The sequence below is a fragment of the Vigna angularis genome, chromosome 4 (assembly GCF_016808095.1).
Source record: "Vigna angularis cultivar LongXiaoDou No.4 chromosome 4, ASM1680809v1, whole genome shotgun sequence".
Lineage (NCBI taxonomy): Eukaryota > Viridiplantae > Streptophyta > Magnoliopsida > Fabales > Fabaceae > Vigna > Vigna angularis.
The window spans coordinates 21,382,774-21,454,862 of NC_068973.1; the positions used below are offsets into that span (position 1 = coordinate 21,382,774).

The window sequence follows — 72,089 nt, forward strand, 5'->3', positions numbered from 1 at the left end:
CAATTTTGTTTTCTTAGTGTGAAAGTGTGTCAAGGGGCTCCAAGTGTCACTTGCACTTTCACTTAGGGTCGTCTAGTCTTTTAGTGTTTAATTGTTTGAGTTTTGTACTTTGTTTCTAAAGGTGATTTTAGTTTAAGGGGTAATTAGTTAGTAGCCTAAGACATTTCTGGCAAGGCAAGACTTGGTACTTAAGCAGCTCTTTAGCTCACCTCTCTTACCTAGGACTTGTCTAAGTGAAAGTTTTGAACCCTTTAGATTAAGAAAACTTTTATAAACAAAGATGTCTTCTTATAGTTCATATAGGTCTTCTAGGTTAGATAAAGTTGATGAAATGTTTAAACAAGCTAGGAATCTTCCATCCTTTGGTAAAGACATAGGTGCATTAACATACCTAGCTTGGGAAAAAGAAATTGATAAAATAAATCCTTGGTTTTATGAAGAGAGTGAATATTATGTCCTTAGCATATATCTCTCTAAGTTAGAAGAGCATGCAAGTGAGTGGTGGGATGAAAGACAATATCATGTTAGGAAAGGTAGAAAGTCCTCCATACGTGATTGGCATGATTTAAAAGCTTGCATCTAAGTCATGTTTTGACCAAATGAACAGTACTAGCAACTTTGAACCATCAATTGAAACTTGCTCAAGCTATAAAACAACAAGGAAACAACAGATTTTTGAAATTCCCTACTGCTGTACCACTTATGCAGTAAAATGGCACCAAAATAACCAACCAAATTCAGTTTTATGGAATCAAAGTTTGAATCAGCAAGGAAAAGACTCTAGGAAATGTGAATACACAGATCTAAGCTGGAATTAAAGATGCTTAGCATGACCAAACTCAGATTAAACTATGCAATGAAAATTGGCACGGTGATAAACCAAATTTAAATCTGAAATAGCAAATGACTAGTGTCTATGCACAACCAAGCTATGCAAATTGCATTTCATTGCTTGTTATGGTTGGCTACACTCTTAGCATCATTCAACAACACTAAACAATGTTGTATCAAGCTTTAGAATCAACCAAAACCAGCTGAAAACAGATTTGATGATTTAGAACAGCAAACAAAATTCTGCATCAGATTTAAACAGAATTTTAAAACCAGTTTGGCTTATTGGATGCTTCAGCCTATATTACCAAGGCTAGATCAACTCATCACTGCCTCTAATGGTAACAAACAGCTTGTATAGCACTGGTAAGCACAGAACTCAACAGAAACAATTTCAAAACAGTGACAACGATAAAACAACAACAATAGTTTGCACAAGACTTTAGACAAAACAGAATTTAAAGTTCAAAGCTGGAATTGACTCAAACAAGAAATGATTCACCGTTTAAAATGAAAAATGGACATAAAACACTATAAGAACACAAAATTAAAGGCTGGAACGAAATTACAGAAGCAGAATTAAAAGAACAAAAACTGAAACAGAATTAAAACTGAAACAGAAACAGAAAACAGAAACAGAGATGGAATTCAGCAGAATTAAATTGGAGAATGAGAAGAAATGCTTAGCTCCTTGGTGCATGGAGAACCTAAGCTCTGGATACCACTTGATGGAGCCAAATTCCAGAGGAAACCAGTGGCCTGAAGCTCCCAGATCAGAGGTGTGGTAGATGTGTTGGTGTGCAGCGGAATTGATGGAGTAAATGGTGATGGAGATGTTTGAATGAAGCAAGGTAAAATGAGTGAAGCCTCTCAGCTCAGAAAGTCTTCATATAGTGGAAGGAAGCTTGAGAGAAAATGAAGAATTAGCAAGCAATTTTGACTCAAGAGCAGAATGCAAGACTGGAATATATTTCTCAGCATTTGGGCATAGCTCTAAAGTACCCATACAAGGAAGAAACCCTCCTATTTATAAATGAAGATGGGTCTCTTTTCTGAAATGAAATCCCGCCTAATTTCAAATGGGAAGCCTAACAGCAACGCCAAATCCTTCCAGCAAATCCCATGCCTTGCTCCAGGTCAGCTCCTCACGTGTTTGAAGCATCTTCTCATCCAACGCTGGGCTATTTTGGGGTTTTGGCTGGGCGCATATGACTTTGGCAGCAAGCTTCTCCAACCAGGCCTTCCTTTCACGTGCCAAATGCCATGCTGGCAGCTGCTCCCTCCAATTTATTTAATCCTACAAAACAAAGTAAACATGCTTAATTAAGAGAAGAAGGTTTAAGATAATTCACCTTCCATAGAAGCAAAATATTAAGTGATCCTTCTTCCTCTTGAACTCTCTTAGCCATGGCTCTAGTAAGAGGTCCAATGTATGTCTTAGATGGTCTTCCATCACACCCCATACATAATAGTAACAACAATATGATTCATAATCCTCGAACATAAGTATTCTATCACAACAAATTACTTAATTCTCGATCCTTGATCCTTGATCTCTAATCCCTATTATGACATCACGTGAAGCATCTCAAATATCATGTAGAGCATCTCAAATATCATGATCATCATAATAGATTCACCACCATCATGACTATCCTAGTCATGAAAAACACCATGAACATCATCGTTCCAAAACACCATAGTGGAAAGAATCACTCACACTCATGTACCCTACCTCACCGCCTATAGCCGCTCCTACATCCCCATCTGTAGATTCTCCATACAAATACATTCGAGTAGTCCCGCAATCCAGCTGAGGAACATGTAATCCTACCACATAAGGACAAGGAAGAAACCTTCACCCCAACACAAGGAATGCTCAATACCCGAACAACCCTTCCAATGCACACAAGGCAAAAGGAAACACCTATCCGTAGATAGCATCAGGATTTACGAGGTACAACAAATAGACTTATCCTCCACCCTAATGCTCATCAATCACATACTGAGGTACATCCCACCACTCACTTATGCTCCACTTTCAACCACAAGTCAAACCTGACCCTAAACATAACCACTAACCTCAATCTTTGATTATCATCATGCTCCACAACTCCTCAAACTTGGTCCACGTCCATTCTTGATCAAATTCGCCATTTTTCACAAAATACACTGTGATAATCGATTATCATTTAAGATAATCTATTATCTCAGTAAAATTTACCCAAAAACATCACACGAAAAGAGATAATCGATTATCATCCAAGATAATCGATTATTCCCGACACCATACTCAACATCAACACGTAGATAATTCATTATAACTAATGATAATCAATTATTGCCAAATCAAAATACATCCTGGACATGATTCAAACATTCAAACATACATACATCAATCCTAGATCATGTGGGAACATACTTAACATATCATACATGCATTCAAGCATCACATACCCATGTAAGCATACTCAAACACATATAATACATCACTTGAATCATCCAAATCCAATCATTGACATGTTATACCCTTAATAAACCCTATTATACTGCATATGATTATTACCACACCCTTACAATATATAATTGCATGGAAACTTGATCGAGACCGTACCCGAATCAAATTAATATGCAATTAAAGTGCTGTATAAACTATGAAGTGACTCTTAGGTCGTCTCTCAAGGACCAAACTTTGGTTCAAGTAATAGGTCGAACACGTGGTGGGGATGGTTTATGGATAAATTGTGACTTACAATTAACAACTAAAAACATGAATTCAAACACTAATTGAAAACGATTGGTCATTGTTTCGATTGCAATGTTCCAATCCTAGATTAACAATGATTAAACGCTGCTCTCACCCCTAATCCAACACGGATTAAAAAACTAAGCAAAGGTTAATCCGGTCTTCAAAAACGTGAATTAAGCAAACACATTGCACATGTCCTAATCAATTATGCACTCACAGACCAATTAACTAAGCGAAAATCAAATACCAATTAAACCACTAAGTGTGTTCTAATTGCAAGTGTAAAAACAAATTGAACAAGGTGCAAGACAAGGCAACAATTAACAATTCAAAGTGCATAAATCTCACGGAACATTTCACTCTCAACAGCAACCAACCCAAACAGAATTATACCTCCATTAAAACGAAATTGAAGAACACAATACAGCAAACAAAATTCATCTAAAAAACGCAAACATAAACACAATTGAAAATGCAATTGGTGATGAAATGGGAAACACAAATCTTTGACGAAAATTGAAATGCAAATGGGCAAAACAAAAATGCATGGAAAACGTAAATCCAAATAGCAATGGAAAACGAAAACTAAATTGAAACAAAAGAACAAAACATAATTGTCATTAAACTGAAATATTTAATACACAAGAAGGAAAAAAGAACAAAACCTAAAACCCTTAGGTGGGGGGGGGGGGGGGGGGGGGGCTGGAAACGTGTAAAACGGAGAGAGTAGAAACCTAAAATCTGATTTTGGGCTCTAAAAGTTCCTATGGATGAAAATTCCCTTCAAATGGGCTTCTCCTTCTTTGATAAAAAATAGGCCCAAAAGTCAAATATGGTCCAAAATGAAAATAATTACAGTTACAAACGAAATAAAGTGTTATGGCAACCCTCTTGAAGTCCTAATCATAATTCCAAAATTGTCCTGCAAATAAATGAGAATAATTAGATTCAGATAGTCCAAATTAATTAAAAATATGAATTACTGATCAATTTAAGCTCAATTAGTAAAAATGAGAAAATAATGGACAATTAAGCACAATTGACTAATTAAATTCGGTAGGGAAAGCTAAGTGAATAGTACAAAAAAAATGATTCATCAAAACCCCCAAGCATCATAACTTTGTTTCCCTTAGCATCAAACCTTTGTTGGGATAACCCCACAAAACATACATAATACATTCATAGGGAAAACCCATCACAAATATTACCAAAATATTATTCCCATGCACACACAAACCCTTGCCATACAATAACAACAGATAATCATAATCATAATAATATAAACGTGTATCAAACATGTATTTTCATGCAAGTATATCAAGAATGCATAACATACAACAAATAATGGAAAGCTTCCCCATACCTTGGCCAATACTATGTTTTTCTCTAACTTCAAAAACACCACAAACCCTCTCTTGCACTAAGGTTTTCTATAGTTCTTCCGCTTTTCTCTAAGAAAACGTCTCTTCTCCACTAGTGCAGTAAAGGGAAATGACAATGACTATTTTCGTGCATAGGAAGCGATTCCTGAACCGAGGCATATACAGGCGAGGCAAAAAGTCTATCCCTTTTTGCCTCAGTTGTGAACCGAGGCAAAAAGGTGTAGGATTTTGCTACCGAAGCAGTATGGTTTTTGTTGAGATTGTTGATAGGGATAAAATTGGCTAAATCTTTAGCTAAATGTTACAACGACTATATTTTTAAATATGTTGACCAAGCATTTATTGTGATTCGACTACATTAATTGTCCATTCAATTAACTGCATTGATTGCTGCTAACTATTATAACTGTTTTGTTATATTCGATTGCATTAGTAGCAAAGTCGATTCAAATGCGTCAGAGTTGCGAATTGCTATAAATTAATGCGAATTTGATTTCTACAAGGACTTTTGTGATTCTAACGATTTGATTGATTTCTATCAGATTATTAATCTCTTGCAAAAAGTGTGAAAGCTCCAAGAATTCATCAAGAAGACTGTGGTGTTCATCTTTGGTGATTGCTTGATGAGCAAGAATCTGTGTGCTCTTACTGTTTGATCAACCTGCACTTGAGGTGTCTATTTTGTGATCAGTTTCTATCAATCTTGTGAAGATTAGAGTTGCCCTGTTTTGATTACAGGAAGAGAACGTGCGACGTTCTAGACTCTGAGGATTGTTAAAAGTGTTAAAGACTGTAGGAGAAGGAACAACTTGCTGTTGTTCTTTGTTTGAATATGCCTATATTTTGATTAAAGGGTTAGAGAGGTGTTTTATATTTTTGACGTGGATGTCGCTATAAAAGCCTTGTTGTAAAAACCTTGATCATTATAGTGCATTTTCTTCCTGTGGTGGAAGGACACTAGATGTAGGCTTGGCCGAACCAGTATAAAAACTCAGCGTTTGATCTTTCTATCCCTACTCTGTTACATTCAGTCGACTTTATATTTTACTCATTCAATTATATTTCGCTGCACTACAAAGTCTTTTTCCTTGCGTTTCAAGAAAGCTTTTAAAGGCATCTACTTTGTGAAAAAGATTTAAAGAAAACATTATTTTTGTGTTTCACCAATTCACCTGTCCTCTTGGTATTGATACTAAGCCATTCTATTTTCAATAATTGGCACCAGAGTTGGTTTTCATAAGATATTTGGAAAACTAGTCAATTACGTTTTCTGTTAAATCAACAGATCCTGGAAAATGGCTTTTTGTTCTCAAACCTTTGGTGAAGGTGCATCAACAAATAGACCACCACTATTTGTTGGTGAAAACTATGCTTTTTGGAAAATCCGGATGAAAATCTTTCTTGAATCCATGGATAAAGGTGTTTGGGATGCAACACTAAACGGTCCATTTGAGCCAACTCATGTTATTAATGGAAAAACTGTTTTGAAATTTTTTTTCTGAGTGAACTCAAGATGAAAACTGTAGAGCACAATATGATGTCAAAGAAAGTAATGTAATTGCTTCTGCACTAACTATGGATGAATTTTTCAGGATTTCACAGTGCAAGACAACAAAAGAAATGTGGGACATTTTGGAGGTCACGCACGAAGGCACAAAAGAAGTCAAACGAGCCAGAAAGAATTCACTGATACAAGAGTATGAATTATTCAGAATGAAGGCTGGTGAGACTATCTACGAGGTGCAGAAAAGATTCACGCATATAGTTAACCACCTCATGGCTCTAGGAAAAGTGTTTGACAAGGAAGAGATCAATATCATGATATTGAAAAGTCTGAATAGAAGCTGGCAACCCAAGGTTACTGCAATTTCTGAATCAAGAGACTTGACCAGCATGAACATGGTCACACTGTTTGGAAAACTCAGAGAACATGAATTTGAGCTTGAAAGGCTAAAGGAGGAAGAAGAAATTGAAGAGAAGAAATCGATTGCTCTAAAATCCACAAGCAAGAAAGCTACAAAGATTCATGAACCTGAAACTAAATCAGATGTAGATATACCAGAAAAAGAAATGATGAATATGATGGTAAGAAAGTTTAATCGGTTTATGCAAAATAAAAGTCAACTTAATAACAATGCAGGTTTCTCAAGAGGAGGAAAGAAGAGTTCAAGAAGCAACGATGTTCAATGCTATGAATGTGGAAAGGATGGTCATATCAAGCCTGACTGTCCAGACTTGAAGAACAAGCAGAAAGAATTCTCCGAGTATCCTCAAGACAAGAACAGGAAGCTGATAACAGTTGAATTTACCGTTATTTGATACTTAATTTTGATACTAAAAACACCCTTTTTGACTTAGAAACTACCTTGGAATCATAATTTTGATGAATAAGAGAGTTGAAGGTGAATTTAATGGCTTTGTGCTAGATTTAAGTGTTTTTCAACAGGAATTGAGATGATTTGGAAGAAGAGTGAAGTAGTAAGGAGTTGGAACTCAGGAAGAGATGGAAAAGCAGCAGAAAGGAGGATCACAGTAGCGTTGAGCTCCACTTTAGGCGCCCTCAGTGCCAAAGTACACTGTCTCATGCTTGGCTGTCCTTTTCTAGAGCCCTTAGCGCCAAAGTTCACTGTCGCACACCATTGAGCGCCACTTTAGGGGCGCTGAGCACAACTTCGTTGAGTCGCACCATGCTTGCTTGCCTTTTAAGCTAACCCTGAGCGCAACTTTTGACCCGCACACCGCTGAGCGCCATAAATGGGGCGCTGAGCGCCAGTCTTGTGGGCTTGGACCCGTTTTCTATTATTTTTATGTTCTATTTAAGGACTTGGACGTCGTAGGGTTCACATAATTGGAAGTAATAGGCTCAAAAACACACTTTTTGCTCCCTTGAAGGCTGATTTGGATGCAAAAGCTCCTATCTTCAATTTCTAGGGTTTTATCTTTCATTCTTTTTCCATTGTTGATCTAGTTTCACCATGTCAATGGTGAACTAAACTCTATTTGTTGTTGGGGATTGATAAACAACTTTTTAATCCCCGAAAATAGAGTCAAAAACTTGTTAAGACCTCGACAAGTGTATCAAGTAATAATAAATGGTAAGACCAAGTATCGTTTCCCAAGAGACTCACGACACTAAACATTTATGTGATTACTCAACTAATTAAGACTCTAAAGAACAAATTTTGGGGTTTTTGAATGCAAATGAAATAAAATAAACATGAATGCAATTTGATCAATTGATGCTAAACACAAGAATGAATGGATGAAGTTGATGATATTGTTGTTGGGTTTAGATTTCACCTAATTTACTCTCGTGCATATATGAATTCATCTTCTTCATTAATGTTAATGCCACTTTCTAATTTACCTTAAACCCCATGTCTCGGTGAAGAAAGCCTACTCTTAATTACTAGTTCACAATGTCTTGTCTCCCTAGCAATTAATCATGCATTACATTCGCACAAAAGCTTAAACGCAACCGATCCTCCTATTCCTATGTCTAGGTAATATTGCTTCCGGGAGAATTTCCCTAGTAAGAGATTTCCCCGTATGTGTCCATATCGACAAAATCAAAGATCATGCAACTGAATGAGTTAAACAAAGCATGTAAAGAATAAAGAGAAAAAACCCTAACAATTAATGAAGTAAAGCATATATAATCAAGAATCCATTCAATACATGAGAGTTGAAGAGGTTACATCTTTCCCAACAACAAATAAGGTTTAGTTCTCCATCGTCATGCAAGAACTAGATGAACAATGGAATGCAAGAATGGAAGAGATAGAAAAAACCCTAGAAAGAGAAGAGGAGAGCCATCACCATCTCCAAATCTACTCCCAAGGGTTGAAAAGTGTGTTTCTATGCTCAAGCCATCAAAAGATATAATCCCTAGGACATGCAAGCCCTTAATAGAAGATAAAAATAATAGAAAATAGGTCCAAGCCCACAAAAATAACAGAAAACAAGTCCAACTCCATGTCATCGGCGCTCAGTGCCAAAATGGTGCTCAGCGGTAGCTGCGACACTTTGGTTGACTTTTTCTACACTCTGGTGGACTTTTCTGCACTTTGGTTGACGGGTTGACCTTTCTGCATTTTGGTTGACTTTTCTGCACTCTGGTTGACTTTTCTGCACTCTGGTTGACTTTTCTGCATTCTGGTTGACTTTTCTGCATTCCAACCATTCTTCAACTCTTCTTTCAAATCATTCCAATAGCCTACAAAATTAAGGGAATCTAGCACAAAACCATTAAATTCGCCTTCAACTCTCTTATTCACAAAACTAAAGCAAAAACATGAGTTAAAGCAAGTTTCTAAATAAGAAAGGGTGTTTTTAATATCAAAATTAAGTATAAAAATAACGGTTTTTCAACCGTTATCAGGGATGATGTAACCTTTGTAAACTCTCATGTATTGAATTGATTCTTGATTATATATTCTTCTTTCATTAATTGTTAGGATAATTCTTCTTTACGTAATGCTTGCTTCGTTTAACTCATTCTTTAGCATGATGTTTGATTTGCATGAGTACGAGAAGGTATCATAAAATTTATGATCCGGAGAATTGTTCCCAGAAGCAGTATTGCTCAGGAATGGGGGTATGAGTTCTGGTTGTCTTAACTTCTGTTTTTCAGAATTAACTATTAGGAATACTAGTTAAGGATATGCTTTTCCCCGTATGTGTTCATATCGACAAAATCAAAGATCATGCAATTGAATAAGTTAAACAAAGCATGCAAAGAATAAAGAGGAAAAACCTTAACAATTAATGAAGTAAAAACATATATAATCAAGAATCCATTCAATACATGAGAGTTTAAGATGTTACATCTTTCCCAACAACAAATAAGGTTTAGTTCTCCATCGTCATGCAAGAACTAGATGAACAATGGAATGAAAGAATGGAAGAGATAGAAAACACCCTAGAAAGAGAAAAGGAGAGCCATCACCATCTCCAAATCTACCCCCAAGGGGTGAAAAATGTGTTTCTGTGCTCAAGCCATCAATAGATACAATCTCTAGGACATGCAAGTCCTTAAATAGAACATAAAAATAATAGAAAATAGGTCCAAGCCAATAAAAATAATAGAAATAGGTCCAAGCCCAAGTCGTCGGTGCTCAACGCTCAACGGTAGCTGCGACATTGGCGCTCAGCGCAACTTTTTCTGCACTCTGGTTGACTTTTCTGCAATCTGATTGACTGGTGGACTTTTTTGCATTCTAGTTGACTTTTCTGCATTCTGATTGACTTTTCTACATTCCAACCATTCGGTACTTTAACTCTTCTTTCAAATCATTTCAATAGCCTACAAAATCAAGGGCATCTAGCACAAACCCATGAAATTCACCTTCAACTCTCTTATTCACAAAACTAAAGCAAAAACATGGGTTAAAGCAAGTTTCTAAGTAAGAAATGGTGTTTTTAATATCAAAATTAAGTATTAAAATAACGGTTTTTCAATCGTTATCAGGGATGATGTAACATTTGTAAACTGTCATGTATTGAATTGATTCTTGATTATATATTCTTCTTTCAATAATTGTTAGGATAATTCTTCTTTACGTAATGCTTGCTTCGTTTAACTCATTCTTTAGCATGATGTTTGATTTGCATGAGTACGAGAAGGTATCATAAAATATATGATCCGGAGAATTATTCCCAGAAGCAGTATTGCTCAGGAATGGGGGTATGTGTTCTGGTTGTCTTAAACTTCTGTGATTCAGAATTAACTATTAGGAATACTAGTTAAGGATATGCTTTCTTCGTCGAGGAATCGAGTTTTAAGAATTTTAGAGAGTGACATTGACATTAATGAAGAAGTAGAATTCGTATATACATGAGAGTAAACTAGGTGAAATGTAACCCCAACAACTTAATCATCTCATAATATCAAAACCGTTCATCTTTGCACTTTTGTCCAATTGATCAAATTGCATGCATATTTACTTTTCAGTATTTGCATTCTAAACCCAAAAGAGTTTGTTTTCAAGTCCTAATTAATCAAGAAATTATATAACTTTGGGATACGATACTTGGTCTTACCATTTTATATTACTTGATACGATTCGATACACTTGCCAGAGTCTTAACAAAAGCAGAGGAAAGCTTATATTGCTTGGGAAAACAGTGATGAAGAATCTTCAAGTGATGAAGACTGTGATCGAGAAGAAGAATCAAGTCTATGCTTCATGGCAGGCTCTGCACTATTAGACGATGATAGTGATCATGAATTTGAAAATGTAGAAGTCAAGTACCACATGCTACTAGATGCATTTTAGGAAATTCATGTAGAGGCAATGCGACTTTAGTATAAAGTGAATCGATTATCATCTGAGAGAAGAGATTATGAATACATAATTGATAATCTTGTGCAGGACAATGAAAAGCTTGAAAAAGATCTTGAAGAAGCTCTGAAATCAGCAAAGGCGGTAAAGACCGAAGTACAACTTATTGAGAAAGAGTGTGATAATTGTCCTCTACATGCCGAGAAAATTGAGTACTTAACCAACACATTGGAAAAATTCACTCAAGGTAAAGAAAATCTTGATGCTGTGTTGAGATCATCTGGAAGAGCTATCTAAACACATGGTATTGGTTATAAGGCTAAAAGTAATAGGATAAACTCAAAGAAATTTATTGATCTGAGTAAACCTACTACTAATGCATGCTTTTACTGCAATACTCTTGGTCACATAGTAAGAAACTGCTATTTTAGAAATGTTGGTGTTCCAAAGGGATTATATAGATGGAGTCCCAAGGAACAACTTTCTGCTAACAAATAAGGACCCAAATTCAAATGGGTACCTGCATAAAAAATCTAAGTTGTTTTGCAGGAAAGAAAATGATGTTGTAGCAGTGTAGAACTCATGAATGAACTAACTTGATAATATCAAAGTTCTTGAGTATCTACAAGTGGTAACGATTATTATCTCACTGCATCATGCATGGCATTTGTTTGATGAATGTATGATTGATTGATTGATTGATTGAGATTGTTTTCTGCAGAAGTCAATTACATATTACTGTATGTGTGTTTTTATTTTGTGAAAACCTTTTGTCTTACAGAAGTCAACTTTGAAATTAATGAAATCGATTTGATATCTCTGTTAATGGGCTTTCTGTATTTGAAAATTTAAATGTCTGCTTATATGAGTACATCTCTTTCGCGCTGTTATATTTGTATACCATGACCATAGTTGTAACACACAAAACCCTAGAAGATTATGTGGAAAGGTGCTTCATGAATGATGTGAAAATGGCATCATCTTCCTCGTCTAGGCGTACCAAGAACATTTCTCCATCCGAAAGAAATGCAAGTCCTTCAAGGTGGATTAGTGACAGCGATGCTAGAGAAGGATTTATATGTTGGAAGAATATCAAAGAAGTGGTTCCACACAAATCAATTGAGCTATCTCTTTTCATAACTGAAGGCTTCATATTTCTAGAAAAACTTGATCATCAAGGTTTACGCACCTTTGTTCAAATGAAGGGTGACTGCTACCCGAATCTGGTAAATGTGTTTTATAACAATCTGAAAGTTGTCAATGGGGATACCCATTAAAGAGTAAAAGGTGTAGACATTGTTATCAACAATGATACCTGGTTACAAGTTGCCAATCTCAAAAATGAAGGATGCATGTCACATCTACCTGATTTCTTACAAAACAAATGGACTAGGAAGACACAAATGTTCAAAGACTATATGAGATATCCAGGAAGATACAAGAAGGAAAAATGATTTCTACATAGATGGGTGGACAAAGAAGAGAAAATCATTGCTTTCATCATTGGTTGTGTTTTGTTACTTGGAAGATCTAATTATGAAAAATTAACTTTAGAGGATCTATATCTGCTAAATGCTATAATGTTCATAATACCAACAAATTGGGTAGCTGTTTTCAAGTGGCATATTATTGATGTCGGTATCAATGACTGATGTGATTTACCTTATGGTGTGTTCATAAGCAAAATATTGTCTCTTAGTGACATTAATCTCACTAGTGAAACCAAGGTCACATGCAACAAAGCCAATCAAATTGGAAAGGTGATTCTAACATGTATTGGTTTGAAGAAGACTGGTCTAGGATGGATTTTCAGTCATGAACAGGACTCAACCAAGAATCATGATGAGTTACATGACTCCGACAGTGAACAAATATTACCATCTCCAATGTCTGAATTTGAAAAGTTTGTGGCAAATAGATTTGAGAAGGTCTCCAAAAGACCTAATCTGATGAAGAAATCTCATGAAAATGAAAGAGAAGATGGATGAAATTATAGAGAATTGTGTGGAAAGTTCTACATCAACAGAAGAAATAATAAATAAAGATGATGAGACTAGTGAAGAAAATTCTATGGAGTCATCTGAAACAAAATAGGAGTCTTATGTTTACAGTCTAGTATCATGTGCTTTGCTTGTGTGGATGTTTTGAATGTTTCTTTTGTAGTAGGCTTTATATGGCATATTTCTTTTGGTTTTTCTGATTGCAATAAATTTTTAGAATTAATGAAATCAGATAATTTTGCTTAAATTCAATCTGTATTGATTAAGTCGATTGTGTTATGTATGAAGTTGATTGCTTTACTGTTTATTATTGCATTCATACATTTACACACACAAATTATACCTGTAATAATTCCTGTATTAAAATGATTCTAAAATGCTTGATCTAGAAAGATCTTGAAAGGTTTTGAAGGAACATTGCTTCTGGATGAACTACTAGAGATACAATTCAAATGGAAAGCAATGAAGTCGATTGCAACAGTGGATCAATCGATTATTGTTTAACAGGGGTTATAAATTCCATGATTTGGAATTCGGCTTATTGATCATATTTTATTGATTGTTCTTATTCAATATCTCTCTCTTATTTTAATTGATATAGATTACTTGAGATAGTATTGAGATTGTTGATTGATATAGTATCTATGCTTCATTGATGTGTTTGCACAATTTCTGATATGATACAATACTGTCACATGCTTATACATGCTCTGAAATGTTCTATGAATATTGCATTGTGCATTTGGGTTTTGATTATAAAACATGCATAATGGCAGGGGAGCATTGCATACAATCTTAGCTAATTTCACATGCCTACACTTTAGGGGGAGATTATATCTTTATCATGTGATTATTTGTGATAAGGGGAGAATCATTATTTGATTAATATGATTTACTGATGCATCTCTGAATAACTGTTTGTCAGCATATCATTATCATAAGGCATACCTTTTTTGCTAATGCATAAAGGGGGAGAATGTTGGGAGAATGTTCTGATATTCATTTTGAGCTCTGATATACATTTTGTTTGATCTGATATACTTTGACATGTTCTAATATGAATTGATATGTTTTTGCTCTGAATAAAAAATGAGAATATTTCAACACGTTTCCTTTGATACATTTTTATCATTTGCTCTGATACATTTTTATATGATATGATTTGATTTGTACAACATGGTTGTTTATTAATCATGGTTGTGCATCATCAAAAAATGGGAGATTGTTGAGATTGTTGATAGGGAGAGCACTAGTTCAGCTAAACCATACAATCTCAGAACTTCTGTTTTTTGATGATGACAACACATTATTAATAACACATGTGTTGTTATATGTTACATGTTCATAACTTTCATGTTTATGATTATTCGAGAACATGTTTGTGTTGATTCTGTCATTGCAGCAATTCACTGTCTTTTATATTAGATCTTATCTGTGAATGCATGACATAGATTTGAGAAAAGGAAAACCACATGCACTTTTATTGAACTTATAATATGTGGAAAAACAACAGTTTTAAGTCGACTTCATTATGAAGTAAGTCAATAAAAACTCGTGGCTTTGCACAAACTTTTTCAAAGTGTCCTGTGAGAATTTTTAAAGAGAAAGTTTTTCAAAATTGTGTTTAACTATGTTATATAGTCAATTACATGCAACCTGCATTCGGCTAAGTCTATTACAGTTTTGAAATGTTGTTAATGCTTGAATTAAATGTTACAACGGTTATATTTTTAAATATGTTGACCAAGCATTTATTGTGATTCGATTGCATTAATTGTGCACTCAATTAACTGCATTGATTGCTGCTAACTGTTATAATTGTTTTGTTATGTTCGACTGCATTAGTAGCAAAGTCGATTAAAATGCGTCAAAGTTGCGAATTGCTATAAATTGACTCGAATTTCATTTATGCAAGGACTTTTGTGATTCTAACAATTTGATGGATTTCTTTCAAATTATTGATCTCTTGCAAAAAGTGTGAAAGCTCCAAGAATTCATCAAGAAGACTGTGGTGTTCATCTTTGGTGCTTGCTTGACGGGCAAGAATATGTGCGCTCTTACTATCTGATGAACCTGCACTTGAGGTGTCTATTTCGTGATCAGTTTCTATCAATCTTGTGAAGATTGGAGTTGTCGTGTTGTGATTATAGGAAGAGAACGTGCGGCGTTGTAGACTTTGAGGATTATTCAAAGTGTTAAAGACTGCAGGAGAGGGGACATCATGCTGTTGTTCTTTGTTTGTATATGCCTATATTTTGATTAGAGGGTTAGAGAGGTGTTTTATATTTTTGACGTAGATGTCGCTATAAAAGCCTTGTTTTAAAAACCTATAGTGCATTTTCTTCTTATGGTGGAAGGACACTGGATGTAAGCTTGGCCAAACCAGTATAAAAACTCAACGTTTGATCTTTCTATCCCTACTCTGTTACATTCAGTCGAATTTATATTTTACTCATTCGACTATATTCCGCTGCAATACAAAGTCTTTTTCCTTGCATTTCAAGAAAGCTTTTAAAGGCATCTACTTTGCAAAAAAGATTTAAGGAAAACATTATTTTTGTGTTTCACCAATTCAGCCCCCCTCTTGGTATTGAAACTAAGCCATTCTATTTTCAACAATTTTTTCTTTTTTTAATTTTTTTTTCGACTAATTTTTTGGCTCGGTTCCTTTTGAACCCAGGTAGTATCTCAGGCTCTACTGCCTCGGTCCAGGTCCCAACCGAGGCAGTATAGTGTTTTTTACTTTTATTTTTTTTTCTTTTTCGCTAGTCTCTCTACCTCGGTTGTGACCTTAACCGATGCCGTAGAGGGCTTTCTACCTCGAATATGGTCACAACCGAGGCGTATTCTCCTGTTTTTTTAAGGACATGTCTGTTTCTACAACATTCCCAACTGTAGAAACAAACCTGCATATATACAAACAACTAGAATAGTCCAGAACAATCTAGAAGCATATATTTTCAATAAAAATAATATTAAAACATAAGTCTATTCAATGTAATCATAAATCAACTTCTTAGAAGCACAAATCAATTCAATGTACAAAGTTAAACTAATAATTGTTACACATGAGGAGCATTGATGTTTTGAAAGTTAACAATTTTGATGATGCTAAAAAGTGAAGAATATGAAGACTCTTGTTGCATCAAGTTTAAAAGCATACTGCATAATGATCAGCGAGGAAAAAGAACAAGAGTAAGATTGAGGCCGAACGCAGATGAAGACCGAACGACTACAATCAGATGAAGGCCAAACACAGCTAAAGGTAGAACATTGTTCATGGCCGAACGCAACTAACAAGACCGAGCGGTAAGCACCAAACGATAGACTTCATGGCCAAGACCAAGCAGTCAGGACACGAGCATTCCCAAGCAGTCAAGACACGAGCGTTCGTGACCAAGAACATAGGACCAAGCGGTAAAGTTATGACCAAGACCGAGCAGTGGAGGGCATGACCGAGAGCACGTAAGACATGTCGAGACCAAACAGTTCGTACCAAGCATTGAAAGTCAGTGAATAATCAAGCTGAATGCTGAAAAGCTGTAAGGAACGTAGATGAACGACAAAAGGTGATAATGACTTGAGCTGGACACATTTGAAGCTCGAACACAAGTTGAAACACAGATCGAACGACCGAAGGCCATGAGGGCTCAAACCGAACGCTGGAAAGCTGTGAGGAACCAAGCCGAACGACAGAGGGTGATAAGGGGTTGAACCGAACGACATGAGGATATGTCAAATTAGACCGAGCGGCAGAGGGGGAAGATTTGGTGCTGAACGGTCGAAGAGTAAAATATCCTAACTGTTCCAAGTCTTGTAGATAATCGATTATCACTTACAATAATCAATTATCATTGGCAGTTGTAATGCATCTTTTCAGTTTTGGACCATTAGGCTATATATACCTTTGCCAAACACTTTAGAAGGTAACTTTGCGAATTTGAGGATACAGTGAAATCTGAGGAAGTTCTCAAGTGCGAGTTCCTGCTCTTGTCAAGTCTTGTGAATAGGATAAGCTCGCGCTTTGTGTGTCAAAAGTCGGAGCGGTTCTCTTCAAGTTGGCAGAGTTGTTGCTTCCGGTTCGTTTGTCAAAAGATGCTGTTCCGGTTCAATTGTCGAAGGAAGGTTTTTGCTGCACTCTTCCGGTTCGTTTGTCAAAGGAAGGTGTTTTTGTTATTGTTATTTTTTATTCACTTTCATTGTAATTGTGAAATTGTTTTAGTGAAAAGGTTAATCACTATTCATAGTGATTAAGGACTGGATGTAGAATCTTTTGATTCGAACCAGGATAAAAATCAATTGTGTGATTTTTCTACTCCCTACACTCTTTATATTTTCTGCTCATCAACTGTTCGACAAAACGTTTAAGAGAAAATTAAAGGAACCATTTTTTTTTAAATTGACCGAATAAGTTCTTCGCTTTTAAACAATTCGTATCATACTCTGTTTTGATATTTCTGTTGCGCAAAATCGGTACCGGTTGTTCCAACAATAATAATAATGTACAAAGCATAAATAAACTTAGAAGCATAAACTTATAACTTACTATATCCTAATATCTACTACATACTATTATACAATTGAATTACATATTTAGTTAGTGCTTTCCTTATGAGTTTAAGTGACCTCTCTAGAACTGAAGTAGTAAAATTGAATCTCTACATAAAACGCAATGATTTCAATTAGTTAATATGAATCTAAACTATAGAGAAAATAAAATTCAAACCAAAATATTACTGTTTCCCATCCACTAGTAACATGTGCACGAGTAGTGGTCATCATCCAATACAAGATGTAGTAACCACACTCATATGACTCGGTTTGTCTATTACACTACAATATATCATCATAATTATAAAATGTTAAGTAACATCATTGGAATGGTACAAAATGTAACAAAGTATGGACTAAAATATCAAACCTTAAAGGCCAACCATGTAAGTTTTTTAGCTTTAGTAGTTTATCTCCTAGACAACATCATATGTGCTGTGATAACGGTTGATTTCACCATTATTTGAGAGTAAGCTTTGATATCAAATGAACCCTTTTTGACTTAGAAAGTTGTTTGTTCTCTTGATTTTGGTTTATTTTGGGAAATAATAGAGATGAGGTTACACTTGAAGATTTTATCACTGAATCCCCTTGGTTTTTTTGGAAATTGGGATGAATTTGAAGAGGAGTTAAGTTGTCATGAAGTTGGAACTCCTAAAGGACAGAAAGAGCACCAGAAGAAAAGGTTGCAGAAGGTCGCACTCACGCTTGGGCACCCTTTTCATGACCCTCAGCGCTGGAGCGTCGCAGTCACGCATGGACGCCCTTTTTGGGTCGTTGAGCACCATCTTTCCTGCAATGTTTCACGCCCATCAAATTTGATGTGCATTAAAGAATGTAGTATAGTGCTAGGAAGTGACTCCTAGGTCGTCTCTCAAGGACCAAATGTGGTTTGAGGCTTAGGTCAAACATGTAGTGCGAGTTTTGAAAGTGTTTTTTTTTTTTGTGATTCGAAATGAACTAAATTAAAACTGGAAATTAAATACCACCAAACATAATTGAAAACATTGAAATAAATGAACAAAGCATGAAGACCGAACGGTCCTACAGATGATCGAACGGTTCTACATCGAGATCGAATGGTCTCTAAAGCAAGTGAGGAAATTAGAAATGTAGGAAGATAAAGAAGCCGAACAAAATATACAACATAGTGAACAAAAACAATAAACTAAACAATCCTAAAACAAAGATGTGTGAACTAATTAAAATTTAGCAGATAATAAAGAAACATTTGGTGTGCGGGAATTAGAAGAAAGTCTGTAAAAAGTGCTTGAACCAATTTTATAATTAAATGCACACGACATCTCAAATAAGAAAGCAACCTTGGAGTCAAACATTCAATGCAAAGCGTTGGAATAAAATTGGAATGCATAGATTTAACAATTGCAATTAATACTATTAAAATGCTATTGAATGAACTAGAAATGCTATTAAAATGCTGGCGTAAAAATAAGAATGCATGAACAGTAAAAGAGCTGAAATTTCTTTTAGGGCTATTCCCCGTGGACATGATGGCTACACTTTTCTTCCAAATCAATGTGAATCTGTAAAGGAGAAATATCACTCCATGTAGCAGCGTTGGAATTCATTTCTTTAAAATTAAAAACGTAACTATTGAAAGCATGTGCCTTTTCCAAAATGAAATCAACACTTCCAATTCTCAAAGCCAAAATAAATAAATTTTCTCCACCCAAAATCAATGACCGCAACTGGAAATAAGCACCGTGTGCCCTCTTCTCCCCTGCTAGAATTTACGTGACCCTTCAACAAATAAATGCACAGCTCCAGAATGAAGTCACCGCGTGAGCACCTTCCAAAATGAAATCAGCGCCAGCTATGACCGTCCTCCACCGTGAACACCAATTATCCTTTTTAAAATGAAAAACTACGTGTGTCCAAAAATAGGTGGCGGCTAGGTCACGCCCCCAGCAATCACCGTGCACACCATTCCAACCCCCCTTTTGCTGGATGCGTGAAGCTCTCTGGACGTCCAAAGCCCGCTTGTGTTTTTCTCCCAAGCTGCTGCCCGTCACCCCTTTGCTGGATTGTGCAGGCCGGACGCTCCCTCCAAGCTCATGGGCCTCGCTAGACAGCACACCCTTTCCTCAAGCTACTGGATGCCTTGTTGCCAACGTGGCTTCTTTGTGCACCTCTTAAATTCCAGAAAAATGAGTGCCCCCATTCACGTGTTTTTCTTCTTTTCGTAACCCCTTCCAACGCTGGACAGTGTGTGTGCAGGCCGTGGTGGCAGCAAATTGCTGGAGGTCACCACCTTTTCAATAATGAAGCACCCCTTTCTCATAAGCCCAAAGAGTGATATCACCGTAGTGCCCTTCTTCTTGGATACTTCTTTTTGTGGAGAGTCTTGAATTATTTGAATTCTTCCCGATGTCCCAAAATGTATCTCCAAAATTTTTCCTGCAATCAATGATGCAAATAATTAGCTCAAATAATTCAAATTAATTAAAATAAGAATTTCTGATCAAATTAAGCACAACTAGCAAAAATGGGAAAATACTGGACATTCAAGCACAATTCTCTGATTAAATCTAGCACAATAAGCTAAGTGAAATTGAGAAAATATTGACTCATCAGCCCTCCATTGGACGTTGAGCGCCATTCTTCTCGCAAGCACGCATGAGCGCTCTAAGTAGGGGCGCTGAGCGGTGGCAATGTTGCACCATGGCCCAATTCAGCCATATTTAAGGATTAGCTCGACCTAGAGAGGGTATCTTTTGACAGAATTGACACAAATTCAGATTTTCTCCAATTCTCTGAAGGTAGAAGTGGATGCGGAAGCTCTCCTCTTCAGTTTTTAGGGTTTTTCTATCTTTTTCATTCCATTCTTCATCTAGTTTCTCCATGACGATGCGGAACTAAACATTCTTTGTTGTTGGGGGATGATGTAACCTTGTGAACTCTCATGTATTTGAATCGATTCTTTTCTATTTATGCTTCTTTCAGTAATTGTTAGGGTTATTCTTCTTTGCTCAATGCCTTTTATGTTTAACTCATTCATGGCATGATTATTGGTTTTCGTGATATGGACACATACAAGGAAACCTAGATCTGGAGAATTGCTCCCAAAAGTAGTATTGCCTAGACACAAGGATATGAGTTTTCGTTATCTTAAGCTTCTGTGCGTATGTAATGTAGAATTAATTGCTAGGGAGGCAAGACATTGTAAACTAGTAATTAAGGATAGACTTTCTTCACCGAGACATCGAGTTTTAAGTAATTTAGAAAGTGATATTAACATTAATGAAGAAGATGAATTCATACATGCATGAGAGGAAACTTGGTGAAATCTAAACCCCAACAACATATTCATCTCATATTTTCAACATCATCCATTCACCTTTGTGTTTTTCTTTCAATTGGTCAAAATTGCATTCGTGTTTATTTTTATAGCATTTGCATTCAAAACCACTAAATTGTTCTTGAAAAGTCTTAAGTAGTTGGTAATCACATAACTGTTTAGTGCCGTGAGTCCTTTGGGAAACAATACTTGGTCTTACCATTTTATTATTACATGATACGATTATGTACACTTGCCAACATCTTAACAAGTTTTTGGCACCGTTGTCGGGGACTCGTGGTTTAAACTATACTTTTGTGTGATTCTTAACCTATTAGACTTTATCTTTTATTTTTATCTTTTTATGTCTTTATATTTTTTTTTATCTTTTATATCTTTTTATCTTTTTTATCTTTTAGTGATAATTGGATGCTCTAGTGTTTTGTTCTCTAGTGTATGTAGGGTATAATTCTGACTAGGAGCACAAAAGTTTCTGAACCTCTTCTTGAAGGTGTGGATAACAGTAGAAGAAAAAGGAGAAACAAGACGTCCAGAGAACTTTTCCCTTCTCCTGAGACTCTGTTACAGCCTTCACCTCAAAGATCTGACCAGGAAACTTAAAATATGGCTGAAGAGGAGAATGATAGACGTACCCTGGCAGATTATGCAACAATCATTGACCCTCATCATTTTAATAGCATTGCAAGGCCGAGGGTTAATGCTGCAAACATGGAGATGAAACCTGCGTTGATTCAATTGGTGAAGAGCAACCAATTTAATGGATTGTCACATGAAAATCCATATGAGCATCTGACCACATTTAATGAAATATGCAACACTGTGAAGATCAACGGTGTGCCAGATGAAGCTATTAGATTTAGTTTCTTCCCTTTCTCTTTGGGAGGCAATGCTAAGATGTGGTTGAACTCTTTTCCGGAGAATAACTTTATTGAGTGGGAAGCTGTGGTTGCAAAGTTTCTGTTGAGATTGTTGATATGGAGAGCATTGGTTTAGCTAAACCTTACAATCTCAAAGCTTCTGGTTTTTGATGATGACAACACATTATTAATAACACATGTGTTTATGTGTTACATGTTCATAACTTTCATGTTTATGATTATTTGAGACCATGTTTGTGTTGATTCTGTCATTGCTGCAATTCAGTGTGTTTTACATGAGATCTTATCTGTGAATGCATGACAAATATTTGAGAAAAGGAAAACCACATGCACTTTTGTTGAACTTGGAATATGTGGAAAAATAAAAGTTTTAAGTCGACTTCATTATGAAGTAAGTCGATTAAAACTCGTGACTTTGCACAAACGTTTTCAAAGTGTGCTGTTAGAATTTTTGAAGAGAAATTTTTTCAAAACGTTGTGTAACTGTGTTGTATAGTCGATTACATGCAACCTGCATTCGACTAAGTCTGTTACAATTTTGAAATTCTGTTAACGCTTGAATTAAATGTTACAAGGGCTATATTTTTAAATATGTTTACCACACATTTATTGTGATTCGACTTCATTAATCATGCATTCAATTAGCTGCATTGATTGCTGCTAACTGTTATAACTGTTTTGTTATATTCGACATAATTAGTAGCAAAGTCGATTAATATACGTCAGAGTTGCGAATTGCTAAAAATTGACGCGAATTTGATTTCTACAAGGAATTTTTGTGATTCTAACTATTTGATTGATTTCTTTCAGATTATTGATATCTTGCAGAAAGTGTGAAAGCTCCAAGAATTCATCAAGAAGACTGTGGTGTTCATCTCTAGTGATTGCTTGATGAGTAAGAATCTGTGTGCTCTTATTGTTTGATCAATCTGCACTTGAGGTGTCTATTTCGTGATCAATTTCTATCAATCTTGTGAAGATTAGAGTGCAGAGTTCTAGACTTTGAGGATTGTTCAAAGTGTTAAAGACTGCAGGAGATGGGACATCTTGCTGCTATTCTTTGTTTTATATATGCCTATATTTTGATTAGAGGGTTAGAGAGGTGTTTTATATTTTTGACGTGGATGTCGCTATAAAAGCCTTATTGTAAAAACCTTGATCATTATAGTGCATTTGCTTCCTGTGGTGGAAGGACACTGGATGTAGGCTTGGCCGAACCAGTATTAAAACTCAGCGGTTGATCTTTCTATCCCTACTCTGTTACATTCAGTCGACTTTGTATTTTGTTCATCCGATTATATTCTGCTGCACTACAAAGTCTTTTTCCTTGCGTTTCAAGAAAGCTTTTAAAGGCATTTACTTTGCGAAAAAGATTTAAAGAAAACATTATTTTTGTGTTTCACCAATTCACCCCCCCTCTTGGTATTGAAGCTAAGCATTCTATTTTCAACAGTTTCTAAACAAATACTTCCCACAGTCAAAAGTAAACAAAGGTAAGCAGGAAATTTCTTCTTTCAGGCAGGGCATGGATGAAACACTAGGTCAAGCATGGGACCGATTTAAAGGCTTGTTGAGAAAGGCACCCACTCATGGTTTTGATTAACCTACAATAGTCATTCTATTCCTTGGAGGTCTAAGCTCACAAACTAAATTGATGCTAGATGCCTCAGCTGGAGGTAATATCAAGTGCAAGACTCCAGAGGAAGCCTATGATTTTATTGAAAATTTGGCTATGAATGATATTGAGATGCATAGTGAAAGAACTCAATTGCAACAAAAGGGAGTTCTACATTTGCAATCTCAAGATGCTCTGTTGGCACAAAATAAGATTGTGACTCAACAACTGGAGACTCTAATGAAGAAAATCTCTCAATTTCCAAGGTAGTTGCAGAACGTTTCTCAAGTTCAAAAGCAACTTTGTGAGTTATGTGGTGGTGATCATATTAATGGTCAATGTGCTATACCAGAAGTGACCCAAGAAGAAGTCAATTTTATGGGTCAAGGTATCAATTTCACCAAGGTAATTACAACCAAGGGTGGAAAGCTCACCCAAGCATGGGTCAAGGGCAAGCTGGGCAATACAATAGACCACAACAACAATAGCAACAGTGGCAACAACAACCTTCATTATATGAGAGGACTCCAAAGTTAGAAGAGACACTCCAACAATTTATGCAAGTGTCTATCTCCAATCACAAAAGCACTGAAGTTGTTATAAGGAATTTGGAGATACAAGTTGGCCAACTGGCTAAAAAGTTGGAGGAAAAATATGAAAAGCAGTTTGGGGCTAATACTGAAGTTAACCCTAAAGAGAACTGTAATGCTATCATACGAATTAGTAGTGAGAGATTGGAAGAGAGAAAAATAGAGTGAAAAGAAAAAGATGAGTTGAGTGAAAAGAAAGAAGAAAGTGAGAGGAAAAGTAAGGTTGAGAGGAAGGAGAAGAATAAAGACAAGGAAGAAAGAAAATAAGAAGAAGAGGGAGAGAAGAAAGAGAGAAAAATTGAGAAAGTTCTTCCTTACCCTAAAGAGTTTACTAGAAAGGAAAAAAAAGAGACAATTAAGGTGTTTTAAGAAGATGTTCAAGAAATTGGGGATTACCATTCCACTGATTGAAGCATTACACCAAATCCCTGCATATGCGCAAAATGGTTGAAAAAGCCTCTCAAAAAGAAAAAAATATGTAGATGAGGGAACCATTGAAGTACAGGGAAATTGCAGTGTGATTTTGGAAAAGACACTCCCTCCGAAAGTCAAAGATCCGGGAAGCTTCACTATTCCTTGCAAAATTGGAAAGTGTAATGTAGGGAAAGCTCTAATTGATTTAGGGGCTAGTATCAACTTGATGACCTTATCCATGCTAAAGAAGATTGGTGGTTTTGAGGTCAAACCGACAAAGATGGTATTGCAAATGGAGGATAGATCTATCAAAAATCCCCATGGAAAAGTGGAGGACTGATAATAGTTGAAAAACTGTTATTTTCATGCTTAAAATTGATACTAAAAGTAACCTTTAACACTTAGAAACTAGCTTGGAATCATGCTTTTGTTCATATTTTTGGAAATAAGAGAGCTGGACAAGTTTATGCTTGATTTTAGTGTTTTATGCAGGTTTTAAGGTGAATTTGGTGAAAGAAGTGAAGAAGGATAGAGATGGAATCAGAAAAGAACTCAAAAAGTGTAAAAGCAAAAGCCGCAAGTACCGCTGAGCGGCAGTTTACCGCTGAGCGGCACTCAGGAACACCCGTTGGCTCCGCTGAGGGGTGAAAATGCAGCTGAGGGGAAAATTGACTTTGCGCTAGTACCGCTGAGCAGCAGTTTACCGCTGAGCGGTGGTATTTTGGGCTTAGGCCCACTTTTCTGTAATTTTACGAATAGTATATAAGCTTTAGGACTTCCTAGGGTTTGTATCTTTGGCTGGAGACGAAGTAAACACACACCTTTCCACCCCTTGGAGGAAGATCTTGGATGCTAAGGCTACCTTCTCATCTTTCCTATATGGAATTTGTGTTTTAACATCTTATTTTAAGATACATGCTTTCTTTCATCATTAGTTAGGGTTTTTCCTCTTTGCTTAAAGCTTGCATTGTTTAACTCATTCAATGCCATGATTATTGATTTTGTCGATATGGGAACGTACAGGAAAATCTAGATCCGGGGAATTTCTCCCAATAGCATATTGCCTAGACATAGGAGTATGAGGGTTGGTTGCCGTTAAGCTTCTGCACTTCAGAATTAATTATTAGGGATGCTAAGAATTGTATGAACTCATAATTAAGGATAGGCCTTCTTGCAAGGTGATTTAGAGAGTGGTATTAACATTTATGAAAAGAATGATGAATTCCTAAAGTATATGAGAGTGGATAAGATAAAATTGATTACCCCAACAACATACTCATCCATCTAATTCATTAAAGTGTTTGATTTCATCTTTTCCATTGATCAAATTCATGCATACATGTTTAATTATTGTCTTTTGCATTTAAAACCTACAATCAATTGTTCACAAGTCTTAAATAATCAACAAATCATATAACTAACTAGGCCGTGAGTCCTTTGGGAGAACGATACTTGGTCTTACCGAGTTTATTACTTGATACGATTCGGTCACACTTGCCGAGGGTTAAACAAGTTTGTGGCGCCGTTTTTCGGTGTTCATAAAATTGTCATCAAGGACGTTGTGGTGCAAGTTGATAAATTAAAATTCTCGGTGGATTTTGTGGTAATGGAGATGGGGGAAGATTTGAAGATTCCTATCACTCTTGGAAGGTCATTCATGAAGACAACCAAGGTTGTCATCAATGTAGATGATGGAGTTTTAATACTTAAAGACCAAGATGAAGAGGTGATTTTCAATGTCTTGGATGATGAGCAGCCGATTCAAGAGGAGAAGGCTAGTCCAAAAGATATAGAAGTGCTAAAGACTAGTGTATCTAAACAAGATGCTAGTTCAATCAAGAAAGGTAAGAATCATTTCTTGTCACATGTAAAGGAAGAAGAGAAAGAGATTCGAGAGGAGATAATTCACCAAGACTTGAAGATTGAAGATGAAGAATTCAAACCTGGCAACCCGTCAAATACAAGAACAAGTTATGGGTTATGAAGGAGATTAAAGTGAATGGAGTTATTAAGATTGAAGGTCCATATTCTAGAAGAGTAAAGAAGGTGGACAGGAAGTTGTTAAAGACAAGTTGGTGTGATGAAAGCAAAAGTAACACCAACATATAAATTTCAAACTAAACATTATGGCGTCAGGCTCGTGACGTTAAACAAGCGCTTACTAGGAGACAACCCAGTGTTTTTGAGAACTTTTAATTTTTTTGTTTGATATGCTTTAGTTTTAGGGATGTTTTTGTGGATTTATGGTTTGATGTGCATCATGAGTTTAAATATTTTAAGTGTGAGATGTTATGCTTGAGTTGGAAAGTCTTGAAGGAGAAAAAATGTGAAAAATTAAGAGTTGAAACTGAGGGATCATACCTAAAAACACTTAGGAAAAGCAAGAAAAGAGGGGAGAAAAAGTAATGCGTCGTGCTGAGCGCCCCTTAGAAGGGCGTTGAGCGCCAGCGACGTTGTTTGGGATTTTGGGCTTTTAAAGCTCAGCGTCATTAGGCCCATTTCACTCTTTTAACTCTAAAGTGCGCGTTTTCTCCCTCACTTCTCATTCCCATACTTTCCAGCCACCAAAAAGCTTTGATTAGGGTTCCCAACTACTTCCCCCTTTCATCTTTTCTTCAAAAATCACCATCTCTACCACTCTTTACTTCAGTCCATTCACTAAGTTTGGGGTTTTTGTGGTTGCTGTAGTTATTGTGCAGAGAATCCTTAAGTTTCCACTAGCTTTTTTGCATATTTTGAAACATTTAGGACTTTACTCAAGTAAGCATCTTGCATTTTCAATTTTTAACTCTTGCTAGTTTTTGATTCTTGAGGTTTATGCATGATTTATGGTAGATCTATTGAATAAATGGTTGCTGGATGGATTATTGATGATTATTGCATTGTGGAAAGTGTGTGTGTGGTGCATTTGGCCAGCAAAGGCCGTGAGGGTTTTTCTGATATGGTGTTGAGGGCCCACTAAGGGGCGCTCAACGTCGGCACAGTTGTTTCTTGGTGTGTGTTTTGGTGATTCTGGTCATGTGCAGGTACCGCTGAGGGCCTTATGATTCGCCCTCAGCACTAGAGAAGAAGGATTTTATGTTGATGGGTGTTTAGATAATAGGATGGTTATGTTGACTAGTGGGGATGTGTTAAAATGCATAGATATTATGGAATACTCATTAGTAGAATATTGTGTTTGATTGTGGTGCAGGTAAGAGGACAAAAGAGAAAGGAACATATCTATTCCAACAAATTCCTCTCACAAATGCATGAGAGGAATTTTCAAACAGTCCATAACAAGAGGCTTTTGATGGAGAGGAAGGTGGGACTAATACCCACCACGACACTTGAGTTTGGAAGAGAGCTGGGAAGGAGGCAATGGGAGAATGTAGCCTCTTACCCTTCACAGGCCAACATAGCCGTGGTGAAGGAGTTCTACACCAATGCTAGGAGATTTGGAAACAATCATGAGGGAAGAGAATTCCTTATGATGCTGACATCATCAATAGTTGCCTTGGGTCTGAATGGACTGGAGAGCAATGTAAGTGTGCTCTAACTATGGAGGAGGACATCAACTATGCTGATGTGGACCAAACACTATGCATGTCGGGTGGGAGGTTTCAGATGAACAAGAATGATACACCCATCCACATAAGGAGGACTTATTTGACCCCATGGGCTAAATATTGGATGGCATTTACACATGCCAATATCCAACCTTGCTCCCATGTGTCCGATATCACTACAAATAGGGCAATATTGCTTTTCTGTGTTCTGAGAGGGCTGAATATTAATTTGGGGCAAGTCATAGCTAATGAAATAAAACACTATGCCCATTCTATTAGCAACAAGGCACCTCTAGGGCATCCTTCTCTTATCACCCATTTGTGCGAGTTAGTACGGGTGAATGTCTCACATCCTCCATTTGAACGACCCAGGAAGGAAATTGATGCTTCATACTATACCCAATACTACATGCTGGATGAAGCTGGAATACCTATGCCAGCACCTTGATAACAGTTGAAAATACCATTATATGTGATTTAATTTTGATACTAAATACACCATTTTCTGCTTAGAAACTTGCTTGGAATCATGTTTTTCTGTTAAGTTGTGTGAATAAAAGAGTTGAGGTTGATTTGATGGTTTTATGATTAATTCCCCTTGTTTTGGCAAAAAATGAGATAATATGGAAAGCAGAGATGAAGTGCCAAGGAGATGGAGCTCAGAAAAGCCTGGAAAAGCACCAAAAGGGAGGAATGCTCGAAGCTTGGGTGCCCCGTTTGAAGGTTTAAGCGCATAAGAATACCGCTCACCGCCCGGGCGCCCCTTTTGGGGCGATTGAGCGCCAGAAGTACGAAGCTTGGGCGCCATCTTTGAGGCTTAAGCGTAGAAGAGTGTCGCTCACCGCCCGGGCGCCCCTTTTTGGGCGCTTGAGCGCCAGAAGCACGAAGCTTGGGTGCCATCTTTGAGGCTTAAGCTAGGAACCACCGCTCACTGCCCGGGCGCCCTATGTGGGGTGCTTGAGCGCTAGTGACACGGGCTTGGGCCTTGTTTATGTTAATTCTTCGATCTATTTAAAGGTCCCAAAGGTCCTATGCTTGGTATCTTTGGCTTGAGGAGCACAACAACACACTCTTTCACCCTTTGGAAGAATATTTGGATGGAGGAGCTTCTATCTCTACTTTTAGGGTATTTCTATCTCATTCTTCTCCATTGTTCATCTAGTTTCACCATGTCTATGGTGAACTAAACTCCAATTGTTGTTGGGGGATGATGTAACCTTGTGAACACTCATGTATTTGAATTGATTCTTAATAACATATGCTATTTTTTATTTGTGTTTTATGTCGTTTGTTTTTATTTTTGTGCTAACAATGTTTTTTAGGGTTTTGTGTCTAGTTTATGCAGGATACAGTAAGAACTAGGAGCAATAAAAGTTATGAACCTGTTCTCTAAGGACTTGAGACTAATAGAAGGCCAAGAAGAAAGAGATTATCTAGAAAACCTTCTCTAGAGGAAAATTCACAGGCCTCACAATCTGATCAGGAAAGCATGGACAACAATGGTGGTAGACGTACTTTGGCAGATTATGCAACAGTTGTTGGCCCTCACCATTTTAACAGCATTGCAAAGCCAAGGGTCAATGCCACAAGTATGGAGATGAAGGCTGCGTTGATCCATCTAGTAAAGAATAACCAATTCAATGGACTGTCACATGAAAGTCCATATGAGCATCTGACCACTTTTAATGAGATCTGCAATACTATGAAGCTGAATGGAGTGCCAGATGATGCTATTAGACTAAGCTTGTTTCCTTTCTCACTAGGAGGCAATGCTAAACTATGGTTGAACTCTTTTCCTGAAAATAGCTTGACTGAGTGGGAAGATGTGGTTGCAAAATTCTTGAACAAATACTTCCCAAAGTCAAAAATCAACAAAGGGAAGTAGGAAATCTCTTCTTTCAAGCAAAGCGTGGAGGAGACATTAGGGCAAGCATGGGATAGATACAAGAGCTTGCTGAGAAAGACACCTACTCATGGTTTTGATGAAGCAATGGTAGTCATTCTTTTCCTTGGAGGTCTTGGCTCACAAACTAAATTGATGTTGGATGCCTCAGTTGGAGGCAATATCAAGTGCAAGACTCTAGAGGAAGCTTATGAATTAATTGACAACATGGCTACCAATGACAATGAGATGCACAGTGAAAGAGGAGCTCCCTCACAATCTAAGGGAGTTCTACAGTTATAGTCTTATGATGCCCTGCTTGCTCAAAACAAGATTATTACTCAACAATTGGAGGTTTTGACAAAGAAGCTTTCTCAGCCATCAAAGGAGTGTCAGAATGTCTTATAGGTTCAACACGAACTTTGTGAACTATGTGGTGGTGATCATATTAATGGTCAATGTGTAGTGCCCGAGAATCTCAATGAAGAGGTTAACTACATGGGCAACTAGTTTCATCCCAACAATTACAATCAAGAGTGGAAATCTCATCCAAGCATGGGACAAGGTCAATTTGGGCAAGCGGATGGACAATTCAATAGACCACCACAACAGCAACAACAATAGTGGCAACAACAACTCTCTCTAGCTGATAGAACTACCAAGCTTGAGGAGACTCTCCAATAGTTCATGCATGCAACTCTCTATAATCAGAAAAGCACTAATGTTGCTATTAGAAATCTGGAGATGCAGGTTGGTCAAATAGCCAAGAAGTTGGAAGAGATACCTATCAAAAGTTTTGGGGCTAATACTGAAGTTAACCCCAAGGAAGAATGCAAGGCTATTGTGAGCGTAAAAGATGAGAGGGAGAAAGAGAAAGAAATAGAGAGAAAAGAAAAAGTTAAGTTAAAAGAAAGAATAAAAAGAACACAGAAAAATTGAAGTTGAGAGAAAACAAAAAGAAAAAATTGTAAAATAAGAGAGAAAAGAAAAAGAAGAGGTTGAGAGAAAAAAAGAAAAAATTGAGAAAAATCTTCATCACCCTGAGGAATGTTCCAGAAAAGAAAAAGAGATGCAATTAGGGTGCTGAAATCTTCAGAAAATTGGGAATTAAAATTCCTGTGATTGAAGCATTGTAGTAGATTCCTAAATATGCTAAGTTTTTGAAGAAACTCCTCAAAAGAAATAAATATCTAGAGGAGGAAACAATTGAGGTACAAGAAGAGTGTAGTGTAATCTTGCAGAAGGCACTTCCTCCTAAGGTTAAAGATCTAGGAAGCTTCACTATTCCTTACACTATCACGAGCCATAAAATAAGGGAAGCCCTAATTGATTTAGGGTCTAGTATCAATTTAATGGCCTTATCTGTTCTTGAAAAGATTGGTGGTCTTAAAGTCAAGCCTGCAAGGATGACTCTGTTTATGGCGGATGGATCCACCAAAAGGCCCTATGGTGTGGTGGAAGATGTGATGGTTCAAACTGACAACCTCAAATTCCTTGTGGACTTTGTAGTAATGGAGATGGAGGAAGATTTTGAGATCCCTATAATTCTTGGAAGGCCATTCATGAAAACGACCAAGGTGATCATCAATGTTGATGATGGAACTATAACACTTAAAGACAAAGAACAGGAGGTGACTTTCAATGTCTTCAATGCTGAGCAGCAAATCTAGGTGAAGAAGACTAGTCTCAAAGCTGCATGTGGAGATGCACCAGAGATTAATACTAAAGCTGCCAAGCTAGGCAAGAAAGCTAAAAAGTGTTTTTTGTCACAGGTAAAGGAAGAAGAAAAAGACAACAAAGGAAAAAGTGTTCATCAAGACTCCCTGGAGAGACATGAAGAACTTAGACCGGGCATCCCAATGAGATTGAACAAAAAGCTGTGGATTGTGAAAGAACTTAGAACTGATGGACTGATAGAGATTGTTAGGACAATTGATGTTATTTGTATAGATTTTCTTCTATACTCTATAACTCATTCAATTGCATGATCATTGATGTTATTTGTATGGACACATATAAGTAAATCTAGAACCGAAGAAATTCTCCCAAGAGCAATATTGCCTAGGCATAGGGATAGGAGGATTGGTTGCCTTTAAGCTTCTGTGCGAATGTAATGCATGAATAATTGCTAGGGAGACAAGACATTGTAAACTAGTGATTAGGAGTAGGCTTTCTTCGTCGAGAGATCGGGTTTAAGGTAAATTAGAAAGTGACATTAGCATTAATGAAGAAAGATGAATTCTTGAATACATGAGAGTGGATAGGATGAATCGGAAACGCCCAACAACATAATCATTCATATTATACATCAACCGTTTTTGCATCTTTCAAGTCCATTGATCAAAACTTTGCATTCATGTTTACTTTTCATAGTTCAACAAGAATTTTTTCGATTACAAGTCTAAGATAATCAACAAATCAGATAACTGTTTAGGCCGTGAGTCCTTTGGGAAACGATACTTGGTCTTACCATTTTATTATTACTTGATACGATTCGGTACACTTGCCGAGGGTTAACAAGTTTTTGGCGCTGTTGTCGGGGACTCGTGGTTTAACTATTCTATTTGTTTGATTATTGATTAACTTTGACTTGATTTTTATCTTTTTATCTTTTATTATTTTAGTTTATCTTTTCTATCTTTTTGTGCTAACAATTGTTTCTAGGGTTTTGTGTTCTTGTGTGTGCAGGATATAATTCGGACTAGGAGCAAGAAAACTTCGGAACCTCTTCTTGAAGGATTGGACGAAAGTACAAGGAGAAGGAGGATCCGAACTTCCAGAGAATTATTTCCTTCTCCGGAAACACTTCTACAACCCTCACCACAAAGATCTAACCAGAGCACTGAAGAGATGGCCGAAGAGAACAATGTTAGACGTACTCTAGCAGATTGCACCAATGTTGTTGGCTCTCATCACTTTAATAGCATTGCTAGGCCGAGGGTCAATGCTGCAAACATGGAGGTGAAATCGGTGTTGATACCATTGGTGAAAAGCAACAAATTTAATGGGCTATCACATGAAAGTCCATATGATCATCTCACTACATTCAACGAGATTTGCAACATTGTAAAGATCAATGGTGTGTCGGATGAAGCGATAAAGCTTAGTTTGTTTCCTTTCTCAATGGGAGCCAATGCTAAGTTATGGTTGAATTCTTTTCCAGAAGGTAGCTTTGTTGAATGGGAAACCATGGTTTCAAAGTTCCTAAAATAGTACTTCCCACAATCCAAAATCAACAAAGGGAAGCATGAGATTTCTTCTTTTAGACAAGGCATGAAGGAGATGCTAGGTCAAGCATGGGATAGATACAAGAGCTTGTTGAGAAAGACGCCCACTCATGGCTTTGAAGAAGCAACTGTAGTCATTCTTTTCCTTGGAGGTCTTGGTTCACAAACCAAGTTGATGCTAGATGCCTCAGCTGGAGGTAATATTAAATGCAAGACTCTAGAGGAAGCCACTGAATTGATTGACAAGATGGCTACTAATGACAATGAGATGCATAATGAGAGAGGAGCTCCAATTCAACAGAAGGGAGTTTTACAATTGCAATCTCATGATGCCTTGCTCGCAAAAAATAAAATCATAACTCAACAGTTGGAGAATTTGACAAAGAAACTCGCATAGTTGCGAAAGGAGCTGAAGAATGTTTCGCAGGTTGAACAACAACTATGTGAACTGTGTGATGGTGACCATATCAATGGTTAATGTGCTTTTCCAATGGAGGCCTTAAAAGACGTAAATTTCATGGCAAATTAATTTCCATACCGCCAAGGTAACTTTAACCAAGGGTTGAAACCTTACCCAAGCATGGGTCAAGGTCAGAATGGACAAGCTGGACAAGGAGGACAATTTAATAGACAACAACAACAACCATCACTATGGCAAAAAGTCTCTGCACTAAATGGGAGATCAAAAAAGTTAGAAGACACTCTTCAACAATTTATGTAGGTAACAATCTCCAACCACAAGAGCACTGAAGCTGCCATTAGAAACTTGGAGATGCAAGTTGGCCAATTAGCTAAGAAGTTGGAGGATATGCCTGATAAAAGTTTTGGAGCTAATACTGAGGTTAATCCTAGGAAGAGTGTAAAGCTATTGTAAGTGCAGATGATAACAGGGTGAATGAGAAAAAAGAGAGTGTTGAGTTAGATAAAGGAGAAGAAAAAGAAGAGATGATAAGTGAGGATGAGAGAAAAGAGAAAGACAAGAAGAGGGGAGAGAAAAAAATTGAGAAAAATGAAAAAATTCTTCGTTATCCTAAGGGAGTGAAAAGATTGAAAAAGAGAGACAATATGGGCGCTTTAAAGATATCTTCAGGCAATTGGAGATTACAATACCTTTGAATGAAGCACTACAACAAATTCCAGCTTATGCAAAGTACATGAGGCAAGTCTCTGATGGACAAATTTGTAAGCACCAAAATATGATGTCACAAATTTGTTTCACAATCGGCAAGTATGACCGAATCGTTCAAGTAATAAACTTGGTAAGACCAAGTATCGTTCTTCCCAAAGGACTCACGGCCTAGTTTAGTTGTGTGGTTTGTTGATTAGCTAAGACTTACAAACGAAATAATTGGATTATATTATGCAAGACGAAAAACTAAACATGTATGCATGAAGTTTGATCAATGGCAAAGACAAAAGATAAACACTTTCAATGGAATATATGAATGAATATGTTGTTGGGGGTCAATTTCATCTCATCCACTCTCATACATTTTAGGAATTCAACATTCAAATCATCATTGTTAATGCCACTCTCTAAAGTACCATTCTAGATGGCTTCTCCCTAATCAAATAGTTCATACAATTCCTAGCATTCCTAATGATTAGTTCATGAGCGCAGGAGCTTAACGACAACCAATATAATATTGTCAGTATAATATTGGGAGAAATTCTCCGGATCTAGACTTCCCCGTACGTGTCCGTATCGACAAAACCAATAATCATGCAATAGAATGAGTTAAACAATGCATGCATTGAGCAAAGAGGAAAAACCCTAACTAATGATGAAAGAAAGTATAAGTCTTAGATTAAGATGCAAGCATAAATTCCATATATGAGAGCTTCAAGAGATTACATTGATTCCCCAACAAACATACAAGGTTTAGTTCACCATATTCATGGTGAACCTAGATGAACAATAATGAAAGAATGAAAGAATAAACCCAATAAAGGTGAAGAGGTAGCCTGAGCATCCAAGATCCTCCTTCAAAGGGGTGGAAGAGAGAGTGTTTGCCTACGTTCTGCCAAAGATCCCTAACCCTAGGACGTGCAAGTCCTTATATACTATTCTAGAGTTACAAAAGATTACAAAAAGCCCAAGCCCAAAAAGTGCCGCTCAGCGGTGGTTGCGCGTCCTTTTCTTCCCCTCAGCGGCCATTTTGCCCCTCAGCGTGACTCCCGCAACCTCTTGAGTGCCGCTCAGCGGTAAAATGCCGCTGAGCGGTGCCTTCGACTTCTCTTTTTGCACTCTTTGCTTCCTTTTATGATTCCACTTCTCTCCTTCTTTACTTCTTTCACTAAATTCACCTCAAAACCTGCACAAAAACACTCAAATCAAGCATAAACCTGTCCAGCTCTCTTATTTCTGAAAATATAGATAAAAGCATTGATTTCAAGCTAGTTTCTAAGTCTAAAGGTTGATTTTAATATCAATTTTAAGCATGAAAATAACAGTTTTTCAACTGTTATCAGTCTCCACAAAGAAGAGATATCTAGATGAAAAGGGAGATTGCAGTGTTATTGAGAAGAAGCCACTTCCTCTAAAAGTGAAAGATCCAGGAAGTTTTACTATTCCTTGCATCATTGGGAAGGAGAATATAAGGAAAGCCCTAATTGATTTAGGGTCAAGTATTAATTTGATGCCTTTATCTCTGCTCAAAAGGATTGGTGATCTTGGAGTCAAACCAACAAAGGTGACTTTGCTAATGACAGATGGATATTCAAAGAAACCCTATAGTGTGGCGAAAGATGTGGTGGTTTGCATAGACAAACTAAAATTCCTGTTAGACTTTGTGGTGATGAAGATGAAGGAGGATGAGAAGGTCCCAATCATTTTTGGAAGACCGTTTATGAAAACGGCAAAGGTAATCATCAATGTGGATGATGGGATGATAGTGCTTCAAGACCGAGGAGAAAAAGTGATCTTTAATGTCTTCAAAGTGGAGCAGCAGATTCAAGAGAAGCAGGCTAGTCATAAAGCTGCATGTAAGGATGCACCCTTGACTAGTTCAAAAGCTACAAAGCCGGTCTTCAAAGCTAAATATTTTTCCTGTCACAGGTTAGGGAAGAAGAAAAAGATGGCAAAGAAAGGAAGGTTTATGATGACTTGATGGAGGCACAACTCAAACTTGGCACACTGGTAAGATTCAAGAACAAGTTGTGGGTTCTAAAAGGCTATAAAGAGAATGGAGTGATAGAGATTAAAGCTCCATATTCAAGGAGAGTAAAAAAGGTGGACCGGAAGCAGCTGATGAGTTGGTGTGATGAAAGAAAGAGGAACACCAACATTGAAGATGGAACTTGAGCTTTATTGGGTCAAGCTAATGACGTTAAAAGAGCGCTTACTGCAAGGCACCTTAGTGATTTGAGAACATTAATTTCCTTAATTTTGCTATTTTGGTGATGTAATTTTATAAACTTTGGGACATTGATTTATGTTGTTTTGAGATTGTTTTGTATAGCATCAACTGATGGATGCTAGGTGGTTGAGTATCTACTGAAGGATACTAGGTTAGCAGGCACCTACTGATGGGTGTTGGTAAGAAAGATTTGCACATAATGAAGGGTGCTGGAGGATTTTGGGCCAGGCTCGTGACGTTAAACAAGCGCTACTTGGGAGGCAACCCGGTTGATTGTCTTTATCTTTGTTTGTTTTGATTTTGCTCTAGTTGCATTGTTAGGATTGAATGTATGAGTGATGTGAGAACCTAAATGCATGGGGTGAGTGAGAGGCATGGGTTTATGACACCTAGGGAAAGCTAAGAAGAAGGCTAGTAGGTGTCGCAAATGCCGCTCAGCGGTAATTATCGTTGAGCGCGATTGCTGCAGATTTGGATGGACCAGTTTGTTTTGATTGGGCTCAGCGGGATTAGGCCCATTAGGTTATTTTTATACCCTAGGGCGCGACTTTTCTTCCATTTTCAGATCTCGCTCTTCCCTCAAACACTTTTGCACCAATTTTCCACTCAAGTGGGGTTTGGTGAGAGCATTGCTATTGAGGCTGATTTCTTCACTTTCTTAGAGCATTTTTCACTCATCTAGCATCTCCACCCAAGTAAGTACAAGCATTTTACAATCTAGGGTTTTTGAAAGCATGGATTAATATGAACATGGTTGTCTAAGCATGATTCTTTAGGGATTTTGATTTTTATGCATGATTAGATGAATTAATTGCTATTTGAACCGATTAAAATGCTTGATTTGGGTCTGGAACTAGGACGATTGCATGTGGGTGGAGATTAGAACATGTTTTGGGAAATTTTTTTAAAAAATTTGCAGAATCGCCGCTTAGTGGAAATTTCCCTTGAGCGCGATTCTTGCAGAGTGGTTTTTCTAAGCTTGTTGGGTTTCTGGTTTGATGCACAGGTTGCGCTGAGGGTTCTGGTTGCCCTCAGCGGAGATAGGAATGATCTTAGGGTGTTGTTTGTGGTTTACTAATGCTTAAAAAGTTTTCTTATGATTTTTTTAATTGTGTTTGATGTAGGGATGACCTCCTCATCAGGCAAGAGGATCAAGACTTTGGGATCAAAGAGGAAGGATAAGGAACCAGACCGCTCTTACTCCAACAAGTTCCTTTCCCGCAAACATGAGTGCCACTTCAAAGTTGTCCAAGATAGGAGGCTATTAATGGAAAGGAAGGTTGGATTGATACCTGATTTTGCTCCACAGTTTGGAGAGCAATTGGAGAACAGGAACTAGGGGAACCAAGCCATTGGCCCTGCACCAGCTAACATAGCAGGGGTGAAAGAATTCTACACCAATGCAAGGAGGTTGGGTGATCATCCTGTTGAGGATTACTTGAGCTATGTTAAAGGAGACGCCATTTGGTATGACCCTGACTTCATTAACAGATTTTTAGATATTGAATGGGCTTGTGAGCAGTGTCAGTTTGCTCTAAATATGGAAGAAGGAGCAGACTTTGGTGATGTGGAGAGTGTGCTATGTGTGCCTGGAGGGTACTTTCAGAGAAACAGGAATGCTATAGTTATGAACATCAGGAGAGTTGATCTGACTCCTCTAGCAAAGTATTGGATGGCATTTTCTCATGCCAACATCCAGTCGTGCTCACATGTCTCGGATATTACTGTCAGCAGGACGCTTCTTTTGTATTGTGTGCTTAGAGGGATGAGATACAAGTCATAGAAAATGAGATACAGGTGTGTGCCAACACTATGAACAACAAAGCACCCTTGGGGCCTCCCTCTTTGATTACACACCTATGTGTGCTAGCTGGGGTGAATATCTCTGCACCACCATTTGAGAGGCCTAGAAAATCTATTGATGAGGCCTATTACAGACAATATTATGGAGAGGGAGAGGACCACCACAAGGCCAGGCATCTACAGAGCCTCATGAGGTAGAGCCATTTCAGATGAGGGACATGTATATGTCTCTTATAGATGCTAGGATGCAGTCCATCCATAGAGGGCAGGTGGCAACAACAAAGATTATCATTGGGATGTATGATACATCCCAAGGACATCGGTGGACCATGGATGAGTTCAACAATGTGGTGGCATGGCCAGAGAACCGAGCACAGGCTAGTGGAGCTGGAGCAGCTGAAGCTCCTTAATGAGTCAATATTTTCTTGACTTTACATAGCTTATTGTGCTACATTTAATTAGGGAATTGTGCTTGAATGTCCATTATTTCCCCATTTTTGCTAATTGTGCTTGATTTGACCAGAAAGTCTTATTTTAATTAATTTGAATTATTTGAGCTCATTATTTTCATTATTGATTGCAGGGAAAATTTTGGAAGTACATTTTGGGACATTAGAAGGGTGGCCACATAATTCAAGACTCTCCGCTTGCGCACTTTAAATTTAATTAAATTGTAATTTAGTTGTTTAGGACTTTTTGAACCAATTTGTGCATTTTGGGCTAATTTTGGCAAAGTATGTTAGGCCCAAAAGTGGGGGGTGGCTGACTTGCCACCCTAGGTTTTAGCGCAGCCGCTACCCACACAAAAAGAGGGCTCCTTCATTTTTTGTAAGCTGGGCTGTTACGTTCATGGAGAGGGAGGAGAGCTCCAAAAATGTTTTCATTCCATTTTCATGTATTTGAACTACTTTTACGTTGCAAATTTTATGGTCGAATTGATTCTTGCATTAAAGTTCCATTTTCATTTACGTTCGGTTCGGTTACTGTTCATTGTGCTGCGTGTTTACTGTTCATCATCATCTTCGTTGCTGCGTTCTGGTTGTACACTTTACTATTCATCTCGTTTAAGTGTTGTTTACATTCTCATTTTCCACTTTTTGGATGTCTCCACCGTTGCATTTATGTTTTGGTTCATGGGTTGCAATTACAAGTAGCTTTGATTCCATTTAGTATTCATCTATGTGTTTCCGAGTTGCATTTCGTTTCCACTGCTACTCTGCGTTTCATTTTTGATCTCAATTGCTTTCTCTAGTTATGCTACGTTTAACACTGTTCGGTCACAGACTTGACTGTAGACCATTCAGCCTTGTATTGTCTTGTTGAACCATTCTGCGTGTTCTTGATCGTCGTGTTTGTGAGAAACCATTCGGTCTGTGACTACCTGAACCTTGGCCACCGTTCGGTTAGTCTTTATTTTCTAGTTTAGTCTCTCGGCCTCGGTTCCATTAGCTTGATGTTTAAATGCTTTTATACCGTTCAATCACATACCTTGCTGTAGACCGTTCGGTTTTGTTCTAGTCATTTTTTGTGCATGTGTTTAGTTGTCTTCTTTGTTGATCAGTTTCAATAGGTTGTTTTATTTTTACCGGTTGGTTTTCCTTGATGTTTTAACATGTTTCTATTTTACTGTTTAACTACCGTTGGGCCTTGTTCTGCATTAGGTTGTTTACTTTTTCATTTCTTAATTCCATTCGGTTCTTAATTGTACCGTTCGGCTTTCTTCTGTGTTAACTAGTTTTAATTGTTTTGCTTAAGTACCGTTCGGATTCGTTCTTTATTAACTATTTTTTTTCCATTCCGAGTTGCATTCGCTTGTTGTAGTATATCGTTCAGTCTCTAACTTCACTCTTAGAGCCCGCTAGGCCTTCCTTTGTTCCTCTTTTGATTTCAGTTACCGTTCGGTCTTCAACTTTTCTACATCTCTTTCAGCGTTTTTAATTATGTTTGGTATTTTTCAGTTTTAATTTAGTTTAATTCTGCTTGCAAAAACACTTTCAACCCCCCCCCCCCCAACTATGTGTTTGACCTAAGTCTCGAACCACATTATGTCCTTGAGAGACGACCTAGGAGTCACTTCGTAGCACTATACTGCATTCTTATTTGCACATTAAATTTGTATGGGGTGTGACACCGATCAAATTTTTGCGCCGCTACCGGGGACCAACGGTTTTGTCTTAGGTCTTTTGTTGTGTTAGTGTGTGTTTTGTCTTGTGTGTTTGAGTGTGTATGTTTTATTTTTTTAGATTGTTTTCAATTTTGTGTTATCATTTCATGGTTGTAGGGTATTGTGACTTAATGTATGACTAGGGGCAATGCTGGGCTAATAACACCCTTTGATCCTGAGATTGATAGGACGTTTCATAGGTTAGCCAAGCATTCTAGGAATTTATCTTTAGAGTCTGTTTTTGATAATTCCATTAGAGACTTTACATCCTACTTCTGATTCTGCATCTACTACTCCATACTTTGTGCATACTAAATCTACTGCATTTGTTGCATCTACACCTGATTCTGATTCTGATTCTATTATTTGTCACACTAAGAACAATATGGCACAACCTCCACCTCGCGAGAGGACTCTTAGGGAGATGGGTGCACCAGATCTCACCTATGAAAGCTTGTGCATCCAATATCCTGATGAGGATGTGCCATATGTTCTCAAGACTAGACTAATCCATTTGTTGCCCAAGTTTCATGGCCTTGTAGGTGCGTGTCCGCATAAACATCTAAAGGAATTCCATATTGTTTGCTCCACGATGAAGCCTCATGATGTTCTTGAAGATAATATCTTCTTAAAGGCATTCCCTCATTCACTTGAAAGTGTAGCATAGGATTGGTTATACTGCTTGGGCCCTAGATCCATCACCAGTTGGGCTGATATGAAGAGATTGTTCTTGGAGAAATTTTTCCCAGCATCCCGGACCACTAAATCGGGAAAGATATATTTGGGATTAGGCAGGTTGGTGGGGAGAGCTTGTATGAGTATTGGGAGAGATTCAAGAAGCGTTGTGCAAGCTGCCCTGACCATCAGATATCTGAGCAACTGCTTCTCCAGTACTTCTATGAAGGCCTCAACAACATGGAGATAAGTATGATTGATGCTGCTAGTGGTGGAGCACTTGGAGATATGACGCCTGCAGAAGCCAGGCATTTGATTGAGAAGATGGCTTCCAACTCCTAGTAGTTTAACGCCAGAAGTGATGCCATTGTGGTGAAGGGAGTACATGATATTGCTACCCAGTCTTCATCATCTGCTGATAGGAAATTGGAAAGAAAAATTAATTCTCTTGTGAGTTTGGTGGCATAGTTGGCTGCCACTCAGAGACTAGCACCTCCATCTACATCTGTTGCCCGATTGTGTGGTATATGTCCTTCCAGTGATCACTATACGGATGATTGTCCTTCCTTGCAGCAACTTATTGCCCATGATGCATCTCAAGCCTATGCTAAAAATATACTCATCAACAGAGACTTGTCCAACAACAGGTATAACTCAGGGTGGAGGAATCACCCAAATCTGAGATGGTCCAACAATTCACAACAACAGCCGCAACTCCAGCAACAGGCACATCAACAACCACCACCTTTCCAGAATGTTGCAGGCCCTAATAAACCATATGTGCCTCCACTTGTTCAGAGATATCGAAGGCAACAACAACAAGAAATTCCTGCCCAGCCAGTTCCCCAACCTTTCACTTATTCTTCTAAGCTTACGTTAGAGGAGTTATTGAGACAGATGACTTTTCAGAATATGCAGTTTCAGCAGGAAACTAGAGCTCAACACATGCAGTTTCAGTAGGAAACTAGAGCTTCCATTCATAGTCTTACTAATCAGATAGGTCAGATGGCCACACAACTAAATCAGGCACAGATCTTAGAAATGTTAGTGCCATTACCCTCAGATCAGCAAAGCAGATTGTTGTTCCCTCCATGCCACCTGCTGCTCCTACACCTGCACCTGCTACTTGTCACATAAAAGAGGATCAGGATGGGCCAAGCAGGACATTTGAGGTGGGTGGACCTTCTTCCTCTTCCGGTGGTTGTTCTTCTTCTACGGGTGGTTCTTCTTCTTCTACCACTACCACTAGTGCATCCTACGTTGCTTCAACGACCTATCCCTCTTCCCTTTCCTCCAAGAGTGATTCCTAGCAAAAAGATGGAAGAGGTGGAGAAGGAAAGTAGAGGTGAACATACCTCTACTTGATGCCATAAAGCAGACTCCTAGATATGCAAAATTCTTGAAGGACCCGTGCACGCATAAGAGGAAAATGAAAGGAGATGAAAGGATCAGCATAGGCAGTAATGTATCCGCGCTCATTGGTAAGTCAGTCCCGCACATTCCTGAAAAGTGCAAGGACCCAGGTACATTTTGCATTCCCTATGTGATTGGAAATAGTAAATTTGAGAATGCCATGCTTGATTTGGGTGCTTCCATAAATGTCATGCCTCTTTCAATTTTTAAATCCTTGTCTCTTGGTACTTTACAACCTATGGGTATGGTCATTTAGTTGGGCAATAGGAGTGTTGCCCATCCGACAGGTTACATAGATGATGTGTTGGTCCGGGTCGGCGAATTGATCTTTCCTGCTGACTTCTATGTCTTGGAAATGGAGGAGGGATTCTCTCATGGAGGAGAGCTGCATTTCGTTTCCACTACTGCTCTGTGTTTCATTTTTCAACTCAATTACATTTTCTAGTTGTGCTACGTTTAACACCGTTCGGTCACAGACTTGACTGTAGACCATTCGACCTTGTATTGTCCTGTTGAACCATTCTGCGTGTTCTTAATCGTCGTGTTTGTGTCAAACCGTTCGGTTTGTGACTACCTGCACCTTGGCCACCGTTCGATTAGTCTTTATTTTCTAGTTTAGTCTCTCGGTCTCGGTTCCATTAGCTTGATGTTTAAATGCTTTTATACCGTTCGGTCACATACCTTGCTGTAGACCGTTCGGTTTTGTTCTAGTAATTTTTTATGCATGTGTTCAGTTGTCTTCTTTGTTGATCAGTTTCAGTAGGTTGTTTTATTTTTACCGGTCGGTTTTCCTTGATGTTTTAACATGTTTCTATTTTATTATTTAACTACCGCTCGACCTTGTTCTGCATTAGCTTGTTTACTTTTTCATTTCTTAATTCCATTCGGTTCTTAATTGTATCGTTCAACTTTCTTCTGTGTTTACTATTTTTAATTGTTTTGCTTAACTAACGTTCGGATTCCTTCTCTATTAACTAATTCTGTTCTCCATTCCCAGTTGCATTCGCTTGTAGTATACCGTTTGGTCTCTAACTTCACTATTAGAGACCACTCGGCCTTCCTTTGTTCCTCTTCTGATTTCAATTACCGTTCGGTCTTCAACTTTTCTACATCTCTTTCAGCGTTTTTAATTATGTTTGGTATTCTTCAGTGTTAATTTAGTTTAATTCTCCTTGCAAAAACACTTTCATACCCTCCCCCCCACTAAGTGTTTAACCTAAGTCTCGAACCACATTATGTCCTTGAGAGACGACCTAGGAGTCACTTCCTAGCACTATACTGTATTCTTTTTGGCACATTAAATTTGTATGGGGTGCGACACCCATCACTCCTACTATGGATGATGATGAGTTTGAAGATGCTGAAGATGATGGAGAGGAGGAAGATTCAGATGACAGCATGGGTTGATGAGGAGCTGAGATAACATCTACTGATGGATGCTATCACCTCTAGAGCAGGATTTTTATCTTTTGTTTTGTACTGTTGAACTTATTTGCTTATGTTATTAGAATAGGTTGTGATGTTCTCAGTTTAAAACTTTATCTGCTATGATGGTTTGCTTGTGATTTATGCATGATGAGTATTGCTTGATGATGCTTGGATATTGATTGATGTTGAGATTGTGCACTATATGTTGATATACAGGTGGTTGTTCACGAGCTATGTGAACAAATGCATTATGTTGTGATTGTGATTATGATGCTAAACAGGATGTGTATGTGGAATGTTGAACTAGTCTATATGTGAGGTTTTGAACTCCAGAGTTTTTGTGATTGAATGCTATTACATTGAAAGCATGAATGACTTTGCCCAAGTTTTTATGATTGAATCACTTGCTTGTTTGTATCATATGATCAAGGCCATTTGTTGGTAACCCTTTATTATCAAAATGCATGATTTTAGCCCAACAAAAGAGAGCAGAATGTGTTCTATCCTTTGAACCCTTAGCTTTGAAAACGTTAGAAAACCCTTTTTGAAAAGCTTTTCGTTGAGTTGAGTTGAAAATATCTGGTGGTATTGATAAATGTTCATGTTTGGGGTTGTTGGGAGGTTTAAAAAGGTAATATGAAAAGCATTGAGCTAAGCATGTAAAAAGTAAAATAAAAAGGAAAAGAAAAGAAAGAAAAAGAAAGGCTCAATGCAAAAGAAGGTTGGGAAGAAGGAAGAATGGTTGTGTTTAGATGATTCACTTAACTCAAGGATTTTGTGATAAAAAAAAAACCAATTTTCTTGTTAGCCCAGCCACATTATAAGCCATAGAAAATTCCTTGTGATTATACTTGCTTGTGAATGTGTTTGATTGTGGTTAAATGAAAGCAAAAGTTGATTCATGTGACATTGTGATAGTAGAGTGAAAGAGTGACCTCTTATACACTTGTGTGTTTGAGTGAAACACTTTATCTGGTGCGCAAAGATTCCATGAGCACATGATTACATCTATGCTTAGTTGATTAATCATTCATGAGAATAACATTTGTTGGATACTATGTGATTATGTGAACATTAAAGCATGTTTGCATCTTGACTGAATTCTTTGTGTTGAGCTAACTTGAGTAATTACTTATCTTGAAAGAAGGAGTTTTGAATGTGGTGAACCATTGTATGGATTGGTGGAAGATTGAGTTACATCTTGTTTGCTTGAGGATAAGCAAAGTTCTAAGTTTGGGGTTGTGATAACAATTGAAAAACTGTTATTTTTATACTTAATTTTGACCTTAAAGACAACCTTTATGACTTAGAAATTAGCTTGGAATCATGTTTTTGATTAAGTTTTGGAAATAAGAGAGTTAGATAGGTTTTATGCTTGGTTTTCCTTGTTTTTGCAGGTTTTAAGATGAATTGAATGAAAGAAGTGAAGTAGCCAGAAGTTGGACTCAGAAAAGGAAGAAAAAGTGCACAAAAGAAGAGCCGCAAGTACTGTTCAGCGCAGCCACTTTTACCGCTGAACGACACTCTGAAGTCTCGCAGTCAACGCTGAGGGGCAAAAATGCAGCTGAGCGTCAAAATAGAAGAATCATACTTACCGCTGAGCGCCATTTTATTGGGCCTTGGGCCAATTTTCTGTAATTTTAGGAAGCTATATAAGGTTTTAGCCGAATTAGGGTTAATATCTTTAGACAGAAAGAGGCAAATCACACTTTCTTCACCCCTTCGAGGAGGATTTTGGATGCGGAAACTCCTTTCCTCAAATTCTAGGGTTCTATCTTTCATTCTTTCATTATCTTTCATATAGTTTCACCATGTCTATAGTGAACTAAACCTTCATTGTTGTTGGGGAACCGATGTAGTCCTTTGAAACTCTCATGTATTGAATTGGTTCTTTAATCTATATGCTTTCTTTCATTAATTGTTAGGGTTTTTCTTCTATACTTTATGCATGCTTTGTTTAACTCAATCAATTGCATGATCATTGATGTTATTTGTATGGACACATATAAGTAAATCTAGAACTAAAGAAATTCTCGTAAGAGCAATATTGCCTAGACATAGGGATAGGAGGATTGGTTGCCTTTAAGCTTCTGTGCGAATGTAATGCATGAATTATTGCTAGGGAGACAAGACATTGTAAACTAGTGATTAGGAGTAGGCTTTCTTCGCCGAGACATTGGGTTTAAGGTAAATTAGAAAGTGGCTTTAACATTAATGAAGAAAGATGAATTCTTGAATACATGAGAGTGGATAGGATGAATCGGAAACGCCCAACAACATAATCATTCATATTATACATCAACCGTTTTTGCATCTTTCAAGTCCATTGATCAAAACTTTGCATTCATGTTTATTTTTCATAGTTCAACAAGAATATTTTCGGTTACAAGTCTAAGATAATCAACAAATCACATAACTGTTTAGGCCATGAGTCCTTTGGGAAACGATACTTGGTCTTACCATTTTATTATTACTTGATACGATTTGGTACACTTGCCGAAGGTTAACACTAGGGCGATGAGCGCCAACTTCCTTGCACCGTAGAGCGTCTGGTTGCCTCTTTCAGCGCCCTCAGCGCCACTCCTCTCGCACCACCGCCTGACTTCCCTAAGTAAAGACGCTGAGCACTAGCGTGTTGGGCTTGGATTCTTTTTTCTGATCTATTTAAGGACCTGTACATGTTAGAGTTGGTATCTTTGGGCAGTAGAGACGCAGAAACACACTTTTCCACTCTTTGGAGGCAGAATTTGATGCGGGAGCTCTCCTCTTCAGTTTCTAGGGTTTTTCTATCACTTTCATTCGATTGTACACCTAGTTTCTCCATGATTATGGAGAACTAAACTCATTTGTTGTTGGGGAAGATGTAACCTCTAAACTCTCATGTATTTGAATTTGTTTTGAATTATTATACGCTTCTTCCATTAATTGTTAGGGATTTTCTCCTTTGCTCTATGCTTGTTATGTTTATATGATTCATGGCATGATGTTATGGTTTTTTTTGTTATTGGGAAATACTTAGAAACCACGATCTGCAGAATTTCTCCCAAAAGCAATATTGCCCAGGGATGAGGATAGGAGGTTTGGTTGTCTTAAGCTTCTGTTCGTAATGCAAAATTAATTATTAGGGATGCAAAGGATTGTGGTCTAATAATTAAGGATATGCTTTCTTTACCGAGGGATCATGTTTTAAGTAATTTAGATAGTGACGTTAACAATTGAATGAAGAAGATGAATTCTTATATAAATGAGAGTAAGGATGGTGAAATCTAAACCCGAACACCATACTCATCTCATATTATCAAAATCATCCATTCACTTTTGTGTTTTGCCCCAATTGATCAAATTGCATTCATATTTACTTTTTCTGCATTTTGCATTCTAAATCAATGAAATTGTTCTTAAGTCTTAATTAGTTAAGGTGTTACATGATTGTCTAGTGTCGTGAGTCTTCTGGGATACGATACTTGGTCTTACCATTTTATATTACTTGATACGATTTGCTACACTTGCTAATGTGTTAACAAGTTTTTGGCACTGTAGCTGGGGACTCGTGGTTTAAATTATACTTTTGTGTGATTCTTAACCGATTGGACTTTATTTTTTTTTTATTTTTAATTTTTATTTTTATCTATTTTTGTTTTTATTTGTTTGTTCTAATTGGGTGCTCTAGTGTATTGTTCTCTAGTGTGTGCAAGGTACAATTCGGACTAGAAGCACGAAAATTTCTGAACCTCTTCTTACAGGTGTGGACAATAGTAGAAGAAGGAGGAGGAACATGATGTTCATAAAACTTTTCCTTTCTCCTAAGACTCTTCAACAGCCTTCACCTCAAAGATATGACCAAGAAACAAAAAATATGGCTGAAGAGCAGAATGATAGACGTACCTTGGTAGATTATGCAACAGTTATTGGCCCTCATCATTTTAATAGTATTACAAGGCCGAGGGTTAATGCTGCAAATATGGAGATGAAGCCTGCTTTGATTCCATTGGTGAAGAGCAACCAATTCAATGGATTATCACATGAAAATCCATACGAGCATCTGACCACATTCAATGAGATATGCAATACTGTGAAGATCAATGGCGTGCCAGATGAAGCTATTAGACTTAGCTTGTTCAATTTCTCTTTGGGAGAAAATGCTAAGATGTGGTTGAACTCTTTTCCAGAGAACAACTTTACTAAGTGGGAAGTAGTGGTTGCAAAATGTCTGAACAAATATTTCCCACAATCAAAGGTAAACAAGAAATTTCTTCTTTCAGGTAGGGCATGGATGAAACATTAGGTCAAGCGTGGGACCGATTCAAAGGTTTATTGCAGAAGAGACCCACACATGGCTTTGATGATCCTACAATAGTCTTTATATTCCTTGGAGGACTTAGCTCGCAGACTAAATTGATGCTAGATGCCTCAGTTGGAGGTAACATCAAATGCAAAACTCTAGAGGAAGCTTATGAATTGATTGAAATATGGCTAGGAATGACAATGAGATGCATAATGAAAGAGGAGCTAAATTCCATCAGAAAGGAGTTCTACAATTACAATCTCAAGATGCTCTGTTGGCGCAAAATAAAATTATGACTCAACAACTGGAGACTCTGATGAAGAAAATCTCTCAACATCCAAAAGAGTTGTAGAATGTTTCTCAAGTGCAAAATCAACTTTGTGAGTTGTGTGGAGGTGATCATATTAACTGTCAATGTGCTATCCCAGAAGATACCCAAGAGGAAGTCAAGTTTATGGGTCAAGGTAATCAGTTCCATCCAGGTAATTACTACCAAGGATGGAAACCTCACCCAAGTATGAGTTAGGGGCAAGTTGGGCAATTCAATAGACCACCACAACAACAATGGAAACAACAACCCTCCGTATCTGACAGAATGGCAAAGCTAGATGACACACTTCAACAACTTATGCAAGTGTCCATCTTCAATTAGTAAAGTACTTGTTAACAATATTTTTGATCTCTAGAAACGAAACCAAAAACTTGTTGATGAATCGGCAAGTGTACCGAATCGCACAAGTAATATAAAATGGTAAGACTAAGTATCGTATCCTTGAAGACTCTCGACACTAAACAGTTGTGTGATAACTCAATTAATTAAGACTTAAATAAAACGAGATTGTTGGTTTCAAATGCAAAGACATAAAATTAAATCTGAATGAAAAATGATGATAAATAGTAGAGTATCACAAAGATTGACGGATGTTGTTTAATATGAGATGAATATGTTGTTAGGGTTTGATTTCACCAAGTTTACTCTCATGTATATAAGAATTCTTCTTTTTACATTAATGTTAACGTCACTCACTAAATTACTTAGAACCCGATCCCTCGGCGCAATAAGCGTGCCTTAATTCCTAGTTCATGCAATTCCTAGCGTTCTTAGAAAATTAAGTCTGAAGATCAAGAGCTTAAGATGACCAAGTACTCATACCCTCATCCCTAAGATATATTACCCTTGGGAGAATTCAACAAGAACCTAAATTGTAAGGAACCTCCCGGCACTCATGCAATTCATAAATCATGAAACTAAATGAGTTAAATAGAGCAAGCATTGAAACAAATGAATTCCCTAACAATTAATGAAAAAACATATAAATTAAGAATCAATTCAAATACATGAGAGTTCACAAGGTTACATCATTCCCCAACAACAAATAGAGTTTAGTTCCCCATAGAGATGGAGAAACTAGATGAATAATGGAAAAGCATGAGATAGTGAAACCCTAAGAGTAGAAGAGAAAGCTCCCACCTCCAGATCTGCCTTTAGAGAGTAGAAGAGTGTGTTGTTGTGTTGCTCCATCCAGAGATACAAAACCTAGAGCGCTGGGTTCTTTAAATAAAGTTGGAAAAGAGTAGAAATAGGGTCTGATCCAAAAGAGGGAAAATAGAGCAAAAACTGGGTCGGATCTCCGACGCACGACGCTCGGGCACCCCATTTAGTGCGCCCGGGAAGTGGACGGTCCTCATGTAGGGCTTGAGCTCAATTGGTCGCCCAGGCTTCGGGGGCTACCTCAGACAGGACGTCGATTTTCTGAGGCTCAAGCCTTGGACAGGACGCCCAAGCTTCGTACGGTTCCTCCTTTAGGTGCTTTTCCAGGCCTCTCTAAGCTTTAACTCCTTAGCAATTCATCTCTGCTTTCCACAATCTCTCATTACCTATAAAAACAAGGGAAATTAGTCATAAAATCATTGAAATCGACCTCAACTCTCTTATTCACACAACTTAATGAAAAAACATGAGTTCAAGCAAGTTTCTATGTGAAAAAGTGTGTATTTAGTATCAAAATTACATAACAAATAACGGTATTTTCAACCCTTAACAGTACTGAAGCTGCAATTAGAAGGTTGGAGATACAGGTTGGTCAACTAGTTAAGAAGATAGAAGATTTTGGGGATAATACTGAAGTTACCCCTAGGGAGGAGTGTAAAGCCATTATTACTAGAAGTGGCAAGGTGTTAGATGAGAGAAAAATAGAGAGAAAAGAAAAAGAGAGGTTGAGTAAAAGGACGAAGTTGAGAAACAAGAAAAGGAGAAAGACGAGAGTGAGAAAAAAGAAAAGGAGAAAGATAAGGGAAGAGAAAAAGAAGAAGATGAGAATAAAAAGAAAAAGATATTTGAAAAACCCCTTTCTTACCCAAAGACTTATTCTAGGAAGGAGAAAGAAAAACAGTTTGAGCGTTTTATGGAAATTTTCAAGAAATTGGAGATTAACATACCGTTTTCTGAAGCACTTCGACAAATTCCTTCATATGCTAAATTTTTGAAGGAACTCCTCACGAAAAAGAGGAAATATATTGAAGAGGAAACTATTGAAGTATAGGGAAATTGTAGTGTTATCATACAAAAGCTCCTACCTCCGAAGTTTAAAGATCCTGGTAGGTTCACCATTCCATGCACCATAGGGAAGTTAACTGTTGGAAGGGCATTGATTGATCTAGGAGCTAGCATCAACTTGATGCCTCTCTATGTTTAAAAAGATTAAAGGTTTGGAACTCAAGCCTACTCGGATGACTCTCCAATTAGCAGATAGATCCTTGAAATACTCTTGTGGGGTGGTTGAAGATGTACTAGTAAAAGTGGACAAATTTCTATTTTCGGTGGATTTTGTTATTATGGAGATGGAGAAGGATGTAAATGTGCCTCTTATTCTTGGGAGACCTTTTATGAACACTGCCAGAGTCTTAATTGATGTGAAAAATGGAAAACTCAAGGTGAGAGTACAAGATGAAGAAGTGAATTTTGATGTGTTTGAAGCTATGTCTCATCCAAATTATGGTAGGGCATGTTTCCATCTTGACGCACTTGATGAAGTATGTATGATAAAAGAAAAGTTTGTACGTTGTCCTTCTCCTTTAGAGAAAGCGCTCATTGATGTGTGTGAAGAGGTGAATGACGAGGAAGAGGAACTAATTGAGGAGTGCTTGACTAACTTGGATGCATTAAAATAAATTCCTTTTAATGAGTCGGAAATTGAAGAAATCACTACCACGGAGAAAGTCAAGGAAAAGAAACTGGAGTTGAAAATGTTACCACCACATTTAAAGTATGTTTACTTAGAAGAAGGTGGGAATAAACCAGTCATTATCAGTAATTCTTTATCCTCCAAAGAAGAAGAAAAACTGGTGGAAGTATTGAAATCCAACAAAGGAGCCATTGGATGGTCAATTTCGGATCTTAAAGGTATAAGCCCCACTTATTGCATGCATAAAATATTCATGGAAGATGATTATAAACTAGTCGCTCAACCACAAAGAAGACTGAATCTTGTAATGAAGGAGGAAATTAGAAAAGAAGTTTTGAAGCTTCTGGAGGCTGGTATAATTTATCCTATTTCTGATAGTGCATGGGTAAGCGTAGTACAGGTGGTGCCAAAGAAAGGTGGGATGACGGTTACTGGGTGGAGGATGTGCATTGACTATAGAAAGTTGAATAAGGCTACAAGGAAGGATCACTTTACCCTTCCTTTCATGGATCAAATGTTGGAAAGATTGGTTGGGCAAGCTTTTTATTACTTTCTGGATTGTTACTCAAGTTACAATCAAATTGTGGTGGACCCAAAAGATTAGGAAAATACAACTTTCACTTGTCCATTCAGTATTTTTGCTTATAGAAAAATGCCATTTGGATTGTGTAATGCTCCAGCCACATTTCAGAGGTGTTTGCAAGCAATCTTCATGGATGATTTTTCGGTATTTGGTGATTCCTTTCAAGTTTGCTTATCTAAACTGGATACTGTTCTTAAAAGATGCATTGAGACAAACCTTATTCTTAATTGGGGAAAGTGTCATTTTATGGTGACTGAAGGTATTGTTTTGGGTCACAAAGTTTCTTCCAGGGGAATTGAGGTTGATAGAGCTAAAGTGAAAGTCATTGAATAACTTCCACCACCTTCAACTGTGAAGGGAATCAGAAGCTTTTTGGGGCATGCCGGGTTTTATAGAAGATTCATTAAATACTTTTCTAAGATTGCCAAACCGTTAAGCAATCTACTTATCAAAGATGTACCTTTTGTGATGACTGATGAATGTCTTAAGGCCTTTGACATTTTGAAGAAGAAATTGATTTCTGCCCTAGTGATTGTAGCTCCGGATTGGAATCAAGACTTTTAGTTAATGTGTGATGCTAGTGATTATGCCCTAGGTGTTGTTCTTGGCTAGAGAAGAGGAAAGGTTTTTCACACTATCTATTGTGCGAGTAAAGTTTTGAATGAAGCCCAGTTGAATTATGCCACTACGGAAAAGGAGTTCTTTGTTATTGTGTACGCCTTGGAGAAATTTAGACCTTATCTCATTGGGTCTAAAGTGATCATATACACGGATCATGCGGCTATAAAGTATTTGTTAACCAAGTCGGATTCTAAATCGCGCTTGATTAGATGAGTACTCTTACTACAAGAATTTGATGTGGAAATCTGTGATAAAAAGGGTAGTGAGAATTTGATTGCTAATCATTTGTCCCGGATAGTTAATAAAGAAGTTACGAGTAAGGAAAAAGAAATTTGGGAATCCTTCTCAAACGAAACACTTCTCTATTTTCAACAGAGGCCATGGTTTGCTGACATGGCCAATTTTAAAGATGCAGGAGTAATTCTAGAGGATTTTAACTGGCAACAGAAGAAGTTTTTACATGATGCAAAATAGTTTATTTGTGATGATCCTTTCTTGTTTAAGATTGGAACAAATAATCTTTTGCGGTGTTGTGTTATTAATGAAGAAGTAGAAGGAATTCTTTGGAATTGTCATGATTCACCTTATGGGGGGCACTTTAATGGAGAGAGACCAGCTGTAAAAGTTCTCCAATCATGATTTTATTGGCCTACCCTGTTTAAAGATGCTTATATTCATACTAGAAATTGTGATAAGTGTCATAGAACTGGGAGCATTTCAAGATGACATGGAATGCCATTACAGGGAATTTTGGAGGTGGAAGTCTTTGATTGTTGGGGTATAGATTTTGTTGGGCCTTTTTCACCATCTTCCAATAATGAATATATCTTGCTAGTAGTAGATTATGTGAGTAAATGGGTGGAAGTAGTTGCTTGTCCCAAGAATGATGCTAGCACAATTATTAAGTTTCTGAAAAGGCAAATTTTTGCCCGGTTTGGAGTTCCTAGAGTATTCATCAGTGATGGAGGATCTCATTTTTGTAATGCCCAACTTGCAAAAGTACTCAAGCACTATGGTGTGAGACATAAAGTGGCTGCACCTTATCATCCACAAATAAATGATCAAACAGAGGTGGCTAATAGGGAGAAAAAGAGGATTCTGAAGAAAACGATTGCTTCATCAAGGAAGGATTGGTCTTAGAAGCTAGATGATGCACTTTGGGCATACAGGACTGTAATGAAGACTGCTATAGGGTTATCTCCTTTTCAGTTAGTCTATGGAAAAGCGTGTCATTTGCCAGTAGAGATGGAGCATCGAGCTTTGTGGGCTTTAAAATTCTTAAACTTTGATCCCTTTGATACTGCTGATCGAAGTAGAAGGCAAATTCTTGAGCTTAAACTTTCAAAAATTACAAAGAAAAGGTAAAATTTTATCATGACAGAAAGCTGGTAAAAAAGGTTTTTCATCCAGGGCAGCAGGTATTATTGTTCAATTCACGTATAAAGCTTTTCCCTGGGAAAATGAAGTCTAAGTGGTCTGGGCCGTTTACAATTAAGAATGTCAAAATGCATGGGGCGATTGAGTTGATAGATTCAGCTTCTAATGATCCACAAAGAAGTTGGGTGGTTAATGGGCAATGTCTCTAGCATTATTTTGGGGTTGAGGTTGAACATCTTTCCACAGTTATGGAGTTGGTTGACCCTTGAGCATAATGGTGTCAAGCTAATGATGTTAAGCAATCGCTTACTGGGAGGCAACCCAAGTTCCTAAACTTATTCTTTAGTTTATGTTAGTTTTAATTCTGTTTAGTTTGTTTTTAGTTGTAGTATGTGATGTACTTGGTTAAATGAGTAGTATGTTGAAATGGTTTGGCTATAATTTGTTGTTTGTGTGATGATGAGAAGTATGATTGTCTTGTGTTTGCCCTATTGAATTGTGAATAATGTTGAGTAATGATTGCTTTATCCTTTAAGCATAGATGGTGGTTGCTCATAATTATTAAAGATAGATGTTGGGTATGATGTTTATCAAATTGTGGAACCTTGAGTTAACCTGTGAGATGTTGAGCTCCATAGTTTTGTTGATTGAATGCTATTGCCTTGGAATCACAGTTAATTTTTCCTGAGTTGTTGTTGAACTATTTGCTTGCTTGTTACAAATGATTAAGGTCATCTTTTCTTAGCCCTTGTAAGCCAATGCCAAAATTTCAACCCAAAAGTTTTGAAAATTTGTTTTATCCTTTGAACCTTAAGCCTAATGTGAAAAAAATAATACCCTTGAAATCCTTGCCTTGATTTGAGTAGAGTATGCATGTGTGGTATAGGAGAACGGTTCAAGTTTGGGGTTATTGGGTTGTTCAAAGTGAAAAGAGCATTGAGCAAAGTGAATAAAGCAAGATAAAAGCAAAATAAGAGAAAGACAAGCTCAATGCATAAAAGTTGGGATTAAGTTGAGAAGTGGTTTCTTAAGTGAAAAGTAGAAAGAGAAGAGTAATGTTATCTCATGAAGTAAATTGATTCGCTCTCTTAACTCAACGAACTTTGTGTATCCAGAAAAACCAGTTTTCTTCTTAGCCCAACCACAATATAAGCCTTAAGAAGTCCTTGTGATGATAACTTTCTTGTGAATGTGTTTGATGTGTTTAAATGAAAGGCAAAGTTGAATTGTGTGACATTGTGATGGTAGAGTGAAACAGACACCTCACTATATACACCTTTGAGCTCGAGTAAGACACTTTCTTTCCTTGGTGAGGAATGATTCTATGCACTATAGGATAATATTGTGCTTGGTTGTTGATCACGCATAAGGCTTGTGCATCTGTGTGTATTATGTGTTATGTGAGGACAATAGTTGAAGCTTGATTGGCTAAGACTTCATTATATCTTGATTGATCTTTCTAAGATGGGTAGACATGAGTGATTTACTTGTCCTAGAAGAGAATGTTTTTCGTATGCTAGACCATTGTAGCATGGCTATGTTGTTTAGGCCAAGTTAAATTTTTTTGCTTGAGGACAAGAAAAGTTTCAAGTTTGGGGTTGTGATAACGATTGATTTCACCGTTATCTGTGATTTAATTTTGATACTAAATGAACCCTTTTTGACTTAGAAACTTGCTTAATCTCTTGTTTTTAGTTTACTTTTGTGAATAAGAGAGTTCAGGTTATACTTGATGAGTTTATCACTAAATTCCTTTGATTTTGTAGGAAATTGGAATGATTTGGAAGAGGAGTTAAAGTACCAAGGAGTTGGAATCCAGAAAGGACAGAAAAAGCACCAGAAAAGAAGGCTACAGAAGGTCACAAGATTCCTGGTTGCCCCTTTCTCGGGCCCTCAGCGTAGGATGTCTCACATGGGCACCTAGATGCCCTTTTCTGGGGCCCTCGGTGCAGGATGTCTCGCATGGGCGCCTGACTGTCCTTTTCTGGAGCCCTCAGTGCAGGAAGTCTCGCATCAACGCCTGGGCACCGTTCCTGGGTCGCTAAGCGCCAACTTCCTTGCACCGTAGAGCGCTTGGTTGCCTCTTTCAAGGCCCTCAATGCCACTCCTCTCGCACCAACGCCTGACTGCCCTTTGTAAGGGCGCTGAGCGCCAGTGTGTTGGGCTTGGACTCTGTTTTCTAATTTATTTAAGGACCTGTACACGTTAGAGTTGGTATCTGATGAACAAATCTTCAATCGCCGAAAACGGAGTCAAAAACTTGTTAACCCTCGGCAAGTGTAACCGAATGGTATCAAAGAATAAACATGGTAAGACCAAATATCGTTTCCCAAGAGACTCACGACACTAAATAGTTATGCGATTTCTCAACTAATTAAGACTCTAAAGAAAATATTTTGGGGTTTTTTGAATGTAAATGCAATAAAATAAACATGAATGCAATTTGATTAATTGAGGTTAAACACAAGAAAGAATGGATGAAGTTGATGATATTGTTGTTGGGTTTAGATTTCACCTAATTTACTCTCATCCATTTATGAATTCATCTTTCTTTTCATTAAGGTTAATGTCACTCTTTAAATTACCTTAAACCCGATGTCTCGGTGAAGAAAACCTATCCTTGATTATGAGTTCATACAATTCCTAGCATCCCTAATAATTAATTCTGAAGCATAGAAGCTTAAAGGCAACCAACCCTCATATCCCTATGTCTAGGCAATACTGCTTTTGGGAGAATTTCCCCAGTTCTAGATTTTCCCGTATGTGTCCATATTGACAAAATCCATAATCATGACATCGAATGAGTTAAACAATGCATGCTTTGAGCAAAGAGGAAAAACCCTAACAATTAATTAAAGAAAGCATGTATCTTATAAAAGATCTTGAAGAACAAATTCAATACATGAGAGTTTAAAAAGGTTACATCTTTCCAACAACAATAAGGTTTAGCCCTTCATCGTCATGGAAGAACTAGATGAATAATGGAATGAAAGAATGAAAGAGATAGAAAAACCCGAGAAAGAGAAGAGGAGAGTCGTCACCATCCCCAAATCTACCCCCAAGGGGTGAAAAGTGTGTTTATGTGCTTAAGCCATCAAAAGATACTAACCCTAGAAAGACTAAAGCCTTATATAGACTTCTAAATATCACATAAAATTAAGCCCAAGCCCATAAGAATAATAGAAAATGGGTCCAAGCCCAAAACAGATCATAAAAATTATAGAAAAGTGAGCCCAAGCCCATAAAAGTGGCGCTCAGCAGTAAATACCGCTCATCGGCAACAACGCGTCTTCTATTCTGCCCCTCAACTGCATTTTTACCCCTCAGCGGTGCCAACGGGTCCTTGAAAGTGTCGCTCCGCGGTAATTGGCGCTGAGCGGTACTTGCGGCTTCTCTTCTTTTGCACTTTTTGTGTCCTTTTCTGATTCCATCTTCGTCCCACTTCACTTCTTTCATCAAATTCATCTCAAAAACCTGCAAAAACAAGGAAATTAAGCATAAAGGTTGTCCAACTCTCTTATTTCTAAAAACATAAGCAAAAGTATGATTCCAAGCTAGTTTCTCTCATTAATTGTTAGGGATTTTCTCCTTTGCTCTATGCTTGTTCTGTTTTGATCATTCATGGCATGATTTTGTGATCTTCTTTGTTATTAGGAAATACCTAGAAACCATGATTTGGAGAATTTCTCCTAAAAGCAATATTGCCTAGGGATGAGGATAAGAAGTTTGGTTATCTTAAGCTTCTGTTCGTAATGCAAAATTAATTATTAGGGATGCAAGGGATTGTAGTCTAATAATTAAGGATAGGCTTTCTTCGTCGAGGGATCGGGTTTTAAGTAATTCAGATACTGACGATAGCAATTGAATGAAGTAGATGAATTCTTATATGTATGAGAGTAAGGATGGTGAAATCTAAACCCCAACAACATACTCATCTCATATTATCAAAATCAACCATTCACTTTTGTGTTTTGCCCCAATTGATCAAATTGCATTCATATTTACTTTTTCTGCATTTTGCATTCTAAGCCAATGAAATTGTTCTTAAGTCTTAATTAGTTAAGGTATTACATGACTGTTGTTAAGATATCGACAAGTGTACCGAATCGTAAAAAGATAAAAAAGATAAAAAAAGATAAAAAGATAAAAAGATAAAAAGATAAAGAGATAAAGAGATAAAGAGATAAAGAAAGAAAAAGATAAAAAGATAAAAAGATAAAAAGATAAAAATAAAATATAAAGTCTAATCGGTTAAGAATCACACAAATAGAATAGTTTAAACCACGAGTCCCCGGCAACGGCGCCTAAAACTTTTTAAGATATCGGCAAGTGTACCGAATCGTATCAAGTAATAATAAATGGTAAGACCAGGTATCGTTTCTCAAGAGACTCACGATACTAGACAGTTATGTAATTACCTAACTAATTAACACTTTTAAAGAACAATTTGGAATTTTGAATGCAAAACAAGAAAGTGAATATGAATGCACTTTTAATCAATTGAGGCTAAACACAAAGATGAATGGATGATATTGAAAATAATAGATGAATATGTTGTTGGGGTTTATATTTCACCTAGTTTACTCTCATGCATATATGAAATTGTCTTCTTCATTCAATTGTTAACGTCACTCTCTAAATTACTTAAAACCCGATCCCTCGGTGAAGAAAGCCTATCCTTAATTACTATACCACAATCCCTTGCATCCCTAATAATTAATTTTGCATTCCGATTAGGAGCTTAAGACGACCAAAACTCATACCCCCAACACGCTGGCGCTCTGCCCCCCTCAGGGGCGCTCAGCACCAGCGGTAGCATTCCAAAACTCACTTTTTTTGGTGTTTTGCTTGCTTTTATGGCTGATTCAGCTCTATATATTGTTTGAGGTTCTTCCAGGCACATTATTAGCTACAAAATAAAAGGAATTGTTGATGAATTGGTAAGTGTACCGAATCACACAAGTAATATAAAATGGTAAGACCAAGTATCGTATCCCAAAGGACTCTCGACACTAGACAGTCGTGTGATAACTCGATTAATTAAGACTCAAAGAAAACGAGATCATTGGTTTCAGATGCAAAGACAGAAAATTAAATATGAATACAGTTTGATCAATAGCCGAATAGCACAGTGATGAACGAATGTTGTTTAATATGAGATGAGTATGTTGTTGGTGTTAGATTTCACCAAGTTCCCTCTCATGTATGTAAGAATTCTTCTTTATGCATTAATGTTAACGTCACTCACCAAATCACTTAAACCTGATCCCTCGGCGAAATAAGCATGTCCTTAATCACCAGTTCATGCAATTCCTAGCATTCCTAGTAATTAATTGTGAAGATCAAGAGCTTTAAAACGACCCAGACTCATACCCTCATCCTTGAGAAATATTACTCTTCGGAGTAATTCAACAAGAACCTGAATTGTAAGGAACCTCCCGGCACTCATGCAATTCATACATCATGCTATGAATGAGTTAAACAAAGCATGTAATAAGCACAGATGAATTACTCTAACAATTAATGAAAAGGCATATGTTATTAAGAATCAATTCAAATACATGAAAGTCATCCCCAAACAACAAATAGAGTTTAGTTCACCATAGACATGGTGAAACTAGATGAACAATGGAAAAGCATGAGATAGCAAAACCCTAAAAGTAGAGGATGGAAGCTCCCGCATCCAAATTTGCATTCAGAGAGTGGAAGAGTGTGTTGTTGCGCTCCTCCAGCCTGAGATACAAAACATAGGACGTCTAGGTCCTTTAAATAGAGTGAAAACAGAACATAAACAAGGTCCGACCCATGTCGTTGGCGCTCAAGCGCCCTAAGGGGGGGGAGGGGGGCGATGAGCGGTGGTTCCCTACGCTCAAGCCTTAGAAAAGACGCCCAAGCTTTAATACTGTGAAAGAAAACACTTTTTACCTTTCTTGCTTGGCTTGACAGCTTTAATACTGGTCTCTGGTGTATCTCCACATGCAACTTTGAGACTAGTCTTGTTCACCTGGATTTGTTGCTCAGGATTGAAGACATTTAAAATCACCTCCTCTTCTTGGTCTTTAAAAGCTATAGTTCCATCATCAACATTGATGATCACCTTGGCCGTTTTCATGAATGGCCTTCCAAGAATTATAGGGATCTCCAAGTCTTCTTCCATCTCCATTACTACAAAGTCCACTAGGAATCTGAGGTTGTTAGTTTCAACCATCACATCTTCCATCACACCATAGGGATTTTTGGTAGATCCATCTGCCATAAACAGAGTCATCCTTGCAGGCTTGACTTCAAGACCACCAATCTTTTCAAGAACAGATAAGGGCATGAAATTGATACTGGACCCTAAATCAATTAGGGCTTTCCCTATTTTATGGCTCCTGACAGTGCAAGGAATAGTGAAGCTTCCTGGATCTTTAAGCTTAGCAGGAAGTGCCTTCTGCAAGATCACACTACATTCTCCCAATACCTCAATTGTTTCCTTCTCTAGATATTTCTTTCTTATGAGGAGTTTCTTCAAAAACTTAGTATATTCAAGAATCTGCTGCAATGCTTCCGTCACAGGAATTTTAATTCCCAATTTTTTGAATATTTCTTCAAAACACCCTAATTGCATCTCTTTTTTTTTCTAGAACATTCCTCAGGGTAATGAAGATTTTTCTCAATTTTTTCATTTTTTCTCTCAACCTCTTCTTTTTCTTTTCTCTCAACTTTAATTTCTCTCTCTTCTTTTTCTTCTCTCTCTTTTAACTGAACTTTTTCTTTTCTCTCTATTTCTTTCTCTTTCTCCCTCTCATCTTTTATGCTCACAATAGCCTTGCATTCTTCCTTGGGGTTAATTTCAGTATTAGCCCCGAAACTTTTGATAGGTATCTCTTCCAACTTCTTGGCTATTTGACCGACCTGCATCTCCAGATTTCTAATAGCAGCTTCAGTGCTTCAGTGCTTTTCTAAATTAGACTTGTAAACGAAATCATTGTGTTTGAATTGCAGAAAATAAACATGAATGCAAGTTTTGATCAATTGGACCGAAAGAAGCGAAAGAGATGGATATAAAATATGAATGATTATGTTGTTGGGGTTTCCCACTCATCCTATCCACTCTCATGTATTCATGAATTCATCTTTCTTCATTAATGATAATGCCACTTTCTAATTTACCTTAAACCCGATGTCTCGATGAAGAAAGCCTAATCCTAATCACTAGTTTACAATGTCTTGTCTCCCTAGAAATTATTCATGCATTACATTCACACAAAAGCTTAAAGGCAACCGATCCTCCTATTCCTATGTCTAGGTAATATTGCTTCCGCGAGAATTTCCCTAGTTCTAGATTTACCTATATGTGTCCATATAGATAACATCAATGATCATGCAATTGAATGAGTTAAACAAAGCATGCATAGGGTAAAGAGGAAAAACCCTAACAATTAATGAAGTAAAGCATATAAAATGTAGAACCAATTCAATACATGAGAGTTTCAAAGGATTACATCGGTTCCCCAACAACAATGGAGGTTTAGTTCACCATAGACATGGTGAAACTAGATGAAAACAATGAAAATAATGAAAGATAGAACCCTAAAAGTTAAAGATTGGAGCTTCTGCATCAAAAATCTGCCTCCAAGGGGTGGAAGGAGTGTGATTTTGCCTCTTTCTGTCCAAAGATACCAACCCTAGGTCGAGTAAACCCTTATATAGTTTATTAAAAATGACATAAAATAGGCCCAAGCCCAATTAATTGGCGCTCAGCAGAACTTTTGGCGCTCAACGGTAAGTAGAGTTCTTCTAAATGACGCTCAACTGCAGTTTTGGCCCTCAACGGTGATTGCGGTGCTTCAGAATGCCGCTCAGTGGTAAAAGTTCTGCTCAGTGGTGATTGCGGCTTTTCTTTTGTTCACTTTTACTTTCTTTCCTGAGTCCAGCTCCTTAGTACTTCAACTGCATAATGATCAAATTTGATGGAAACCCATTTAGGGCATTCCATTCAAAGGAGTATCAACTTAAGCTAAGGCTAAGAAAGGGAAGTGAAGATGGATTGTTAAAGACTCATTCTTGATTTTTCTTCTCTAAGTCTTAGTAGGATTTTCTTTAATATACTTATACTTTGTTTTGTAGGAACTAATAAATCTTGGAGACAATGATTGAGCCATCCAAGAAGTTAAATAAATAGAGCCAATTAAAGGAGCCAAAAAAGGAGGTGCTTACGGAATGGAAAATGCACCAGCATTATCCACGTGACTTGGTTGTTTTGGAATGAAGCATGCACCTTGCTGGCTGAGCTGGAATGAGGCATGGACCTTGCTGGATCAAAATGAATGTGCCTTCTATGCTAAATAATTTGAATTTAGGAGGGAATTAAATCAGAAATTAGGCTCCTCTTCACCTATAAATAAGAGGGCCTCTTCTTTGTATTTTCTCACTTTTGGATGTAATGAAATGTTGCAGAATTGTTTGTTCAGCCTCTTATATCCCTTAGTCACCTCTGAATTTCGAATTCAGATACTCCCCTCTAGCTTCCTTCCATAGTACGAAGGCCTTCTGAGCTTGGAGGCATCATACACACACCACATCTTCATCCAAACTTTCATCAAACATTTTTCTGTGCATCCATTTCACTGCACCAAATCTTATTCCGCTGTGCATCTGTTTCGAAGCTTCTTCTTGCGTGCTTAATGCTAGGAGAGGGTTCCATCAAAATTATTCCTCAATTAAACTTTTGCTCAATGATAACAGTTAAAAACTGTTATTTTTATGCTTAAATTTGATACCAAAAGCAACCTTTAAGACTTAGAAACTAGCTTGAATTCATATTTTTTCTTTAGTTTTGAGAATAAGAGAGTTGAAAGTGAATTTAATGGTTTTGTGCAAGATTCCCTTGATTTTGTAGGCTAATTGAATGATTTGAAAGAAGAATTGAAATACCGAATGATTGGAGTGCTGAAAAGTCAACCAGAAACCAGAAAAGTCAACCAGTCAACCAGAAAAGTCAACCAGTCAACCAGAATGCTGAAAAACCAACCAGAACGCAGAAAACGTGTGACCGAGTGGCGCTGAGCGGAAAATACCGCTGAGCGGCACTTTTCGGGTGCCGAAATCACCGCTGAGGGGCAAAACAGCAGTTGGGGGGCAAAATGGATCAACCGCTAGTACCGCTCAGCGGTAAAATACCGCTGAGCGCCATTCTAAGTGGGCTTGGACCGGTTTTCTTTTGTTTTTATGGGCTTGGACTTGTTTTATGTTATTTTTATGCCCTATTTAAGGACTTGCACGTCCTAGGGTTAGACATCTTTGGCAGAAACGAGGCAAACACTCTCTCTTCCACCCCTTTGAAGGAGGATCTTGGATGCTCAGGCTACCTCTTCACCTTTATTGGGTTTATTCTTTCATTCTTTCATTATTGTTCATCTAGGTTCACCATGAATATGGTGAACTAAACTTTGTATGTTTGTTGGGGAATCAATGTAATCTCTTGAAGCTCTCATATATGGAATTTATGCTTGCATCTTAATCTAAGACTTATGCTTTCTTTCATCATTAGTTAGGGTTTTTCCTCTTTGCTCAATGCGTGCATTGTTTAACTCATTCTATTGCATGATTATTGGTTTTGTCGATACGGACACGTACGGGGAAGTCTAGATCCGGGGAATTTCTCCCAATATTATATTGGTTGTCGTTAAGCTCCTGCACTTATGAACTAATCATCAGGAATGCTAGGAATTGTATGAACTCGTGATTAGGGAGAAGCCATCTAGAATGGTACTTTAGAGAGTGGCATTAACAATGATGATTTGAATGTTGAATTCCTAAAATGTATGAGAGTGGATGAGATGAAATTGACCCCCAACAACATATTCATTCATATAATCCATTGAAAGTGTTTATCTTTTGTCTTTGCCATTGATCAATTCATGCATACATGTTTAGTTTTCGTCTTGCATAATATAATCCAATTATTTCGTTTGTAAGTCTTAGCTAATCAACAAACCACACAACTAAACTAGGCCGTGAGTCCTTTGGGAAGAACGATACTTGGTCTTACCAAGTTTATTACTTGAACGATTCGGTCATACTTGCCGATTGTGAAACAAGTTTGTGACATCATATTTTGGTGCTTACAAATTTGTCCATCAAGTTTTTGGCGCCGTTGCCGGGGATTCGTGGTTTAACTGGTTAATTTGTGTGATTATTGATTATCTTTGACTTTTTGAATTTCTGTTTTTATTTTTTTCTGTTTTTATTTTATTTGATTAGGTTAGATTTTATTTTATTTTATTTTATTTTATCTTTTAGATTAGGTTAGATCTTATTTTATTTTATTTGATTAGGTTAGATTAGATTTTATTTTATTAGGTTAGATTTTATTTTATTTTATCTTTTAGATTAGGTTAGATTTTTTTTTTTTAGATTAGGTTTTATTTGATTCTATCTTCTAAATCTTTTTATCTTCTGAATATATATCTTCTTCTATCTTTTTGTGCTAACAAATATTTCCTAGAGTTTTGTGCCTAATGTCTGCAGAATGCAATTTGGTCAAGAATTTAACTATATGGGCACTCAATTCTACCAAAGTAATCTCAACCAATGGTGGGAACCTCACTCAAGCATGGATCAAAGCCAATTTTGGCAAGCTGCCGGACAATTTGAGAACCAACCACAACAACAATGGCAGCAAAAATCCTCTCTATCAGAAAGTTTGGAGGACACCCTTCAACGATTTTTGAAAAGTTCCGACTCTACTCAGAAAAGCATTGAAGAATCATGTAAAAGGATGGAGATGCACTTTCGTTACATTAGTCAGAGATTGGATGATGAGGTTAATACTGAAGTTAACCTTAAGGAGGAAGGGCAAACCAATGTCACTGAAAGTGACAAGATTCTTGATGAGAAAAGAATAGAGGGAGATGCGGAAAAGATAGAGAGAAAAGAGAAAGAAGAGTTGAGTGAGAAAGATAAAGATGAAGAAAAAGAAAAAGAAGTGGTTGAGAGAGAAGAGAGAAAGAAGATTTGTGTGAAAATAAAGAAGTTGAAAAGAAAAAGAAAAGGGAAGAAAAAAATAAAAGAAAAGAAAAAGAGAAAATTGAGGGAGAAAAAAAGGAAGAAAAAGAAGATGAGAGGAAAGAAGAAGAAATCATATGAAAAATCACATCCTCATCTAAAGAAGAATCATAGGAAGGAAAAGAAGTTCAAGTGCTTTATGGAAATCTTCAAGAAATTGGAGATTAAAGTTCCTATGATTGAGACACTGCAACAGGTTCCTAGCTTGATCAAATTTCTGAAGAAGTTCAGTAGAAAGAAGAAAAAGAAGAAGGAACTTGAGCTTGGGTCAAGCTAGTGACGTTAAAAGAGCACTTGCTGGGAGGCAACCCAGTGATTGACAGACTTTTGATTTTATTTTGGTTTTGTAATTTTTAAGTTGTGGACTTTATTTTGTAACTATTTTGTTGGAGATAGCATCTACTGAAGGATGCTAGGTGGTTAAGTATCTACTGAAGGATACTATGTTGTAACACCTACTGATGGGTGTTGGTAAGAAATTTTGCACCTACTGATGGGTGCTGGTAAGTTTGAAACACCTACTGATGGGTGTTGGTGGATTTTGGGTCAGGCTCGTGACGTTAAACAAGCGCTACCTGGGAGGCAACCCAGTTGATTGTTTGTTTGTTTATTTTTAGTTTTTGCATAAGCATTTTTAACATTGAATTGCAGGGAACCTATGAGGGACATGTAGGGAAGGCACGTAGGTCAAGAAAAGAAGGAGAGGAGCACTTCACGAAAGTGCCGCTGAGCGGCAATTACCGCTGAGCGGTACTATCGCAGATGGGCTTAAGTTCCCCTTAGCGGGACCCGAGCCCATTAGGGTATTGTTATACCCCAAGCTGTGTTTTAGGGTTTATTTTCTGGCTTCTCTCTGCACAAACACTTCCACACATCTTCTCCTAGGTTTTCCACATCTTTTCACTCTTACCTCTTAAGAAAAAAATCTCTTCCACTCACTTGCTCACTAGTTTTCCATCTAAGTTTGGGGTTGGGAGAGAGCATCATTGAAGGGGCTGATTTCTTCATTGTGGTTTACTAATGCTTAACAATGTATCTTTTGGTTTTGTGAATTATGTTTGATGCAGGGATGGCCTCCTCATCGGGCAAAAAGAATCAAGACTAGAAGATCCAAGAAGAGGAAGATACAGAGGACAGCTCAGACTGATGAGGAGCTGAGATAGCATTTGCTGATGAATGCTATCATATGCTTATGCTTTTGTTGGTTTAAGTTTTCTGAACTTATTTGTTTTTGTTTTTATATTAGGGTTTGATGTACTCTGTTGGAAACCTGGTTTGTGTGATGGTTTGCTATTAACTGTGATTGTTTGATAAGTAATGCTTGATGATGCTTATTGATTGATTGATGTTGAGATGATGTGCACATTAAATGCTTATACAGGTGATTCACAAGCTTTGTGAACAAATGCAGGATATCATGATTGTGATTGTGAGATTAAGCAGGATGTGTATGTCAAATGTGAATGAGCTTATATGTGAGGTTTTGAGCTCCAGAGTTTTTGTTATTGTTGAATGCTATTACTTTGAAAGCATGAATGATTTTGCCCAGGTTTTCTATGATTGAATCAATTGCTTGTTTTGCATCATATGATCAAGGTCGTTTGTTGGAACCCTTTTTATTGGCCAAATTCATAAAGTTAGCCCACTAAAAGAGAACACGTTGTGTTCTATCCTTTGAACCCTTAGCCTTGAACATACACTGAAACCTTTGATTGAAAAATCTTTACCTTGAGTTAAGTAGAAGATCTTGTGTGGTATTGGTAAATGTTCAAGTTTGGGGTTGTTGGGAAAACATGAAAAGCATTGAGCTAAGAGCTAAAAAGTAAGAATATGCAAAGAGAAAAGAAAAGAAAAGAAAAGAAAAAGCGAAGCTCAATGCAAATGCAAAGGCAAGTTGGGAAAAATAAGAATAATTGTGTTGTTATGATTCTCTTAACTCAAGGATTTTGTGATCCAGAAAAACCAATTTTCTTGTTAGCCCAGCCACATTATAAGCCATTGAAAAGTCCTTGTGATGATGCATGCTTGTGAATGTTTTTGATTGTGGTAAAACGAAAGGCAAAGTTGATTCATGTGACATTGTGATAGTAGAGTGAATGAGTGATTACCTCTTATACACTTGTGTGTGAGTGAAACACTTTACCTGGTGAGGAAATATTCCATGAGCACATGAACATCCATGCTTAATTGATTGATCATTCATGAAAAATAGCATTTGTTGGAATTTAAATGACTTTGTGAACACTAAAGCATGTGCACATCTTGATTGAACTCTTGGTCATAAATTTGAGTGAAGTTGTTACTTATCTTGAAAAAGAGGATTTTTGAATGAGTGAACCATCATACGAATTGGTTAGAGATTGAGTTACATCTTGTTTGCTTGAGGACAAGCAAAGCTCTAAGTTTGGGGTTGTGATAACAGTTGAAAAACTGTTATTTTTATGCTTAAATTTGATACCAAAAGCAACCTTTAAGACTTAGAAACTAGCTTGAATTCATATTTTTTCTTTAGTTTTGAGAATAAGAGAGTTGAAAGTGAATTTAATGGTTTTGTGCAAGATTCCCTTGATTTTGTAGGCTAATTGAATGATTTGAAAGAAGAATTGAAATACCGAATGATTGGAGTGCTGAAAAGTCAACCAGAAACCAGAAAAGTCAACCAGTCAACCAGAAAAGTCAACCAGTCAACCAGAAAAGTCAACCAGTCAACCAGAATGCTGAAAAACCAACCAGAACGCAGAAAACGTGTGACCGAGTGGCGCTGAGCGGAAAATACCGCTGAGCGGCACTTTTCGGGTGCCGAAATCACCGCTGAGGGGCAAAACAGCAGTTGGGGGGCAAAATGGATCAACCGCTAGTACCGCTCAGCGGTAAAATACCGCTGAGCGCCATTCTAAGTGGGCTTGGACCGGTTTTCTTTTGTTTTTATGGGCTTGGACTTGTTTTATGTTATTTTTATGCCCTATTTAAGGACTTGCACGTCCTAGGGTTAGACATCTTTGGCAGAAACGAGGCAAACACTCTCTCTTCCACCCCTTTGAAGGAGGATCTTGGATGCTCAGGCTACCTCTTCACCTTTATTGGGTTTATTCTTTCATTCTTTCATTATTGTTCATCTAGGTTCACCATGAATATGGTGAACTAAACTTTGTATGTTTGTTGGGGAATCAATGTAATCTCTTGAAGCTCTCATATATGGAATTTATGCTTGCATCTTAATCTAAGACTTATGCTTTCTTTCATCATTAGTTAGGGTTTTTCCTCTTTGCTCAATGCGTGCATTGTTTAACTCATTCTATTGCATGATTATTGGTTTTGTCGATACGGACACGTACGGGGAAGTCTAGATCCGGGGAATTTCTCCCAATATTATATTGGTTGTCGTTAAGCTCCTGCACTTATGAACTAATCATTAGGAATGCTAGGAATTGTATGAACTCGTGATTAGGGAGAAGCCATCTAGAATGGTACTTTAGAGAGTGGCATTAACAATGATGATTTGAATGTTGAATTCCTAAAATGTATGAGAGTGGATGAGATGAAATTGACCCCCAACAACATATTCATTCATATAATCCATTGAAAGTGTTTATCTTTTGTCTTTGCCATTGATCAATTCATGCATACATGTTTAGTTTTCGTCTTGCATAATATAATCCAATTATTTCGTTTGTAAGTCTTAGCTAATCAACAAACCACACAACTAAACTAGGCCGTGAGTCCTTTGGGAAGAACGATACTTGGTCTTACCAAGTTTATTACTTGAACGATTCGGTCATACTTGCCGATTGTGAAACAAGTTTGTGACATCATATTTTGGTGCTTACAAATTTGTCCATCACTCAACTAATGATTCCATTAATTCAGCTCTGCACACATAACTCACAACAAAGCTATCAGCACATGCAGTGTTATCAATTACAATTTGTGATTAAAAGAAGGAACACATTCAGATTTGTATCAATTAATCAGGACAAAATTGGATTCTGACCCTTCCAATAATCACATTAAACAAAGAATAGATCTTTTTTTTAGCAATGATAAACTAGATCCACAAAGCTGATCAAACCAATGGACAAAACTGATATGATGCAATGCAGAAAATCCAGCTAAGATTAAACAATGAATCTAAACAGAATGGAAATTTGCACAAATAAATCTCAGCTGTTTAAGCTCCCACTCATCACACTGATGTTCTGCTATGCGCTCTCATAGTCCAATCTACTCAATCTTCACCAGATTCAAAAGTCAACCTGTTACAAATATTTAAAAGAATCCCAAACAGGTCAGTTCAGAATATAATGCAGTAATCAAACTAAGACTTAAGTGATTGCAGTAGCAGCTTACTCTCTTTGTCAAACAGATTATGGATTCTGCACAAGTAAACAGATAGCATACAATTAAGTAAAACTGACACTCTCACACAAATGTGCTAAGGAATTAGGCTAAAATAGCCTCATAAAACTCACAACACTCAAGGCTTCTCTTTAGAAATTTAAACCACACAAATGAAAGGTTTGGGAGGGTAATTCTCCTTGGCAGTTCAAGGATTGAGAGTCTTTCAGACCACCACCACCTAATATGCTACCAAACACACAAACCTTTCTATGAAATTCCAAAATCAAGAGTGAACAACTTCTCAAGTAGTAAAGAAATGGCTAGGCAAAGATCAAAGTAATGGACAGATAGGTAGAACAGAACAGGACAGCCACAAAAGCAAAGGAATTGACAGCATAGTAGAACAACTACTGTAGACAGACTCTAGATTAGATGAAGAAAGCAATTAAAGCTCAAATTAAGAACAACATAATAGAATGCACATGCATTGAGACAAGACTAGGGGTTCAACAAGGACAAGCAAGAAACAAGGTAATTCAAGAAGAAGGCACACAAACTGAACCTACCAAAGGATCTAAAACAAATTAAAAACACAAGAAAAACCAATCAAGTTTAATCATACATGACCAAACAGTTTTGCAACTGAAATAGAACAATCCATTGCCAATTACTCTAAAATGTTCATTCCAATCAAATTAAATGATGAACTAGAAACAGGAGAGAACATCAAGAGTGAAACTGTGTTGTGAATTGCACTTGCCACTTTGGCTCTTTATGTGGTTCAGTCAATACTTATTTCTAATTGTTTTTTTTTCAAATCACAAGAACTCATACTTTTATACTTTCACTTTCTTTTTCTATAATTCATAACATATAATTTGATTTCTAGTCCAATATAATTCAACTTCACAAGATGAGTCATGAACAATTGATTCAACACAAAGAAAACTACATAATTTTTTTTAACAACACCAAATGCAAGACACAAATGACTCTAGAATATGATTAAACTATAAGCTTAGCAATGAACTAATACCAAGCAGAACAGACACACACTCAAAACATTAACACAAACTTCAAAGAAAAACCAGTTCGGTGTAGCTGGCCAAATCATAATTCTGCTGATTAACAATGTGCAACCAAGCTAGGTTAAACCTTTCATTGCTCATTTGGTATGCACTTGCTACTTACAAGGCATAATGTAGATTCAAAAGTTCCAAACTCTAGTTATACTGAATTGAAGCTGCATCTAATTATGTAAAGTGAAACAGATTCAAATAGCAATGCAGGTTATAACCTCTGCCACTAAAATCTACCACCAAGCTCATTCAACCGAATGTCATAGCTTGTATTGATGAATAAAATTTACTCAGTGTAGTTTCAAAGACTTGTTCTGGAATTAAAACTGAATCAATGATTAGAATGACAATACACAAATTCAAATCAGCATTGATACATCATTGGTAATCTGTCATCGAAGCTCATTCAACAATTTCATAGCTTCTTTCGATGTACAGAATTTACACCAAAGCATACTTCAATTTTGACTCACGAATTGAATGACAAGAAAAGCAAAGCACTGATTAAAAGAAAACAATGCACATGACATAGAAACATAACAGAAATGAGTTCTCAAATAAAAGACTCAAACAAATTGGATTCACCAAATTAAAATGAAATAAGACTCAATATAATGACTCAAAGCATAGAACAATCAAACAGATCCACAGAATCACAATATAGAACAAAAACAAGATGAATCAATAAGAGACATACCGAAAAAATGAGAGACAGTTAAACACATGTATTGAACAATGCGGAAGTGAAGAAAATTCAACACGACACATAATCAAATGAACGAAACATGACTCAAACAAGACCGAATAAAGAAAAACAAAACTCAAACAATGAATGAAACAAAAATGCGAAAATGAAAGAAGTTAAACGCACAACGTTAAACCAGAACAGAGAGACAAACACAAATTACAACAAATCAACACAGGACAACACATGAATCAAGACAAAACGAAAAGAAACAAGGAAAGCGATACTTGTGTTTTGAAGCGTGAACGCAACCTGATCTCTGGTGCCAACTGATGGACGAGGCTCCAAGGAGAGGCCGATTGAAGCTGCGCAAACACGAACCGGACCTCCTCGAAGCTTCTTCGACGAAGAAATACGCAGCGGAATGTAGACAAAGCTCTAGATCAAGAGCTGACTCGAAGGAAACTGAGAGGAAAGCTCGAAACAGAGAATAAACTCGATAGAAACCCTAGAACAATGCGGAATCACTAAACTGACCGATTAATCGGTGGGAATGGTGTTTTAAACGGTGGAAAGGGAGGAATGAAGGTTGAAGAGGTTTTTAATCGGTCAAAATCAAAGGAAAAGGCAAAGGATGGAAAATGTGAGGAGAAACACGAGATCGAGTGGCTTTGGTTTGATGGAAGCAAAGACGAAACGAAGGAAAATGAAGCAAACCTGTGAGGAAGAAATGCTAGGGTTTGGTGCGCAAATCCTCTCAGGAAACAGAGAG

The 72,089-nt window shown here is 37.3% G+C and overlaps 2 protein-coding genes across 2 annotated transcripts; both read left to right on the forward strand.

The window, feature by feature from the left end:
* Positions 1 to 30,730: 30,730 nt before the first annotated feature.
* On the forward strand, positions 30,731 to 31,713 carry LOC128196225 (uncharacterized). Its single transcript, XM_052876467.1, has 2 exons — positions 30,731 to 30,886; positions 31,285 to 31,713. Exons 1-2 carry the CDS (start codon positions 30,731 to 30,733, stop codon positions 31,711 to 31,713), a joined length of 585 nt encoding a protein of 194 aa, XP_052732427.1.
* A 19,414-nt stretch (positions 31,714 to 51,127) lies between these two features.
* Positions 51,128 to 51,568, forward strand: LOC108330309 (uncharacterized). The gene has a single exon (XM_017564800.1). The coding sequence runs from the start codon at positions 51,128 to 51,130 to the stop codon at positions 51,566 to 51,568; it is 441 nt and encodes a 146-aa protein (XP_017420289.1).
* Positions 51,569 to 72,089: the final 20,521 nt, after the last annotated feature.

Coding starts and splice junctions, on each gene's coding strand:
- LOC128196225 (XM_052876467.1), top strand. CDS start 30,731: ATGCATGCAACTCTCTATAATCAGAAAAGCACTAATGTTGCTATTAGA. Junction 30,887..31,284: donor AGGAAGAATGCAAGGCTATT/GTGAGCGTAAAA, acceptor GTAATCTTGCAG/AAGGCACTTCCTCCTAAGGT.
- LOC108330309 (XM_017564800.1), top strand. CDS start 51,128: ATGACTCTCCAATTAGCAGATAGATCCTTGAAATACTCTTGTGGGGTG.